General features: G+C 42.4%; 1 protein-coding gene across 1 annotated transcript; it reads left to right on the top strand.

The window, feature by feature from the left end:
- Positions 1-17,072: 17,072 nt before the first annotated feature.
- Positions 17,073-41,245, top strand: WNT1 (Wnt family member 1). Its single transcript, XM_058168918.1, has 4 exons — positions 17,073-17,825; positions 24,426-24,679; positions 35,224-35,489; positions 40,347-41,245. The coding sequence occupies exons 1-4, from the start codon at positions 17,725-17,727 to the stop codon at positions 40,833-40,835; spliced, it is 1,110 nt and encodes a 369-aa protein (XP_058024901.1). The 5' UTR covers positions 17,073-17,724; the 3' UTR covers positions 40,836-41,245.
- Positions 41,246-72,089: the final 30,844 nt, after the last annotated feature.

The raw sequence follows: 72,089 nt of genomic DNA, 5'->3' as shown, positions 1-72,089 counted from the left end.
CCCAGATACCAGTTTTTCAACTGCCTGACTCATTTAGTCTAATGATACAACAGGCCATACGTCAGGAGCTAGCTCAATCCTTTCAACAGCAAACTACGTCCTCTTATCATTCCAAGTCCAGTAAGAGGGACAAGAAGAGAGAATCCTCTAATTTGGCACCTGCTTTGTTCAACTCTCAACGAGAGAAATCACCTGAGGAGGTCAGCCAGGCCTCAGTATCAGAGGATGAAGATGCTGGGGACGCGTTATCAGAAGATGAGGGGCTGGGGCCTGACCAGCCTTCTTTTGTGGGGCTCTTTAAGCCCCACTTGTTTCGTTCACTCCTGTTCAAGGCCCTAGCTACCACGGGTCTAGGTGGGGTCCCGGTCTCCCCAGCTAACCCTCCATCCCTGCCCAGCACTTCATCTAACCTGTTTGTAGAGCCCACGGTGCCGGCAGAGGTGATTCCCGCTCCCAAAATGTTTGTTGACGTGGTCCAGCGTCAGTGGTCAAATCCGGGTTCGGGTTCAAATCCCAATGCCACAGACAAAAAATTTTATAATTGTGCACCAGATCTTGAAAATATCCTGCAAATCCCCACCGTGGATGCACCAGTAGTAGCATTAACGGCATCCTCTCACGTCACGGGCCCAGAGAACGAGGCTCTTCGTCCGGAGGACAAAAGGGCTGACCAATCGTTGGTCAAATCCCATCAGGCCTCAGCCTGGTCGGTCAGGTCCTCCATGGCTTCCTCATTTTTTAATAGAGCATCTATCATGTGGCTCAGGCAACTTCAGGGCCGTTTACCATCCTCTGACGTGAGAGCCCATCAGGACCTTAACAAGGTCATCGCGGCCTTAGAGTTTTCCGCTGATTCAACGCTGAACGCAGCCCGTTTTTCGGCCAAGGCCATCGGGTCTACGGTTACATCGCGCAGGCTTCTATGGCTCCGTCACTGGCGAGCGGACACCAGAAACAAATGGCGCCTAGCCTCTTCCCCCTATGCGGGCAAGCACTTATTCGGCGCATCTCTAGACCCTATCTTAATAGAGACCAAGGACAAGAAGAAGATTTTGCCCTCTATCCCGACGGGAGAACTTCGACACCAGCCTTATTTTCGCCCTTCACCATCAACATCTTCGCCGCCGCTTCCTTCGTGGCCAGGAATCCGGAGGGTCGGGGTTCCGACGAAGGTTTACACCGTACAGAGGAAACTCCCAGCGGGCCGATCAGGTCAGATCAGGGGCCAAATTCTCGGGCCGTAGGCCATTCCGAGGGGGGCGGGGCAAACAGTACAACCGTTTCAAATAGTCCCGCAGCAGAAATTCCCATTGGGGCCGGCTGGCTCTTTTTGCTTCCCAATGGGACCTTTCCACCTCAGACCGGTGGGTCAAGGATACCATTAGACACGGTTTGGCCCTAGAGTTCCTTTCCAACCCCCCGACGGTTTTCGTTCCCTGTCCTGTCTCCTGTCGCAGCTCTAACTCTTCCCTGGTGGGGTCTGCGGTCAATCATCTGTTAGCCATTCGAGCCATCCAATTGGTTCCTATCGATCAACTCAAACAGGGCTTCTATTCCAGGCTCTTTGTCGTACGCAAACCGTCGGGGGGCTGGAGAGCTATTCTGGACCTCAAGGCCCTTAATAAGTACATAGCATACCACCGGTTTAAAATGCACTCGTTACGTTCCATATTGGAGTGCATTAGGCAGGGAGATTACATGGCCTCTATTGATTTGACGGAAGCTTACTTACATATTCCCATTAGACGAGATCACCGTAAATTCTTAAGGTTCTGCTTCAATGGCTCTCACTATCAATACCGGGCCTTACCCTTTGGGTTGTCTTCGGCCCCCAGGGTCTTCACAAAAGTCATGGCAGTACTCATGGCCCACATTCGGAGGTTTCCGGTTAGACTCCAAGCCTACCTAGATGATATTCTCATTCTGTCATCTACCCAGGATACGGCCTATAGAGATATATCTTTAACCATTGAAGCACTGCAGTCTCACGGGTTCTCGATTAACTGGGAAAAGAGCCATCTTACCCCGTCTACCTCCATAGTACACTTGGGTGCACAGATCGATTCACTAAGTTCAATGGTATTTCTGTCGCCCGAACGTCAGGTCAGCTTAGCCGAATTAGCTAGCAGCTCTAGACTCTCACGGTCGGTCCCTTTGGACCGACTCTCCCAACTCCTGGGGAAGATGGTGTCGTCATACGATATTGTTCCATGGTCTCGCCTCCACAGTCGGCCGCTTCAGTGGTTCCTCTTACCACATCAGAGGAAACGATGCAGTTCATCCAAGCGGCGGGTGAGTCTTCCACAGGAGGTGGCCGACTCCTTAGACTGGTGGAATCCAGAAGTGATGGCCAGAGGTTCGGTCTTCAGGGAACCGGTGAGGGACGTGATTACCACAGATGCCAGCCTCTCGGGCTGGGGAGCACATTTAAACCAACACCTAGCACAAGGCAAGTGGTCTCTCTCAGAAGTCCATCACGGCATCAATTTTCTAGAACTGCGCGCCATCCGTCTGGCTCTACTAGCCTTCGAGGATGTCATCCGGGACAGGGATGTTCTTATCCTCACGGACAATGTGACGGCAAAGGCGCACATAAACAGGTGGGGGGGCACTCACTCTCGCGCACTGATGACGGAAACCCTCTCCCTTGGACATTGGGCCGAATCCCACCTGCGCTCGGTGAAGGCAGAACACATTGCAGGGACGGACAATTGTACAGCGGACTCCCTCAGCCGCCAAACTATCGACCAATCGGAATGGTCCTTGTCCCCAGCGAATTTCCAAGAGCTGTGTTCCCGCTTCGGACTCCCTCAGGTGGACTTATTCGCCTCCGAGACCAACAATCAAGTGCCTCGGTTTTTTTCGAGGTTTCCCTCTCGGGGAGCGGAATCAGTGGATGCTCTGCGCAGCAGATGGCCTCAGGGCCTTCTCTATGCCTTTCCACCTATCCCACTGATTCCCAGAGTAGTTCGCAAGCTTATCTTGGAAAAATCAGAACTGATTCTGGTCGCCCCATTCTGGCCCAGGAGACCCTGGTTTGCAGACCTTTTGACCCTGTCAGTTCGGGAACCGTGGAGGATCCCGGACAGCCAGGTGTCTCTTCTTCAGGGACCAGTTCGACACCCCGAGCCGCAATGGCTACGCCTAGCCGTGTGGAGATTGAGCGGAGCGTCTTGATTAGGGCTAAGGTTCCAGGTCAAGTCATCCCCACTATGCTAGCTTCCCGCAGAGACTCTACCAAACGGATTTACGAGGCCACGTGGCGCGCATTCGAAAGGTGGTGCGCACCTCAAGGTATAGTGACTTCCTCAGCTTCTGTCTTAGACATTTTGGCTTTTCTGCAGCGAGGTCTAGATTCGGGATTGGCGACCAATACGCTCAAGAGACAAGTAGCGGCGATTTCGACAGTCTTGAGATGCGGTTCGCTCGTATCCCTTTCCAAGGAACCGCTCATTCAACAGTTTTTCAGGGGGGCTAACAACGTCAACCCGCCTGTGGTTCACCGATTTCCATCCTGGCGCTTAAATGCTGTACTCAATGCTCTCACTAAGGCACCGTTCGAACCTCTTAGAGACTCATCTCTACGTATTCTGTCACTGAAGGTGGCTTTTCTGATAGCCATCACCTCAGCCCGCAGAATTTCGGAATTATCGGCTTTATCAATTAGGCAGGATCTTTGCACCTTCCTCAACGACAGAGTGGTGCTACGTCTAGACCCGACCTTCCTTCCGAAGGTTAACAGCCAATTCCATAGGTCGCAGGAGGTCGTTCTGCCTAATTTCTGTCCATCTCCCAGACATAACTTAGAGAGACTATGGCATACTCTGGACGTGAGAAGAGCACTGAAGATATACATTGAGCGGACATCATCCTTCCGTAAAACGGAGGCCCTTTTCGTGTCGTTTCAACCACTGTCGCTGGGTCAGAAGGTGACCAAGTCGGTGCTGGCCAGATGGATTAGGGCCGCAATTGCCACAGCATATGAGAGTCAATCGCTACCGATCCCGAGAAGGATTACAGCGCACTCTACCAGAAGTGCAGCCTCTTCTGCCGCTTGGGGAGCCCAGGCCTCTATCGAAGAGATCTGCAGAGCGGCGTGGTCCAACCCTTCTTCGCTCATTCGACACTATCGGGTGGACTCCTATGCCTCGGCTGACGCGGCGTTTGGCAGACGGGTCCTGCAAACGGTTCTTTCTCAACAATGACTAGCCGCCTTCGACCCTCCCGGTAAGACATGGGGGCTTTGGTATATCCCAGTCCTGACGGCCGTTTTCCCCGACTGGGAGAAGGGAACGTTGTCTTACCTGAACGTCCCTTCTTGGAGAGGGGAAAACGGCCGTCAGCCCCACCCAAGGCGTCTGTCTATTAGGGGTTCTGGGGCGGGAGGGCACTAATTCTCTATCATTTCAGCAAGACTTGCCGGCCTACAGTTGAATCCTCGCCGAAAAAGCTGGAGGGAAATAGGAGGAGGCGGGGACCACAAACTACAATTTAAAAGACTCGGTCCAATCAGCAACGAGGAGAAATTACCCAGTCCTGACGGCCGTTTTCCCCTCTCCAAGAAGGGACGTTCAGGTAAGACAACGTTCCCTTCTCCACAACAATCCTGTGAGAAGAGTTGGGCTGAGAGACAGAATGACTGGCCCACAGTCACCCAGCTAGCTGGCTTTCATCGCTAAGGCAGGACTTGAACTCACATTCTCCCTCTGTCTAGCCTGGCGCCTTAACCACTAGACTAGTCGAAATAATGGTTGTCTTCTCTTTCATGAAACCTTCCTATTATTTCATTATTCCTTATATAGCCTGCTTTTGTCCTCAGGTCTATAGAAGAAGTTTAAAATTCTTCAGATTTTAGGTAATTTATTGCATTTTAAATAAAGAACAAAGCAATCAGACATTTTATTGTGGTTATTAAATGAATATTGTGGTGGTTTAGTGACTCACATGGTCATTTAGGTTGCTAAACAAAGCTGTCTTTAAGTGAGGCATCACGTGACGACCCGATTTTACAACAGTTTTTACCACGGTTATTAAATGAATCACAGTGGTTTAGTGAATCACACAGGTATTATGTGAAATCTGGCTTTCCCAATTGACTTTGCTTGTTAGAAACTGGCTGGGAAGGTCACAAAACGCGATCATGTGGCCACAAGACTCTGCAGCCATTGTAAATGAGAGCCAGTTCCTAAGTGGCCAAATTACGATCATGTGCCTGCGGGATGATGCAACAGCCTTTGTAGGTCACTTTTTCCAAGGGTTAAAACCATCTTTAAACGCATGCTTGCAAGTCGAGGATTCTCCATATATTCTTAAGTATACATTCCTGATATTCTTCACTCATTTCTCCCAGGAACAATCTCCTCAGCCTGATGAGGCAACCTAGCAGGGCTTGAGTGGAGGATTCCTGAACTAATTTACCTTACATATGTTTCTTTACATGCTCTTTTCTGTATCTTTTCTGTAGCTCCTTTAAACTGCGGCTGATGGTGATTAATCAGATAAAGGATTCATGTCTTGAGAGAAAGCAGAAGATTTAAGATATTTCTTGTCTTTTCCATCCTGCTGTAAGGTTCGGGGAATACTTGTTAGAATAATAATTAGAGTCTTGGTATAACTTGTATATCAAACCCTCAGCTGCACTTCAATGTTTTCTTGCCATGAGGGATATTTCTCTCTTGCATTATGATTTTCTTTCTGTATTTCTGAACCACGTCTTCTCTCTTCTCTTAGGTAACCACCATTTATTGAAACAAATGGGCTAAAAAAAGATGGCCTGGGTCTGTCTAATGCAGGAGTCAGCAACCTGCAGCTCTGGAGTGGCTCTTTCACCTTTCTGCTGCGGTTCCCTGTCACTCAAAATATGTGTCACAACCGCCAATGTGTGACACCCCCCGGCACACAATTTATTGAGCTTTTCAACCCCTGGTAGGCCAACCATGGATAAATCCAAGAAAAGAAAAGTTTCAGAAGAACTATATATGCTAGTTTTGTGGCCGCTCAAGAAATAGTCAGGCACAGGAAGGGTTTTGTGGCTCCTGGTGTTTTCTTTTCTGTGGGAAACAGGTTCAAATGGCACTGAGTGTTTAAGGTTGCAGACCCCTGGTCTAATGTATATATGTATCTATCTATCTATCTATCCCTCATCTCTCTCTCACACACACACACACACACACACACACACACACACACACACTCTTGTGTGAAATTGTTTGCTTGGACTGAAAAACTAGGAAGGAAGGAAGGAAACATACATTAGGCAAGGCAATAGAAGAGTTTGTGAATCTAGCTTCAGAGGCTGATGCAGGCCATTCATTGATCCATGCATGCATGCCACTCTTAAAAGCATTGAGACAAACAAGTAAAAAACTCTCAACAGTAAATTGTTCAGTGTAAACAACAAACAATATGGCTTTCATACCAATAAGAACAATGGGGCGACCCCCCCAAATCCGTAAACAATAGCAGGTATAAGTAAAGTGATATTTAGGGTGCACAATACAATAAGCTAGAAGCCATTACAATAACAGATGAATTGAATATAACAACTATCCAAGAATTAGAAACGAGCTGCTTGTTCAATGTCCCAGAAAAAGAAGCACATTAGAATTAACTATCCCTGATCAAAGACAAGGCTATTTTTACCTTACGTTGATATTGTTTGTGACTAATACAGTACGCAGGAAGATAACGTATGTAACCTGTTTGATAAAAGTGCTTGTTTGCACATCATTTTTATCTGCTGGCTGAGGAACTCTGGGAGTTGAAGTCCACAAGTCTTAAAAGAGCCACGTTTGCAGACCCCTGCTCTAGGAGAACACACTGTAGTTGCAGAAAATAAAAGCTTCAAAGGACTCTTCAGCTGTTGGTAGTGTTACATTGAGATCAAGAGAGAAAGTTTCTTCTACTGCATCTCACATTCAAAGTTTATTTATTTAGGAAATAATATGAAACATAACAGAAGAGTTATGAATATGTATAATGCACCAAGATACATATACAGTATGTATAATTACTTTTCCCTTAAAAGCTGTTTTAGAGTTTAATGTTTTCAAGAAGTGTCATTCTTCTGGTTTGCCACAGGAAGCAATTTTTTCTGTAATAATGTGAGAATCCTTTTTTTGTGGTGTCAATAAAGCCAATGAATTCCAATCATGTTGATGTTCTCATTTTTTTCTACCATCAAGTAAACATGGTCTTACTTAGGCAAATGTGATCACCAGCTAACTTAGCTGACCTTGAAAAACTAAATTTAACTGAAATGTGTTGATATTTGGATGAAAAATCAGGAAACCTCAGGATTGTATGTTACTAGTTTGTGTATGTATATATGGCAGAAGACAGTGGCAAATTATTGATAAGAAAATTACACAGGTGTGTCCATGAATTCACAAGGTCTCAGGTTCAATTCTAAAGTAACTTATTCACGTATGAATTTTTTGCAGAAAGTGGAAATGGAGTAGGGACTGGTTTGGTTGTGCTTATTATGTTTATAAAGTCTTTATGATTTAAAAAAATACATGTTTTCTTGTATTTTTAATTAAATTTCTTTCATTGGAGCCATTTCGTGGCTCCAAAATGGGATAGATGGGTGGCTATACAATGAATCAATAGAAGGAAGAGAAAGAATCTTATTTGTGGAACATGCCATGGCTCCCAAAGTTTCATCTTCATTTCAAAGGATGCAAGAGCTCTTGGGTAAGCAGAGGAAGAAACATTTTGATGGCTACTCTTTTCACTCATAGCTACTGCTAATTTCTCTCTAAGAACTATAGAGAGATGATTGGGAGAGAATCCTTTGGAAGAGATCAATGGACTCAAGAAATAGAATGACATTTTGGGGAAATGTTGAGTCTGGAGGGCAGAACTAGAGAGATTGCCTCTCTCAATGCTCTTCATCACCCAAAGATCCTTTCATACAAAGGAACGGCTGACTGTTCAGAGGAACAATTCCAACATGCAGCATGAGGTTTTGTCAAACTGGAGGTTCTCAGCCTTGGATGATGTCGACGACAATGAGATAGAAGAGAATGACAATAATAATAATTATTTTCAATTCATCTGGAGCACCATTTGAACATCACCGGCACTGACAAAATTACCATTAGTCAATTGGAAAGGCAGAGTACTTGAAACAGCTTATATCCTGTGATGATATCTTTAATACTTTGAAACATTTGTCTATCCCAGGTCCTTGGAAACGACTCGATAGGTGGACAAAATGTCAAATATAGTGTAAACATCTGGCTGACTATAAGACCCATAATAATAATAATTGTTACAGCCAATCCTGTAACAGCCCCTGCTGGCCAAATCTGGCATTGAGCTCAAGGTTCCACATGACTGATGGGGAGAAAATACAATGTCACACAAAGATTTAATCTTGTATGCCTTTCCAGGCAAAAAGCTTCAAGAAGTTGAGTGCTTGATGCTGTTTTTTACAAGGATGCAAGTGAGCTTACCATTTTGAAATAACAAGACTCAACATGCACACAATATTTTGAAACTGAATCAATCAATCCACTCCTCTGCGTGCAACAGAATACCTTACGCCACCAGACTTGAAATTTTGGGTTTAGACAACTTAGAACTATGCCACCTTCAGTCTGACCTAAGCATAGTACATAAAATTATCTGCTACAATGTCCTACCTGTCATTGACTACTTCAGCTTCAACCACAACAATACACGAGCACACAATAGATACAAACTTAAGGTAAACCGCTCCAAACTCGATTGCAGAAAATATGACTTTAGCATCAGAGTGGTCGATGCCCGGAATATACTACCTGACTGTGGTTTCTTCCCCAAACCCCTACAAATTTAACCTTAGACTGTCTACTGTTGACCTCACCCCATTCCTAAGAGGTCCGTAAGGGATGTGCATAAGCTCACCAACATGCCTACCGTCCCTGTCCTAATACCCCCATTTATTCGTATCCATTTCATGTATTCATAATCACGTTTAAGCTTATATCTGTTATCTTATACACTCTTGACAAAAATAAATAAATACAATAAATAAATCTTCATTTCAGGATGACTATAGTTAATGTAAATTACACAGTCACCATCAGTCTCCACAATATTTTGCATTTGTGTGAGGAAAAGATTAGGAGCCAAGCTGCCGTGAAGGACTTTACAATCTTAAAATCAATCCTAGAGATCAGCAGGCCCAAGGAGTAGAAGACATGAATAGCCAAAGATTAATGTGACCGGAGTTACATATGTTGACACACTCAAGACTTGGTGAGGATCTTCAAGGATTTATTACGGCTAGGCTAACCCTTGTTGTACCAGAGACACCCTCAAAAGTTCTTATCCAAGGAGATTGTATACAACAAGAAGCAAAGAGAGCAGCCACTCAGTCATTCTGGTTTTTAAGGTGAAGCTTTTCTCTAGCAATTCTTCTAAGAATGTGGAATGAGGCGGAACAAATTAAGATCCCATTGCCCCTCACAAAGGAGCTGACATAAAGTATGCCCAGCAACAAGATGGGGAGGAGGGGGCTATTAAAGTTAGAACAAAAGTTGGAACAAAAGACAAAATGGCATTTGGCTGAAATGGGTCAAGGAGTGACATAGGAAGGATGAGGGAAAAGCATCCTCCAAGGCTGTTGGAGCCAGACACAGTCAGCCTTTCAGCCACTGATAGAAATCAACGGGATGCAGGTTACATTAATCCCTGTTTATTTCAAACAGCTACTTGAAGCATGAGAAATCTCTCCAAACTGCTTTGCCAGGAGTCTGAATGGAGCAAATCTGAATTTCATTATCCTTTATGTTTTAAAGCAAGAGTGGATAATCCGTAGTTTTCTAGATATTGAACTTCACAGGAAGAGACAAAATAGCCAACAATTAAAATACATTTTCATTCATTAGTATTTAGAGTCATAGGATATCCATTCTTTTTAAAGTTAGCTACTTACTGATCACTACTTACTGATCAATTAATTATTAGAACAACTCCACTTGTTCTAGGAGTTTAGGGAAGCATTCAGACACTTCACAATTGATCCCTCGGCCAATCTGCTTTTTTCTGCAAACCAGATTAAATGTCTTTTAAGACTGAGCTATGTTCTCACTCACTTCCTATGCTGCTAGAGATGAAGGTGTGAAATCTAATGTAAATATCTGGGACAGATTTTCGGAGCCTTGACACACATTCTGGAACTGGCTGGCAATAATTCAAATATAGTAACTGAGCAGCTGGCAAATAAAACAGTTCAGTTTAGGTAAATTTACCCTGCATTTTATGGATGGGAAAAGTGCTTAGGGAAGATTTTCTAGTATTGTACCTTCCCCATTACCAACAAAAAAAGAGGATCATTTCAGATTTTTCACTGCTTATTTTATTTTTTATGCTTTCAAGTTAGCCTTGACTCCTGGTAACTGTCTGGACAAGTCCCTGAAGTTTTCTTGGCAAGATTTTGGAAGTAATTTGCCATTGACTACCTCTTAGGGCTAAGAAAGAGAGACTGGTCCAAGGTCACAGCTGGCTATGTGCCTAAAGCAGGACTAAAAGTCACAATCTCCTGGTTTCCAGCCTGATGTCTTTAATCTCTACAGTTAATTTATTCTCTTCTCATCACCTTAAATCTTTAAATCTGATTCTACCTCATAGTTGTGTGCCTCTCTAGCAGCATTGATACTTATTCTTTTCTATCTATTCAATCTCAAAAAAGGCTATGAGATTGTAGCAGTGGTGAAATCTGAACCGGTTTACTACCGGTTAGCTGCGCACCATGCACCAAATGTGAGGTGCATGTGTGCGTGCAGTGCACGCCAAAAGGAGGCATGGAGTAAGTAGAACAACGCACGTGGTAGTGGTGATCAGCTGTGGCATGCAATCTTTTTTTTTTACTTTTAAAAGCATTTTTTTACAGCTGAATAGGTTGTAAAAAAATGCTTTTAAAAGTTTTTAAAAAGGCTCTGATGATCACATGATCATCAGTCTTTTTTTTAACCTTTTAAAAGCATTTTTTAAAAGAAGCGGCAAGCAAGCAACCGGGCGATTGGGTGGCATGGGCGCGTGGGCCAGGCATTTTTGCTACCAGTTCTCTGAACCACCCACCGCCATCGCTACCGGATCGGTTGATCCAGTCCGAACCAGGAGCATTTCACCCCTGGATTGTAGTCATATATATATAGTTAGCCCAATTCTTTGGATTAACTTCAGTGGACTCCACAGGACTGTCTGTGGAACACTTGCATCGTTCTGGCCATAAATAAACTAAATTCATTCCTGCTAAAATGAGATGAGTGATTGAACTTGATTCAAACATTTGCTCAACTAAGCTGTCCTTATGCATTTAAATGTGCATACTATATAAAAATGCGTTTTAAATGTGCATATTATATAAAATGCGGTTGTTTGTGTCTGCACACTTAACAGCCCAGAGCTTATTTGAGTGCTTTACTTTACATCAGATGTAATTTGGGCTTTAGTTTCATTCCCTACCTCCTATTCCATTAAATGGAAATAGGGTTTCTGAGCTTCCAAGTGGAGACTGATGCATCTTTGAAGAGCAGGAATGATGCCGAGGTGGAGAATTGTGACTGTAGTGATCCCAGGCTGGTGGAATTTTCTGGATAAGGAGAAGCCGAAGAGATAAATCGTGAACTTCAGAACATAGCTTCTCATGAGGAAGCCTGCAAAGACCCTGCAAGTATCTTGGGAGTAAGCACCAGAAGCCAAGGAGGTGTCTGCAGCCTCAGTGGAGCCTGTAATGGACACTGGGTCTGACTTAACTTCACTTTCTAAGATACATATGCATTATTTAAAAGTTATAGAGATCTTTGAAGCAGCAGCAAAATGAGACCTCCTGTTGAGTGCTCCTATGACTCTGGGCATGAATAAGGGAAAAATTAACTACAAGGATTTAACCAGAATCTACAGCGAAAGATTTTCTAAGAGTTTGGCCTGTGAAAACTAGAAATGGATAAGGGATTTGGCTGAAGTCAAATTGCTGACTTATTGTAAAGTTTTTTCAAATTTTAAAAAATGCAGACCTTCGTTGGAAAGAGAACTGTTTGGATTCTTCAAGATGAAATGGTCATTTTTTTTCTAAACAAAATGGGGACTGACATTCAAGTGCATAAGAACACGTTGAATGGTCCTAATTAATTAAGACCATAGAGAAAAAGGGGGAGAGAAGAAGGGCTCCACTTTGGCTGTTACTTTTCCTTGTTAGACAAATTTTAAAAAAAGAGAAAGATGGCTATTATCATGGAAGCAATGAAAGAAGAGAGAAGAGGACCACTAACATAGCAAACACCAGGAAAAAAACATTACACCAGGGATGATAGAAAGGATGTTTGAGGAATGGGGGAAGAATATTATAAAGCCAGTGACAACTTTACTGACCGAAATATTTGCAGTTGGAGTTTTTGCTGAAAATGGTTAAAAATGACATGGTGTGGATAATGGGTAATTTTTGTTTTTATTAATTAAAATGATTAAATGTGAGAAGTGGGGAAATATGTATGAAATTTTAAAGAGGGTGGGAGAAAATAAGCTTGTTTGTAACTGCTATGAAGATTAGAAGCTTTTTTTCTAGTACTTTTTTTTCATTCTTATACTTCTTTAATTTTTTTCTTAAATTTCTACTATACATTTTTCATGTTATTTTTATTCATATAATTTTTTTCAAACATACACACATATGAAAATATTATGTGTCTCTAAATCATAGTCTTTCTGGAATGGCCAAACACTTGTATAGGTAGTCCTCAACTTATGACCATACCTGAACCCAAAATTTCTGTTGCTAAGTGAGACATTCGTTAACTGAGCTTTGCTCCATTTTACAATTTGTCTTGTCCTGGTTGTGAATTAATGCAGTGGTTAGGTGAATCCCCATTGACTTTGCTTGGGAGAAGGTTGCAAAAGGTGATCACATGACCCTGGGATACTGCAACCGTCATAAATATGAGTCAGTTGCCAGGCATCTGAATTTTGATCATGTGACCACAGGGATGCTGCAATGGTCATAAGTAAAAAAAACCCAGTCATAAGTTACTTTTTTCAGTGTCATTGTAACTTTGGTCACTAAATGAATTGCTGTAAGTCAAGGACTACATATTTGAAATATGACTACATATTTGAAAAGCATTTATGAATATCTTTTAAACAGGCAACAGATTTTTGATTGAGTGTGCCTGTAGATAACTTCTTACTCTGCCAACTTACATTTGTGTAAATTGATTTTGAACATACGAACTATTTGATTTGGAACGTTCTATTTTAATTAGACAAAAATTGAACAATGACTTTATTATTTATTTATTTATTTATTATTTAAATTTTTATACCGCCCTTCTCCCGAAGGACTCAGGGCGGTGTACAGCCAAGATTAAAACAATTAAATATACAAAATTAAAATATCAATTAAAATACATATTCAATAATGGCCAAATTAAAACAGTCAAATTGACCCAGACTAAAATACCCCATATAAAATTACTAAAAATTCAAAATTTGAAAGTTGACTTAATGCATATTCCAAGATCTTTCTTGCCAGTGATATTAATGTTAAATAAATTCCTTATAATTTGAGTTTGAACTCCAACGACTACAATTTGGGAGCATAAATACTGAGGTGGTTTGATGTGGCTAACCTGAGATGTTGTTGTTTTTTATTTATAAAATTCTCTGGTTTCCTGATGGTCTCCCCTCCAAGCACTGACCAGATCTTGCTGCTTAACTTTCCAAAATCAGATGTTGTCAGCTAAGTGCTGCCACCTAGCAGGCCCACTGATCATTTTAATGACAATCATAACACTACAGCTGTTCCATAGATAAGGCCTACAGAATCCCTTGGGAAGAACCTGGCAACAATACCGTAGGCAGGCACGCAACTGGAACATTCCTGGATGAGGGTGTGTGAGGAAACTGCTGGAGAGAACCAAAGAGGAAAGAAAGAGTAATCTGTTACCTCCCAGCAGCCTGACACAGGTAGTCCTCAACTTACAACAATACATTTAGTGACCGTTCAAAGTTACAACGGCCTTACAAAGTGACTTACGACCCTTTTTCACACTTACAACTGTTGCAGATTCCCCATGATCACGTGATCAAAATTAAGACACCAGCGTGCCTAGCGTCCCTGTCCTAATGTTCCCTTTAATTGTATTCATTTTATGTATTCAATTCATGCTTATACTTATACATGGTCTCTAATACATACTCAACAAATAAATAAATAAATTTTAGAATATTTATGACGATTGCAGTGTCCTGGGATCATGTGATCACCTTTTGCAATCATCTGACAGTCAGTGGGGAAGCCAGATTCATTTCACAGCACTTGTTACTGACTTAACAACTGCAGTGATTCACTTAACGAACTTGGGGGCAAGAAAGGTCGCAAAATTGGGCAAAATTTAATTAATAAATTTGTCACTTAGCAATGTAAATTTTGGGCTCAGTTGTGGTTGTAAATTGATGACTACCTGTTGCTGATCAGCTGTTTGAATAGGGACAGGGGTCTAGTGTGCAGTTCACAAGCTACAGATTACTCACCCATGAATCAAAACAACTCCCCAAGCTATTGTTTTGCTTTAAGATCTCTGGCAAGGCTTCATTATACACTTTTTCATTGGCCTCATGACTTTTTAAAAGTTATATATCAATATCTTAACATGATGTACGATATATATCATATATCAATCCAGAGAGCTGTTGCAGCAAGACCCATTATTTTTTTTAACAGAATTTTTCAATGGATCCTATATGTAGCTACCGGGATTTTATTTTTTCATTATACAATCCCCTGAATTGCCTTTGGAAATGCAGATGGATGTGTTCCTAAGATTTGGAGACTTGAATTTCTTGATCTTCATTTTGTTTCTTCAAATTGGCAAGAGGCCTGTTTCACAATCTGTGTGAGAATTAATATATGGATCAGCCTCAAAAAAAAATAATCTCTTAGAAGAAATAATAAAGCAGTGAAATACTGGGATTCCATTCATTTTCATTTAATTGAAACTACTACTATTACTACTACTACATTTAATTGAAGGAAAGCTGGGAACTGACAATGAGAAGGAGGCTGATTTCCCCCAGCCAAAAATCATTCCAGTAGCAGAACCTACTTCGATCAAGCCAGGTATTTCAGATGGGGGTTAGCTAAATGTGCAGAAATATGAAGCAAGTTAGTTTGAAACCATCTAAAATTATGGGCTGCAAAAGAGCTCTGGCATTGCAAGAGGACTTAGTTGCCTAGAGTTATGCATCGGTCAGAAGTGTGTGTAAAGTTTTTATATGTGGTTTTGTTTGAGTGTCATGCCATGTCAAGGCATGATAAGTATATAAGTATATATATATATATATATATATATATATATATATATATATATATATATATATATATATGTGTATGTGTATGTGTATGTGTATGTGTATGTGTATGTGTATGTGTATGTGTATGTGTATATATGTATATATGTATATATGTATATATAAGTATATAGGTCTTTGGTTGTTCGGGTTTTCTCCCGTGTAAAATTGGAAGTGTCTTGGCGACGTTTCGACGAAGTCTCATTCGTCATCTTCAGGCTTCAGCTTCGTGCTTCTGGGAGCAATGTGTGATCGCAGCTGTTTCTTCCTTTTAACTTTTATATATAAGTATATATATATATGTAAGTATATATATGTATATAATATACAATTTGGATGAAGACTATTGCTTGACATAGTGTAAGCCGCCCTGAGTCTTCGGAGAAGGGCGGGATATAAATGCAAATTTTAAAAAAAGTGTCTGAAGAGACCATCAGAGAACTAATTATGACCATCAGGGTATGAAGCACATTGCCCATTATGCAGAAAGGGCACCCAGCCATTTTTTTCCTACAAGGGCTACATTTGATCCATGCATGCCATTACTCAGGGGCCACACTCCAGAAGAGCGGCATAGTCCAGACTAAAACTTCACTGAAATGAACTAAATGTAAAATTAAAGTTGAAAATTACCCTGAATCGATTCAATGAGGCTTTGGAGGGTCTAGAAGTGGCCAAGAAGAGGACACAGGTTATGCTCCATGCATGCGAGTATCGCCAGTGGCAAGCAACAGGCAAAACCATAAGCCAAAGCCTCTGAAGATTGTCTTCGGCTTCTCGTCCAACTAATCGACGTTGGTATGTAGGCCGCTGTGTTCAGTCCCCCTTTCCCTTAAAAGAATTTAAGGGGTCTAGGAATTAGCTCACATACTCAGAATGATGTCCAGGGAAGTTTATGGATCAATAGGGCAGAGGACGACAAAGAGCGCAATCGCAACTCACCTACCGGAATTTTATCGACAACTAATAATAATAATTAAAAAAGAGAGAGAGCGAGAGCCCTGGAGCTCTTTGGAATGACGCAAAGCATTAACCCAGCGTCGCATTAAAGGTAGTTCCGGAGGACCCCTCCAGCCGGGGCTTCTGCAGCTTCTCGGCGGCTGCTATTCCTCGGGCTGGAAGTGCGCCGTCGGGGCTGAGCGCGCGAGTGACGGCGGTGGCAACAGCTTTAATTCGCTCCATCTGCTGCTGACCCCCCCACCCCTCCCCACACACACACCCGCCGTCTCTCTCTCTTTCTCTCTCCGCCACCGCGGGATGAAAGGAGGCGCTGAGGACTCTGCAGGCCAAGCCCAAGCGGGGATGACGTCTGGCTAGCGGCAGCCAAAAGACTCCGGCGAGGAGGAACGAAAACCACCGCAAAAGCCTGGCCCGGCCAAGTGCGGCGAGCCGTGGGAGTCCCCCGGAGAGAGGCGATCCCCGCGGGATGGCACTGCACGAGCAGAGGCGGCCGTTGAAGAGCGCGGTCAGGGCAGGGGCGATGCCGTGACGGGCTCAGCGTGCCGGCTCTTCCGTGCCTGTGCCCGGGGACGGCTGCTGCTGCTGCTGCCTCTCGGTGCCTTCCGCGCTGTCTGGATTCTCCTTCACGTGGGTCATGAAGGACGGAGCCGAGCGACTGGCGACACATTCTTCGGAGCGAATGACTGACTGGTCGTGGTCCCGTTTTGGGGTGGGGTGGGATGAGGCACTGGGGTGGGGTGAGTGACGAGCAGGAGGTAGCCTCCCCCTCCTCCCGAATGAGCTGATTTCGGCCTCTCGGGACTCCGGGAACTTAATCTGAAGCGGAGGGGAGCGGCCCGTCAAAGCCTCCTTGCTTTTTTTTTTTTTTTTACACTCCCCCCCCCCACCAGGCCCGCCCGCCTGCCAAAGCTGTGATGCGTCCCTTTTGCGCAAGGGCGCATTATTCGCGGGCGCGCACCGCGCCGGGTCTTCCTGACTGGATGGCTCACTCTATGGCGACCCTCCTCGTAGCCTCTATAAGAAGCCGGCCCTGGCGAGGGGATCGCAGACATGCTGCAAGGAGCCCACAGTTAGCAGGACGCACGGCGCTTCTCCCCTACTAGCGTTTTAATTTCTCTTCTGGGAGTCATCAGCCGGCGGGATTGCCAGCAAGTGAGGCCCAAGGGGACTTTTTCTCCTGCAGCTTTTTCCCTTTTTTTCCCCTCTCTTCCTTTTCCCCTTTCCCCCCCTAAAAAACTTCAACTTGGGCTCTCACATCTTCTTGACGAGCGACGGCCACTTCCCGGGCGCACGGTGCGCGCCTCGCCAGCGGAGCGCTTTGGAGACCGCATCGCCATCCCACCTCTCCACCCACCCATCTATCATTCGCCGCTTCCAACCCCCCCTCCCCTCCTCTCCTGCGGTTCCGCCGAGCAGGCAGGCGAAGCGATGAGCCCCGTGGCATTAATGCTAGGCTTGAAGACCTTGTGGGTTTTGGCTTTTTCCTCTCTTTCCAACACTCTAGCGGTGAATAACAGCGGCCGATGGTGGTAAGTGCGCTTTTTACGCGCGGCTGCGCCTTTGGCGAAACCGGATCGCCTTAGTTAAATGATGGGACGGGGAGGGAACTCGAACCTGCTGCTGCTTCGAGGCTCCCGAATTGGCAACTTCGCGCTGCCCGAAACTCGGCTTCTGAAGCAGTGAATAATGGCCAAGTGGAGAAGCGGAGCAGGACCAGGCGCTGGTTCTTGCCTTAGCGATCTGGATCCCTTTGGGTTTCTGCGGGATATTGCAAGGACTTGCGCATCCGGCTGTCGTTTGCAAGAGGCAAGGATAGGGTCCAAAGCCCCCGAATGGGTCTTTGACTCAGCCCACATGGGGTGGCCAAATTTGTAGTTGGAATTGGACTGTACACGGTTTCTACCAAAGAATTACTAATAATTATTACTACTTCTACTTTTGCCTCTACAAGGCTACTTATTAATACAGAAATGTTTTCCCTATAACTAAAGTATGTTGCACTCTCACTATAATTATTTATAATGATGTGCTATTGACTGTTGCACTATTTCCCTCACTGCTAATGTGGTTATTCAAGTGTTTCGTGTCTGTATTTTTTCTTTAAATTTTCTTTGCATGCCTCTTCTGACACCAGGACAAATCAGGTAAAAATAGTTCTGCAGATATTTCCTCCAATCGTAGTTCAGAGAAGAGAGATATGACTCTCGTTTTCAGCTTTGATTCCTGACGGTCCTGCTGAAATCTCTCCATGAAACCCGGAGAAAGCAAATGAATCCCATTTCAAATTTTAGCCCCTCTACTGCAATACATGCCTGATTTTGGGTCCAATGGAAGACTCAATAAGGAAAAGCAATGATCATTTCAGTAAGCATCCTGGCCAACTGGAAGTTTCACATCTAAATTCAGTGGCTATGTATGGCATCTTGTGGGTGTGATACCTTTCAATTTAATTTTTACTGCCAGTCATCCGTGATTTGGATCTGGCCACTCACCCAGCTGCATAACTCACTCGGTCTCATGCCTGAGCACTAGCATTCTGCATGTGGGACTGAAGCAGCAACATGGGATCTGGGGAGGGTAGCTCTGAGATCCCATGAAGTGGTGTTGCAATCAGGGCAGGTGTATGGAATCTGAAATTGCCAGATCCACTGGCTCAGTACAAAACCAGAAGTAGAAAAAAAGAGCTGAGTTATAGGTTGTTCAATGTAGAAATGAAAAGGGAATTGCAATTAATGGAAGTGTTCTGTTCCCCAAATGTGTTGAGGCATATATGGAGAGTTCCCACATTTATTTAAGGTTTTTTTTAACCCTGTCTTTATGAATTAATAAATAACTCAAAGGTGGCAAACATATCTAATACTCCTTCCTTCTCCTATTTTCTCCACAATAACCCTGTGAGGTGAGTTGGGCAGAGAGAGAGTGTGACTTACACAAAGTTACTTAGCTGTCTTTCATGCCTAAGGCAGGACTAGAACTCACAGCCACCTACCTGATGCCTTAACCACTGAATCAAACTATCAATGTTGCACTTTTCTGGAATGAAGTGAAGGTCATGCTCTAGGTTTGGATTGAAAGAAGAAAAGAATGTCTGTTTCTCAGATGCTGCTAGTAATCAGTAAGGTTTGAGATGCATTAGTATTAAATATCTGTTTATAAGGGTAGCATGGTGATACAGTAATGACTAAGTGCATTTGTGTCATACGTGTAAAGCAGATACATTTCTTGTTTCCTGTTTCAAAGAAAAGTATTCTAGATTCTCTATCAATCGTTTCAAGTAACTGGCATATCTGCATAAACATAAAATACTCAATAGCTTCAAACTTTGCAGGATCCAGGATCAGCGCTGTATGAATAAAACTAATTTTTTCATTTGTGTTTGAGCTGGGCAAAAAAGAAATACAAAGCTTTTAAAACTTATAATGTAATCTATATATTGCAGAGGTTCCCAAAGTTTGTGGCACATGAATTTCCCACAGTGGTTTTCTGCAGGCAAAGTGAGGCACAAAGTCTAAGAGTGTATTTGCTTCCACTTGGCCAGAACCAACCCGATCAGGCTTTAAAGAAACTGATCACACACATACACAGACATATACAAGCATAAAGTCGGTTGTGATTCCCTGGAGGGAGAGTCCTGACCTGTAGTTTGGGAAACCCCACTCTAACTCTTCGGAGGCAATACAATTCCTCCATCCCATCTTTTGAGGAGGAATTCTACAATTTTCCAAACTGTTTTAGCTATTAAAATGTCTCAGATGACATATGTATAGTACCAAATTTCAGGGCTGCAGTGCTTTGGAAAATTAACCTAACCATTTTAGTACTCCAAGTGAAGTGAGTCAGTGAGTGAGTCAGTGAGGCCCAAAGGTCCTTGGTAGTACTAGTAAAAGAAAAAAAGAAAAGAAAAAAAGAAGAAGGATTTCTATTGCGTCTTAGTACGAGAGGCTGTTTGTTCCAGCTCCCTGCCACCAAATTTGGCAATGGACTGGAAGTCCTGAAGCCCAGCGTTCTGCCTGAGACATGGTGAGAGCCTCCTTGGCTTTGACAGACTGGCCTCTACTGCAAAATCATGTGAATGAAAGAGTTGTGTTGGAATAAGGAGTTACGAGAGAGACGCAAATTCAGCTGCTTGTCTATGGAGATTCTCAGTCATCCAGATCATGGTTGTCCCAAAGGTGCTTTTTCAAAAGGCAACTGGACTTCCTTGGTTTTTCCTTGAAGATGTTTTGCTTCAGTTCAGAACTGAAGAAATTTCTTCGATGAGAAGCGAAACGTTTTCAAGAAAGAACAAGGAAATCCAGTTGCCTTTTGAAAAAGCATCTCTGGGCTCAGCTGTTCTGGTTGCTTAGAAATACCTTGACTGTATGCCTTGGAAATATTTGCTTTTTGACCCTCTTTCACATTTAGAGTTAGATTTTCAGGAGAGTACTTGGACTATTGTATGCAGTATTGCAAACCCTTCTACAATGTTTTAAGAAGATGCACAGTTTATTGGGAAAATATTGTTCCATCACAATTACTCTTAAAACACGTGTGCTGCATTTTAATTCCATAGCTCAATAGGAAATACTTTCGCTATTTTAGTATGCCTGTACCATATATCTGTCGGTTATGTGGGTGGGTTGTGTTTTTTTTGTTCTGTTTATCAGAGATAATCTATGACTGCTATAGCTCTTCCTTATTTGAGCTCTCAGATAAAGCTCTTCTCCCTGTCACGATTCCTTCGAAAACATCAACCGGCAGAAACTAAAGTGAATGAATAACAGAGAGCAATGATAATTTATAAAACCAAGTGTCATGTTGGATTACTAAAGAGTTTATTTTCACTCAGGCACTGAGCAAAGTGATTTTGCTATGGGAAAATAAGTATTTTGGTTTTTTTTTTTAAAAATTACTTTGATTTTATTTTGCCTTTCAGGATCAAAGGTGGCTCCATCAAAAGCCAGCTGACAATAATTATCAGCTGATTGTTATTGTTAATAATTATCAGCTTATTGTTGCTTTTCATGTTGAAACATCTACATTTTTAAAAAAGGCTTAAAAAGGCTTTGCTGTAAAGCAAAGGAAGCCACAATTTGCAACAGCCACAAATTAACAGTTTAACACCAGTCATTTTCTGAATAAGGCAGATCAGGCAATCTTCCCCAAAGTCTTGTCCTCCAGTTGAACTTCAATCCTTCCCCCATAATCTCTCTTACCTAAAAATTATGGGAGTTTGTTGGGTATGGATGGAGAGTGCCAAGTTGAGAAAGTTGGCTTATGGTACCCAACAGTTTCCCTTTCCTTCAATACTAACTCCAGTGACGAAGTCTGCTACTTCAAAGTAATGCATTTTCTTTCCTGAAATGGCATAACATTGGGGTTCCTTGCTCTCCATCCTAGAGGTAATATCAGTGCAAAGAGCAATTGGAGTTGCTGCCTAGAGCATCTAGGGCTTCTATAGAGATTCTCTGCCTGGGCAGGACTGGGGGCGTGGAGGGCAGGATAACTAGCAGCTACTTGGATGAAGAAAATGAACAAAAGTTGTTTGCAATCTCTTCCACTGGGTGGGGCCTGGTGTGTAGTTTGACTCTTTCAAACACTGTATACACAATAGTTGTTTTCTTATTTTGCTGCCATTGTTTCTCTCCCTCTCTTCCCGAGATAGTTGTGGCCATTGTTGGGGGGGGGGGAGATCTCAAAGAACCAGTAATCTTTTAAAGGAATCTAGCTCCCTTATTGTGGGTGATATGTGGCTACTTTTCTTCTCTCTCTCCATTGTGGTTTGTATATTCCAATTTTTAAAAAAGATTTTTGCTAATGCTTTTCTACATGTTTTATAATGATTTTTCTTATACTCTGGTGTTATCTGATAGTTGTACCTGGTACCTCCTCTATATTCTTTGGAGAATAAGTTCTAAATTTTCAAATATATATTTTAATATTTTCAATAACACAGAATTGCAGTTGTGATGCATAATGGTGGTTGAATTTCTTTTAAGCCTTATGGTCAAATTGGGCTTTACATTTGCGTTACACATGTCCGTTTTGTGTGTGTAGACAAAAAGAAAACCCCCAACTGGCTATCATATTATTCTGAAATCCTATCTGGAATAAAAGTAAAGTGTATGGATTTTATAAATGAATAAACATTCCAGATTTTCAATCTAAACTAATAACAATAATAGAAAAAAAATAGCTGTTAGATAATAACAGCTATATTTTGTATATGTATAACAACTTATTTATTTTTATTTAAAACATTTATGTAGTTTAGGTAGTTGGTTAACAAAATAAATGTAATCAAGTTTACATTTATTTCAGTGAACTGTTACTGTACAGTACTGTTACTGTAACTGTTTTAGGCATTTTAGGCATCAGGCATTAATTGCATTTCTATAGCAAATGACTGGAGTTTATAACAGTGTTTAATGTTATGGTATTTAAAGAGAAAAGGGGGACTGACTGGGAATTCTGGGTGTTGCAATTCGAACACATCTTGAGCATATCAGATTAGGGAAAGCTTGAGCAATGGGAATTTTGCACCTTACACTCTGCTCTCTTTATGGATCCTGCAAGGACCTCCTCTGCCAAATAGAAATCATGTATAGCAAATGCTTTTTAGACAGCTCTGTTAAGTAAATTTTTATTCCTTCTAGCTCAGGGGTCTCCAACCTTGGCAACTTGAAGCCTGGAGGACTTCAACTCCCCAAAGCTGGCTGAGGAATTCTGGGAGTTGAAGTCCATCAGGCTTAAAGTTGCCAAGGTTGGAGACCCCTGTCCTAGATGACTTTAAGTTGGGGACAGAAATTCTCAGACAAGATTTTCTTAATTCAAGAATGCCAGATGCACTACATTTGGAATTTATATGAATTCCCCTTTAGCTGTTTCCACATGTTTGAGGTGGCTTTGGCGAGAGATGGGAACGCTCTGCTCCCCTCTTATTAATTACAGTAAGTAGATTGATTCCTCATCCACATGATCTCCTGCCAAAACCTGTCCAAAAACTGCTATGATTTCTTCATTTGGCATGTAGAGTGTGATCGCCCCAGCTGCTATGATATAAGTGACTTGCAGACATTTTTAATTATGTTTTTAATATCATAGCGAGGTACCTCACTTCTTAAAATATAATATGTTGGGCACTTGAACTGGAATAAAAGAGGGACTTCTTTGCAACTGGACCTAGATTTTGGCAGTTCCTGTCTAGAGCGGCTTTCCTGATTCTCTCTTTAATTATCTTCCACCAATGAAAGAAAAAAGAGGCAACTCATGGTTATTAGTTGATTTATCTGGCATGTTTTGATGGATCTTATAATCCTTCTGGGAATGAAGCTATACTATGGGAAGATTTAATGTTTATTCTTTAAATTAATTGGTAAGGAAGAGCCATGGTGGCACAATGGTTAGAATGAAGTATTGCAGGCTAATTCTGCATTCCACTGCCAGCAGTTCGATGCTGACCAGCTCAAGGTTGACTCATCCTTCCATCCCTCCGAGGTCGGTAAAATGAAGATCCAGATTGTTGGGGGCAATATGCTGATTCTGTAAACCTCTTAGAGAGGGCTGAAAAACACTATGGAGCAGTATATAAGTGCTATTGCTATTGTTACATTGTTATTTATGAATGTTAGTTTTTCTCTTTTTCTCTTGCTATTTAATCTGGTTCATTGATTTTCTTGTTTGCCAATTTGGGCCATTGTTTTATATGTCATCAGGCAGAAAAGAGTTTAAATACATACCTGTGTGGATAGATAGATAGATAGATAGATAGATAGATAGATAGATAGATAGATAGATAGATAGATAGATAGATAGATAGATAGATAGATATAAAGAGAGAACATGCATCGGCATGTTAGCAGCATTGAATGCAGTGATATTTAGGCCAAAGCAAAGGTTAAAAAAAGCCCATGATAGAGCTGTTCAGAATCATCAAAGAATGCCAGCCAGCCTTAACCCCTCCCGTTCCAAATGCCATTGCAGTACTTGATATTCAACACTGCAAGATTTTGGGTGAAAATGCTTGTATCCTGGCATTTTCCTGGTACAGCTGGAAGTCTTCAGTCCATTCTGGAAGTCTGAGCCCATAAGGAGCCAAAAACCACCCTGTCCTGATCACAGTGTAATCCTCTTGAAATCTCTGCTTACAGGGGAATCATCAACGTGGCCTCATCTACCAACCTACTGACCGACTCCAAGAACGTGCAGCTGGTGCTAGACCCTTCCTTGCAGCTCCTGAGCCGCAAACAACGCAAGCTTATCCGCCAAAACCCAGGCATCCTGCATAGCATCAGCAGCGGCCTGCAGAGCGCCATCAAGGAGTGCAAGTGGCAATTCCGTAACCGCCGCTGGAACTGTCCTACTACCCCAGGCCCCAATGTGTTCGGCAAGATTGTCAACAGAGGTAAGGGGAAGATATGAAAAGGGGTTTGAATGGTGGTGGAGGTGAGGAGGAGGAGGATGGAAGTCTGTTCAGTTCTCTAGGTGAACATCGATCCGAGAAGTTTCTTCTCGCTCCTATAATCTGGCTGACTTAGCAAGGAGAGGCATGAAACTAATTGTTGTGCCGCATCCGCTTTCCCCACAGCCGGGGCCTTCTTATCTGCTTCCGAACGCTGAGGAATGTCCTAACATGCCTCCCGGCCCCAGCCCTGGCTCCATGCCCAGACAGGCTGAGGAAGAAGAAGCGCCTCCAGCCCCCAGCCCTGGCTCCATGCCCAGGCAAACGGAGCAACTAGACCACTCCCCCTCCCCCACAGCATGTGAGCCTGAGGAAGGTCAATTACCAACAGCTGCAGACTGGAGTGACCCTCGCTTCAGGAGAATTGATAAGCGACATCAACAGAAGGAAGGGAGGGGCAGGCTAATTGTGTTGCATTGCGATGGGTAGTTGGCGCTCCATTTTTAATGGGGAGCGCTGTAAAAATGAATGCGCCAATCAAGAAGAGCAGACTTCTGCACAGAGCACACAAATTTCTCGTCCCCGTTTTCTGTTTTTCCTTCCTAATAGGAACCAGGACCAGCTCTCCTGTTTAGCTAAGTGAGGCAGATGCTTCAAAGGGCAAACCTGGACAAACAAAACCCACCCACCAGTGGTGGGTTTCAAATTTTTTTACTACTGGTTCTGTGGGCGTGGCTTGATGGGTGTGGCATGGCTTGGTGGGTGTGGCAGGAGAAGGACACTGTAAAAACTCCATTCCCTCCCCATTTCCTCCCGATCAGCTGGGACTCGGGAAGCAGAGTATAGATGGGGGCGGGGCCAGTCAGAGCTGGTATTTACCGGTTCTCCGAACTACTTAAAATTTCCGCTACCGGTTCTCCAGAACTGGTCAGAACCTGCTGAAACCCACCTCTGCCACCCACCCACTCTCCTGACCCGCCACTTGGACCCGCCATTTCCCTGGGTCTAAATCTGGACGGCTGGTCCCATTGCTACTTCCATCCCTTATAAGAGCTGCTCAAAGCAGTGCGTCATCTGGTGCTCTTGCTGCCATAGCTGAGAACCACTACGTATATCTCACCGCGTTTCTCTGATGCTGCTGGAAACGGGAGCATGGAAAGAAGGCGCAAAGTCTCCTCTCTCCCCAAGCTTCAGGTCTTTGAGGGCCGATTCCCTTCCAAATAGAACAGGGGTGTCAAATTCAAGAGTGCTTAGAACTGGGCCACCTTGGAAACAATGGAAGACCGGCCCGTGGTGCCTCTGCCAGCAAAAATGGAGATCGGGAAGGACACACGCGCCCTCCCAGACTCTTTTTTTGGCCGTGTATGGCCTCCTGCAGTCCTCTGCCAGGGAAAATGGAACTCAGGGAGACCATGCACACCCAGGCTCCGTTTTCGCTGGCAGAAGGCTACAGGAGGTTGTCACGCCCGAAAATGGAGCCTCAACGAGTGTTGTTGAGCTGGCCTCGCCCCCAGCCCCCCCCAGGTCAAACACAACCCTCATGCGGCCCTCAATCAAATTGAGTTTGACACCCTTGAACTAGAACCTTCTACAGGTAGTCGTTGACTTACGACTACAATTAGCCCAAAATTTCCATTGCTAAGTGAGACATTTGTTAAATGAATTTTGCCCCATTTTACATCCTTTCTTGCTGCCGTTGTTAAGTCAAATGTTGCCATTGATAAATTAGTAACCTGGTTGTTAAGCGAATCTGGCTTCCCCATTGACTTTGCTTGTGACCTTGGGACTCACCTTTGGAGATTTACAGGCTTATTGCAGCTTCTATAGGCTTTAATTAATATATGCAACGACTGAAAGCTCCAGAGCCCCTCCCCCAGTGGTGGAATTCAAATTTTTTTTACTACCGTTATGTGGGTGTGGCTTGGTGGGCGTGTTGTGGCTTGGTGGGCGTGGCAGAGAAAGGATAGTGCAAAATCCCCATTCCCTCCCCACTCCAGGGGAAGGATACTGCAAAATCCCCATTCCCTCCCCACTCCAGGGGAAGGATACTGCAAAATCCCCATTTCTTCCCCACTCCAGGGGAAGGATACTGCAAAATCCCCATTCCGTCCCCACTTCAGGGGAAGGATACTGCAAAATCCCCATTCCCTCCCTACTCCAGGAGAAGGATACTGCAAAATTCCATTCCTCTCCACTCCAGGAAGGATACTGCAAAATCCCATTCCTCCCTACTCCAGGGAAGGATACTGCAAAATCCCATTTCTTCCCACTCCAGGGAAGGATACTGCAAAATCCCATTCCTCCCACTTCAGGGAAGGATACTGCAAAATCCCATTCCTCCCTACTCCAGGGAAGGATACTGCAAAATCCCATTCCTCCCACTCCAGGAAGGATACTGCAAAATCCCATTCCTCCCACTTCAGGAAGGATACTGCAAAATCCCATTCCTCCCACTCCAGGAAGGATACTGCAAAATCCCCATTCCCTCCCCAGTTCAGGGGAAGGATACTGCAAAATCCCCATTCCCTCCCCACTCCAGGGGAAGGATACTGCAAAATCCCCATTCCCTCCCTACTCCAGGGGAAGGATACTGCAAAATCCCCATTCCCTCCCCACTCCAGGAGAAGGATACTGCAAAATCCTCATTCCCTCCCCACTCCAGGAGAAGGATACTGCAAAATCCTCATTCCCACCCCACTTCAGGGAGAAGGATATTGCAAAATCTCCATTCCCACCCCACTCTGGGGCCAGTCAGACGTGGTATTTGCTGGTTCTCCAAACTACTCAAAATTTCCACTACCGGTTCTCCAGTTCCTGTCAGAACCTGCTGGATTTCACCCCTGGATGTGGCTGAAGTACATTGATACAACTTCAGCATTATTAAGAACAATATCAGACTTGCTGTTTTGGATTAGAAGTATCATGTCATTGCAGTCTAGCACACCTGGCCTGGTTAAATCTGATGGATTTCAGTAGGATTTCAACAGCTTAAGTGGACATAAGCTGGTTGAAGATTAAAAGGTGACTTGTGGCATGCGTGGGAATACACTCTACAGCACATTAAGTCATGTACGTATTTTCTGGGAATGTATACAGTAGCTACCACCAGAAGATGCAACTTCTTTAAGGAGTCGCCAACAGATGCAACATGAGCATCCATGCGCACTCTGAATCACCTTTCTTTCCCTTCTTTCAAATTTGAATCATGGTACATGATGCCGTGATGATGATATTAACGATGACATCCCACGCTGGGCTTAGCAACTGAGCTCTGCTAACAGCATAGATCAGCAGACTAACAGAATAATGGAACAACAGCAGAATAAAGGAGAAAGAACTGGAGAAAATCAGAAAATATAAAGACCTGCATACTGGGTGCAATTCTCTCCTCACTGCCACCAAAAATAAAGCCAGTTTGGTTAAGGCAGCAGGCTAGAAAGCTGGAGACAGTGAGTTCAGGTCCCGCCTTAGCCATGAAAACCAGCTGGGGCAACCTTCAGCCAGTTTTTCTCTTCAGGTTTGTTATAATGAGGAAAATAGGAAAATGATGCTATGTTGAATATGTTCTCCATTTTGAGTTATTGGTAAAAATAATAAATGCGGGATGTAAATAAATAAAATAAAATAAATGAAACATCTGGAGCACCACACAAACACCATTGGCATTGCCAAAATCACTGTCAGTCAATTACAAAAGGCAGCTTTACTTGGTACGGTTTACATCCTGCAGCAATATTTTTAACACCATCAAATAACATCTGCCTATCCCAGGTCCTTGGGAAGGAGTCAATAGGTGGTTATAAATGCCAATCCAGTCTAAACATCTGGTTGACTGTCAACAACAACAACAAAAATAATAATAATAGCCTATTAATTAATTGACAGGTTCTAGTTGCCCCTCAGCTGTGGAAGCTGACCAAATAACTTTGGATCAGTCATTCTGTCTCAACCCAGGTGACCGTATGAGGTTATTGTAATGGGGGGAAATGGGAGGAGGAAGCATGACAAATTCCCTCCTGAGTTCCTGAACAAGAAGATGGAAACATAAACCTAAGAAACAAATAAGTGAGTAGAATTGCAGGAGTGGGGAACTATGGCCCTTTTATGACTTGTGTACTTTAACTCCCAGAATTCCTGAGTAAAACATGCTGGCTCAAGAATTCTGGAAGTTAAAATCCACAAGGGGCCATAGTTCCCCAACTCTGCCTTACTGGAAGATGCCACTGATGGAATGGGGATGGAAATGATTTTCAATCCCTTCCTTTTCCCTGGGAGCCTTCCATCTCCCTTCCAATATATCCCATACAATTGGGGGAATCCCTTGGAGCAGAATGGGAGGGGGGAACAGCTGGAAGAACGGCTGAGGATCCCCTCCATTTCTGTTCTGCTGTTAGAATCTTGGACCAGTCTTCAAGCATACCTCCAATGGAGTGACAACAACTGTACACCATTGTCTATTATTAAAATCCTGCTTTATTACAGTCTTCTCACATTGTATATAGGTTGCCATGGAAACATTATTATTTAGTGGGAAGTCCTTTGGTTAACTTGACTGTTTGCTAAAGAGGATGTTTGATCATTGTGATGAAGTGAGTGCTGATGGCTGAAGGTACGTCTTCATGAGCACCATTTAAGGCTGGTTACAGGTTTATAAACTAAGGAAATACTTTACTTGGGTTAGAAACAGCCATGGGATTCACTTACCTTTCCTACCAGTTTGCAAATGTGAGCGCGCTTGCACGCTCGCTTCACTTGCATGCCTCATCTGCGCATGTGCATGGCCTTCTGCGCATGTGCAGTGCTCGTGCATTGCGCCCGGGCAGATGGTCGGAGCCTCCCGCAGTCGCCACTACTGGTTCACCCAATCCAGAGAGAACTGGCTGAATCCCATCACTGGTTAGAAGGCTGAAGCAATTGCCATTTAGACCTACCAGATGAAAGACAACTGCTGGGAGGGTTACAGAGAACCTCTAAGACTGGACACTCCAGTGTGGTACCTCTGGGTCTTGGTGCCCTATCCTCCCCACCCAGTGGTGGTCTGCTACCAGTTCGGACTGGTTTGGGCAAACTGATAGTTCCGACCAGGGCTGGCCCCGCCCACCTGCCCTGGCGCTATATAATCCTATATAATCGCCAGATTTTCGATGTCGTGCACATGCGCTGACATTTTTGATTCTGGGCGAACCGGTTGTTACAACCGGCAGCATCCCGCCCCTATCCCCATCCCTTTTAATTTGTTTTTAAAATTTTAATTTACAAATGTGTCTGTGAACATAATGATTTGCCTTTAGTACAGGTGGTCCTCGACTTACGACCATAATTGAGCCCAAAATTTACGCTGATAAGTGAGACATTTGTTAAGTGAGAATTTTACGTCTTTTCTTGCTACAGTTGTTAAATGAATCCTTGGAAGTTGTTAAGGTTGTTAAGTGAATCTGACTTCCCCATTGACTTTGCTTGTCAGAAGGTGGCAAAAGGTGTTCGCAAGATCTGGGGACACTGTAACCATCATAAATATGAGTCAATTGTCAAGCATCCAAATCTTGGTCACGTGACCATGAGGATGCTACAATGGTCATAAGTTGAAAAATGGTCATGTCACTTTTTTCAGTGATGTAACTTCAAATGGTCACTAAATGAACTGTTGTAAGTCGAGGACTGCCTATATTCTATTGCGCTTAGTGAGACAGGTAGGCTATTTGGTGGCATTTGATGCTCAGATCTCACTTCTGCCATGTAATCAGTCTCTTGGCCAAGCAGCCTGACTCACTCAGTCTTTTCTTTTTGTGTTGGAATAGAAAACTGTGAATTAAAACAAATGATTCCATGTTCTGGAATCAAGGCATGACCGGCAAATATGAAATCCAGGTTTTCTGACTGGCCATGTCCATTGCATGGGACTCTTTCTTTAGGAGAGTCGCATTTCCCAATTCTAAATATATCGTATCAGATAAAATTGAGGATCTCTGTCCTCAGTTGATTGATGAAGGCATTGATCCTTCTGTAGCTGTGCTGTTTCATCTTCTGAGCAATAAACAGATGACGCACCTTCCTTCATCCAAAAGTGAGACTTGTAGTCATTGACTCAGGATTTCCTTATGTACCTGTACAAAAAATGGGAAGCCCAGAATATAAAAACCTACAATAAAGTGTGCAATTTCTTTCTGGCTAGAGGCCAACATTATAATGCCAGGTAACTGCCTAGAACCGTGATGGCGAATCTATGGCACACGTGCCAGAGGTGGCATGCAGAGCCTTTTTTGCTGGCACATGCGCCGTTGCTCCATGGCTTTTCTTTTGTGAGCATCTGTTTCTCTGCAAACAATGAACCAGAAGTTCACGAAAGAAAAAGATCTTACCTCTTGCTGCGCTGCCGGTGTTGGGATGCCCCGCTTCCCGCTGGCCAGCTGGTCTTCAGGTCTCTGTTGCACATGCGAGCATGTTTGTGCATGCACACCTTTATGCATGTGCACACACCTCTCAGTTTGGTCATGCGCGCACGCAGTTTGGGCACTCGGTGTCTAAAAAGTTCGCTAGAATAATCCCTGCCATTTTTTTGGCCAGGCTTTTTGGAAGTGGTTTGCCACTATCTTCTTCCTAAGGTTTCCAGGATCACTTTGTGCCAGAGGCAGGACTAGAACTCACGGTCTCCCAGTTTCTAGGTTGAGGCCTTAATCACATTACACTGGTTTTCTGAGAAAAGTTGGGACCTTGCTATGTATGCCTATTTCTCAGGAGTAACTCACTGCTGTCCCTCAGGATCAGGGGTGAAATGCTCCCGGTTTGGACCGGATCACCCGATCCAGTAGCGTTGGAGGCGGGTGTTCCCAACTGAATTGCCTGATTGTCAGAGGCTTTTTTTTCTTTTAAAGGCAAAAAAAAAATGCTTTTAAAAGTAAAAAAATAAAAAGTTGGCCACGCCCACCCAGTCACATTACCCACCACCACCACCACCAAGCCATGCCCAGAGAACCAGTAGTAACAAATTTTACATTTCACCACTGCTCAGGGTTAATTATACATTGATCGCGACAGATAAGCACATATGCAATTTTTATGCATGTAACAACATGTTCCCACTAACTTTTGCTACCAAACGTCTGTTCGTTGGTTTAGTTTTGATTAAAAGATTTTAGCTGATTCACCTCTCTTTGAGTTCCCTTCCAACGGCTTCCTGGCTGCCTGAGTTTGAACCTGAATTTCTCCAGTCTTAGTTCGACATATCAGTCCTCATCCGATATTGGTTCTCTTCCTTAACCCTTCCATCAACAAAACACTGACTTGTGTATTGACCTGTGTATGAGCAGAGTACAGAAGTCTGTTTCCAAGGTCTAAACCCAGCCCAGGCATCCATTCCAAATACTCAGAGCTGGGATTCATCCATCAGATTTCATAGATTGTGTCAGGTTTTATAGTAAGCGATTGTTATTCTCTTTTTCCCCTTCCCCATCCCAGTCCATGGAGAGCTGCAGCATTCCTTTCCCGCAAACTAAAACTCTATTGCTTGAATGTTCCTTTTCTGGCCCTCCAGTTCTTTCTCCCTTCTGAGCAAAATAAGAAAAGGTGGATTATTAATCAGAAATACAGCAAAGATCCACAATCCAGAGAATAATCCACAAGTATTCCTTTTTTATGGGATGGAGCATGTAGTCCATTGATTTTTAGATTGCTCGAGTAAAAAAAAAAAAAAGGCTCTTAGGCAGCATGGGAGAGAATGCTCTTTAAAGCATTTTTAATTTAAAAGAAAATTAGTTTTTTTTTTCCAGGAGGAAAGATGCTATATAAATAAAATAAATCAATGCCAAAATGTTTGACAATAGCATGCATGGTGCTGTGCTCTCCTGGAAGAGGGGTTTTTTTTTCATTCAAGAGGCAATGCCTCTTCTAAGGTAGTGAAGGTATCATTTTCAAACATGCTTTCAAAGTTATTAATCCTTCCATTCACATGCAAAAGTAGCTGAGTGTAATCCTACAGTCAGAGTAACCCTTCTGTTTTCACTTTTGAGACTGTTGGATGAGGACAAAAAGAGCTGCTAGGCTCAATCTGACAAAGGAAAAAATATCTATATCTATATATCTATATCTATATCTATAACTATAACTATAACTATAACTATCAGGGGTGAAATTCTGCAGGCTCTGACAGGTTCCTAAACCCTGCTAGGCTCAATCTGACAAAGGAAGAAATATCTATACCTATATCTATATCTATATCTATATCTATATCTATATCTATATCTATATCTATATCTATATCTATCGGGGTGAAATCCAGCAGGCTCTGACAGGTTCTGGAGAACCGGTAGCGGAAATTTAGAGTACTTTGGAGAACTGGCAAATACCACCTTTGGCTGGTCCCAGAGTGGGATGGGAATGGGGATTTTGCAATACCCTTTCCCCAGGAGTGGGGTGGAAATGGGGATTTTGCAGTAACCTTCCCCTGGAGTGAGGTAGGAATGGAGATTTTGCAGTATCCTTCTCCTGCCACACCCATCAAGCCACACCACACCACCAAGCCATGCCCACAGAACCGATAGTAAAAAAAAATTGAATTTCATCACTGATCTATATATCTATATCTAATCTATATCTCTGTATCTCTATCTACATCTACAGATTGATTGATAGATAGATAGATAGATAGATAGATAGATAGATAGATAGATAGATAGATAGATAGATAGATAGATATACAGACCAGTAGAGGATTCAAGCTCATTGGTTTTATGAAACTGAGAGATGGAATTTATTTATTTATTTATTTATTTAATTAATTAAACTTTTATACCGCCCTTCTCCCGAAGGACTCAGGGCGGTGTACAGCCTACATTAAAACAATTAAATACACACACTAAAATAACAGTTAAAAAGCTTATTCAATAAAGGCCGAAATTAAAACCGTCCAATTGACCATATAAAATACCCACTAAAATATTAAAATTTAAAAAATTTAAAATTGAAAAAATTTAAAAATCAGGCCAGTCCCGCTTGGATAAATAAATAAGTTTTCAGTTCCCGGCGAAAGGTCCGAAGGTCGGGTAATTGGCGTAAACCGGGGGGGAAGTTCGTTCCAGAGAGTAGATGCTCCCACAGAGAAGGCCCTTCCCCTGGGGGCCGCCAGCCGACACTGCTTGGCGGACGGCACCCTGAGAAGACCCTCTCTGTGAGAGCGCACGGGTCGGTGGGAGGCATGAGGTAACAGCAGGCGGTCCCGTAAGTACCCGGGCCCTAAGCCATGGAACGCTTTAAAGGTGGTAACCAAAACCTTGAAGCGCACCCGAAAAACCACAGGTAGCCAGTGCAGACTGCGCAGGAGTGGTGTTACTTGGGAGCAACGTGATGCTCCCTCAATCACCCGCGCAGCTGCATTCTGGACTAGCTGGAGTCTCCGGGTGCACTTCAGGGGTAGCCCCATGTAGAGAGCATTGCAATTCTCTTACTGATGGCTGGGGGAGTTAAACATCCACGTCCATTAAATGCTTCCTATGTTGGTCTCCTTTCATCTCTGCACAGCATCTCACCCTTAACTGCTCCTAACTATTTCCTTCATTTAACTTACAAAGGCAGAGAATGATACATCACTTAAGGTTTCTTCTCATATGAAGTGCCTCCTAGCCAGCTCTGATGTTTGTTCAAAGCAATGTACAGCTGCTTGAGATGGCCTGATGAGTAACATTACCTTACTATTCCTATTGCTGCTACCACTTTCATTGCTATGGCTGCTACCACCATGATTATTCCTTGAAACTAATAATACCACTTTTCTTATAACGAGGAAGAAAGCTTTAAGGAATGCTGCTGCTCTTGCATTGTGTCAGGAATGTGTTGTTGGTCTCCAAGCACATGAAGCAGCCCTTATTATGGACTCACTGGGAACTAGAGATAGCTCTCAACTTACGGCCACCATTGAACCCAACATTTCTGTTGCTAAGTGAGACATTGAGTTTTGCCCCATTTTATGAGCTTTCTTGCCATCGTTGCTAAGCAAATCGCTGAAGGTGTTAAGTTATTAACTTGGGTGTTAAGTGAATCAGGCTTCCGCATTGACTTTGCTTGTCAGAAGGTCGCAAAATGACACTGGGACACTGCAACCGTCATTAAGTATGAGTCAGTCGCCAACAGAGGTGGGTTTCAGCAGGTTCTGACCAGTTCTGGAGAACCGGTAGTGGAAATTTTGAGTAGTTCGGACAACCAGTAGTAAAAATTCTGACTGGCCCCGCCCCCATCTATTCTCTGCCTCCCGAGTCCCAGCTGATTGGGAGGAAATGGGGATTTTGCAGCAATCTTCCCCTGTCACGCCCACCAAGCCACACCCACAGAACCGGTAGTAAAGAATTTTGAAACCCACCACTGGTTGCCAATTGTCTGCATTTTGATCGCATGACCACAACGACCGTAAGTGTGAAAAATGGTCACTTTTTTTCCCAGTGCCACTGTAACTTCAAAAGGTCACTAAATGAGCTGTTGTAAGTCAAGGACTACCTGTACGAAGCTGGGTTCGGTGCTGTTCGCTGATAACGTTGTATGGTCTTCTCTTCTCCCTCCAGGTTGCAGAGAGACCGCCTTCATTTTTGCTATTACCAGCGCTGGGGTCACCCACTCTGTGGCCCGTTCTTGCTCGGAAGGCTCCATCGAATCGTGCACTTGTGACTACCGACGGCGGGGCCCAGGAGGTCCCGACTGGCACTGGGGTGGCTGCAGTGACAATGTGGACTTTGGACGGGTCTTTGGGCGAGAGTTTGTGGACTCCAACGAGAAGGGGAGGGACCTGCGCTTCTTGATGAATTTACACAACAACGAGGCAGGACGTCTGGTAGGGAGAACGGGGACCGCTACGGGGTATGGGGCTTTGCGTAGAATTGCATGAATTGAGAATGCCTTTCATAGCGTTACTGTGTCAGGCCCAGTGATATCAGCAGACACTAATTAACACCACATTTGACTTCTCCAACGAGCGTCATGAATGCTTTCAACATATGTTCAGACCGTGATTCACTCTGTCTGTTACCCGCTCCTTGTTTTCTGAAGAGCTAATCAGTTACGATTTCAGTTATTGTTGATCTATTCCTAGGAAAACTAGCCATCAAATTCCTCCAAAGTAATTCGTGTTTTATGAAGGTTACCTTGCAAAAAAGGTCCCACTCAGATCCTTATGCACTTACGCAGATGTGTGACTGAGTTAACGTGGTTATAGCTCTATATGTTATTCACCTGGATGAAATTGGATTTGGGGTCCAAGACGTTTTCCTATGACTTAGAGTTTGTATTGTAGAATCTAAACAATGTGTTCCAAGAATGCTAGGAATAAATGCAGGCACATTACAACAATCTTACAGATTAGCAGAGTTGGAAGGGACCTTATAGGTCATGTAGTCCAACCCCCTGCTCAAGCAGGAGACCCTACACCAGGGGTGTCCAAAATTGGCCCTTTGAAGAATGGTGGACTTCAACTCCCAGAATTCCCCAGCCAGCATGAGCTATAAACATGAGCAAGTTGCTTGCTGGGGAATTCTGGGAATTGAAGTCCACCACTCTTCAAGGGGCCAAGTTTGGACATCCCTGCCCTATACCATTTCTGACAAATGGCAGTTCAATCTCTTCTTGAAAATCTCAAGTGATGTAGCTCCCATAATTTCCGAAGGCAACTCTGTTCCACTGGTTGATTGTTCTCACTGTCAGAAAGTTCCTCCACATTTCTAGGCTGAATCTCTCCTTGGTCAGTTTCCATCCATTATTCCTTGCCTGGCCTTCAGGTGCTTTGGAAAATAGCTTAACCCCTTCCTCTCTGTGGCAGATTGAAGCTCTCAGCTGCCTTACTGTTGCCCTACAAATAGGACAGAAGGAAGCAACAGACTGCCAGTTCCTGTATGACAATTCATGTTAGGGTTTACTTTCCAATCCTTGCCATGATTTATGCACTTTATTGAACAAGTTTGAGCTACTGCAAGAATCTACCTCTCCATCCAGGGAAGAATTCGTTTCAGGAAAACGCAGCTCAAGCTGTTGTCCTACATAAATATGACTAACAGAATTGCTTTGCTAAATCCGGCTATTTCCTACGAGAAGTCGTAAAATGGGGCAAAAATCACTTAACAAATGTTTCACTTAGCAACAAAAATTTTGGGCTCAGTTGTGATCATAAGTGGAGGACTACCTGTACAGAAGAATCTGGTAACTAAAGTTCAACACTACGTTGGCACCAGATAAGGGTCAGTGGAATTCAGGAAGGGTTGGACTTAGAGTCCTTGTGGGAACACAGCGACTCTAAGGTGATGATTTAATGACGTTGAACTCTACTCCCCCAACACAGCTTGCTCGTCTCCTACACCCCTTGTAGCAGGGGTGAAATGCTCCTGGTTCGGACTGGATCACTCGATCCGGTAGCGATGGCAGCAGGTGGTTCGGAGAACTGGTAGCAAAAATCCCTGCCCCCCTGCCATGCCCAGCTGAGCTGCGCAATCATCAGAGACTTTTTTTTTTACTTTTAAAAGCATTTTTTCTTCTGCCAAAAAAATGCTTTTAAAGGTAAAAAAAAAGCCTCTGATGATTGCGCGGCTCAGCTGGGATTGTCAGAGGATTTTAAAAGCATTTTTTCTACAACCTCTTTGGCCGAAGAGGTTGTAAAAAAAAAAGCTTTTAAAAGGCTCCTCTGACGATTCCAGCTAAGTTGCCTGATCGTCAGAGGTTATTAAAAGCACTTTTTTACAATCTCTTGGGCCGAGGAGATTGTAGAAAAATGCTTTTAAAAGTAAAAAAAAAAAAAAGTTGGCCATGCCCACCCAGTCACATTACCCTCCACCAAGCCACGCCCACAGAACTGGTAGTAACAAATCTTGTGTGAGATATGCAAACTAGAGTTTGCAGCAGAGGTGGGTTTCAGCAGGTTCTGACCAGTTCTGGAGAACCGGTAGCAGAAATTTTGAGTAGTTCGGAGAACCGGTAATAAAAATTCTGACTGGCCCCACCTCCATCTGTTCTCTGCCTCCCAAGTCCCAGCTGACTGGGAGGAAATGGGGATTTTGGAGTATCCTTCCCCTGGAGTGGGGAGGGAATGGAGATTTTACAGTATCTTTCCCCTGCCATGCCCACCAAGCCACGCCCACCAAGCCACACCCGCAGAACTGGTAGTAACAAATCTTGTGTGAGATATGCAAACTAGAGTTTGCAACAGAGGTGGGTTTCAGCAGGTTCTGACCAGTTCTGGAGAACCGGTAGCAGAAATTTTGAGTAGTTCGGAGAACCGGTAATAAAAATTCTGACTGGCCCCACCTACATCTGTTCTCTGCCTCCCAAGTCCCAGCTGATTAGGAGGAAATGGGGATTTTGGAGTGGGGTGGGAATGGAGATTTTACAGTATCTCTCCCCTGCCATGCCCACCAAGTCACACCCACCAAGCCATGCCATGCCCACCAAGCCACACCCACAGAACCGGTCGTAAAAAAATTTGAAACCCACCACTGATTTGCAGGTAATATAAAAAAAACCCAAACTACTTCTTTGCTACTAATTAAGATGACGTAATGCGGTGGGGTATTTATGCCTTGGCAGAAGACATGAACTGAATAGCATCCCACTGGAGTGGCCTCAATCCAGCCTTTTAGCAGAGTTTTTTTAAAGAAAACATCCCAATTGATTAGTTGCAATCTGCCTATCTGCTGCCCTTAGAAATGCCCAGATTTGCTGCCTGACTTCATGGTGAAGGCCTTTACCTCGATGAACAGATTGAAACAAGCGATTCCGGGCATGAGAATATAACCTGCTTATGTATGTGGCTTGGCTGTACAAAACCTATTTCCTTTCTCTGCTTATTGCACGGATGTGAACTTGGACTGGGAAGCAGATGCTTGTTTGCTTTTACAGGGCGTTCATTGTGAGGAGAGTGGTAGCAACCTGAGAGGGGTGGGGCTGCGGTAATGGGATGTCCCCTCCGAAAATGGGGCATGCCTCCCTTAATCAGGCCAGCCCTTATGCTGGCTAGCCAAGCCCGGAACCACAAGCTAGGCTGACGTGTGGGCTCCTAAACATCTGGAAGGAAATGGTTCCAGTTCTTCTAATTGCAATAAAAAAACCCTTTGGAAAGAAAAACTGCGGGCTTGGAGAAACACATCCACATTTTTCTAACTGGAGGGGATCTGTGGTGTGTGAATAGGAGGAGGGGAGGGGGCTTTGTTCAAAGCCTGGAGAAATTCTCTGGCTGTCCAGATATTTAGGAACTACAGTTCCCAGTAGACTTAGCCGACAAGGACATAAATGAAGTTTCTGGGTGTTGCAGTTCAGTCGTTTGTAGAAGATCTTAATCCTCTAGGCCTGACACCAGTCACCTTCACAGCTTTGGATCGGTTCTCTTTTCTCAGTGGGGAAACTGAGGCAAGGAAGATTGGCTTGCCTGAGGCTTACCTAATGAGTTTTGTGACAAGGGCAGTGTTGGAGTCGGGGGGCCCTTTTTTAATTTTTTATTTATTTGAATTTATATCCCGCCCTTCTCCGAAGACTCAGGGCGGCTTACACTGTGTTAAGCAATAGTCTTCATCCATTTGTATATTATATGCAAAGTCAACTTATTTCCCCCAACAATCTGGGTCCTCATTTTACCTACCTTATAAAGGATGGAAGACTGAGTCAACCTTGGGCCTGGTGGGGCTTGAACCTGCAATAATTGCAAGCAGCTGTGTTAATAACAGACAGACTTAGTCTGCTGAGCCACCAGAGGCCCTTGTTTTCATCATAGCCAGGGCAGGTTTCTCAACTTAGAAACCAGGCGTTGGGCTTTGGGGGCAGGACAGCCCAGAGTGCTGAAAAAGTGTATTTGTGCTTGTGCGAAATTTTATAGCCAAATATATTTTATTCTTCGTACTGTTTCCATCTTCCCTGACAATATTAACAGAACCCACAATGGTCTGAGAATCAGTATCTCCATTAAATAATTGACAGTAAAGCTGAAACTAAGTTAATCGATTAAAATTAGCAAGCTTCCTCAAATCCCCAAATAAGTTACCCAGACCTGATCCACATATCAAAGGATAAGGCCTGCAAACACAAACAGAATGAATTAAATTAGTTTTTCCAGAGAAACTGCATGTTCACAAAAATAAATGTACCTACACTGTGGAATGTGGTGCAGTGCTATGGTGGCTCAGTGGTTAGAATGCAGTACTGCAGACTACTTCTGCTGACTGCTGATTACCAGCAAGTTTGGCAGTTCGAATCTCACCAGGCTCAAGGTTGACTCAGCATTCCATCCTTCCAAGGTGGGTAAAATGAGGACCCAGATTGCTGGGGGCAATAGGCTGACTCTGTAAACTGCTTAGAGAGGGCTGTAAAAGCAACGTGAAGTGGTATATAAGTCTAAGTGCTATTGCTATTGCTATTGTTACACACACACACTGCTCTCAAGTGTCACCCTAGAATCACCACTTAGATACTTCACCCCAGGCAACCCCACCCCCTGTAAAAATCTGCTGCTGTACCCCATTTCTCCGCAGCCTGCTCCTAAAGGCAAACTGTTTTGCTTTTAGGAATAAATGTTTCTTCTTTCCTCACAGCTGCCTGGGTCTCATTTTTATTTTATTCTTACGCACCCCCATCTCGAGTTGGAACCCGGAATTATTCTTCTGAACACTCTTAATAGGCTTTTTTTTTTTTTGGTCTTCTTTTTTTTCCTCCCCCCCAGACCGTTTTCACGGAAATGCGCCAGGAATGCAAGTGCCACGGGATGTCAGGCTCTTGCACTGTGAAGACCTGCTGGATGCGTCTGCCCACTTTTCGGACCGTGGGGGACTTCCTCAAGGATCGTTTTGATGGCGCTTCCCGGGTTATCTACGGCAACAAAGGCAGCAACCGAGCTTCCCGCATGGAGCTGCACCATCTGGAGCCAGAGAACCCAGCTCACAAGCCTCCTTCCCCTCATGACCTGGTCTATTTTGAGAAGTCTCCCAACTTCTGCACTTACAGCGGCAAGACAGGCACAGCAGGCACGGCCGGACGCTTCTGCAACAGCACCTCCCCAGCTCTGGATGGCTGTGAGTTGCTGTGCTGCGGGAGGGGCTACCGCACCCGGACACAGCGCGTCACTGAGAGATGCAACTGCACCTTCCACTGGTGCTGTCACGTCAGCTGCTTGAACTGCACCAACATGCAAGTGCTGCATGAGTGCTTGTGAGGGAAGCAAAGGACATGCTTGGCCAACGAGTCAACGAGAAGCACCCAGCTCGGAGAAGAAGAAGAAGAAGACCTCACGAAAAAATCCAGGCTGCAAGGCACTCGCCTCACATATATGCACACACACACACATACTCATCTCTCTATTTCCCCACCGGAGCACAGTAGCCTTTCTTGGCCCGAGACATCTTTATATCTCACCTCTCCGTCTTGGGAGAATCAACCCAGGTTGAAATGGTTGCAGACATCCATGCGAATCAACAAACGGTCATGCAGACGTTTGCCAGGGCCAAGTGTGCAAGGAGCTCCTTTTGTGGTTTTTGCATGCTAATTGAGATTGTCATGTAGAGCAGGGGTCTCCAACCTTGGCAACTTTAAGCCTGGAGGACTTCAACTCCCAGAATTTACAGAATACTATCTGTTTTATTTTGCCTGTACACCGCCCTGAGTCCTTCGGGAGAAGGGCGGTATAAAAATCAAATAAATAAATAAATAAATTTCCCAGCCAGCTTTGCTGGCTGGGGAATTCTGGGAGTTGAAGTCCACCAGGCTTAAAGTTGCCAAGGTTGGAGACCCCTGGTGTAGAGCTTAATTTAAACTAGATCTGAAAACTTCAACCCTAGGGATTGCGGTTCCCAGGTTATTAGGTGTATTTTGATTGGTTGAAATCCTTAGTTCCTTTCTTTGTTTCTGGACCTCCTGGATGACTGGAATGGAAGGATGGTGGTGGTGGGAGGGAAACACCTCGGACTTCAGACAGAATGGCTTTCCCTCATCCAAGACACATGCTCAGGTCCAGAGGCCAATTTCAGCAGGTTCTGACCAGTTCTGAAGAACCGGTAGTGGAAATTTTGAGTAGTTCGGAGAACCGGTAAATACCACCTCTGACTGGCCCCGCCCCCATCTATTCTCTGCCTCCCAAGTCCTAGCTTATCGGGAGGAAATGGGGATTTTGCAGTATCCTTCCCCTGGAGTGGGGTGGGAATGGAGATTTGACAGTATCTTTCCCCTGCCACGCCCACCAAGCCATGCCACGCCCACCAAGCCACACCCACAGAACCAGTAGTAAAAAAATTTGAAACCCACCACTGCTCAGGTCACAAGAAGTGTCTTCCCTATGTGTCTGACACTTTTCATTTTTACAGATGTCACACAAGCTTCTCTGAACTGACTTTCAGGTGTGTAAGCCCTGTGCATGATAATTAGGAGATAGAGGGACCCCTCCCCTCCCGTCCCCCCAACTACTTTTAATGTAGCTCCAAGAGAAATGCAACTCAATGCAATCTCATTAGAGCATTTGTGGTCTCTGAATAAATGACGAAGCACAATCGAGCTGAAGGTTCTCCAGGGACTGATCCCGTAATAATGAATGTCTGCTGATGTAGACATGTCCGTCTTTCATTTATCTAATGGGACGTTTATAGCAAATTATCTTGGCTGATTATTTTCCATGGTATTAGTACAGGTAATCCTCGACGTACAACACTTCATTTAATGACTGTTCAAAGTTGCCACAGCGCTGGAAAAAAAAATGGACAGGATCATTTTTCACAGTTACGACCGTTGCAGCATCCCCATGGTCACATGATCAAAATTCGGTCGCTTAGCAACTGGCTCGTATTTCTGATCGTGGTGGTGAAATCCTGGGATCGTGTGAATCCCCTTTTGTGACCTTCTTACGAGCAAAGTCAATGGGGAAGCCTGATTCTCTTAACAACTGTGTTACTAACAATTACACCGATACAGTTAACGACTGCGGCAAGAAAGGCCGTAAAGTGGGGCAAAATTTGCTTGACAAACGTTTCACTTAGGAAGAAAAAAATTTGGGCTCAAGTGCGGTCTACTTGCACTAGAAACCCTTTGGCTCATTTCCCAATGTAGGTGCCGTCTAGATGTGTGGACTGACCACTGTCAGCAAAAGAATTACAGTTAATTCTGCTTATTTGGTCGACATCACGAGTGAAATCCAGCAGGTTCTGACAGGCTCTGGAGAACCAGTAGTGGAAATTTTGAATAGTTTGGAGAACCGGCAAATGCCACCTCTGGCTGGCCCCAGAGCGGGGTGGGAATGGAGATTGCAATATTCTTCCCCCAGGAGTGGGGGGAGGGAATGGGGATTTTGCAGTATCCTTCCGCTGGAGTGGGGTGGGAATGGAGATTTTGCCATATCCTTCCCCAGCCAAGCCACACCATCCCCACTAAGCCACGCCCACAGAACCAGTAGTAAAAAAATTTGGATTTCACCACTGGTCCACATGTCAGAAGAATAGCCAAGCTGGGGAAAACTGTGATGGCAAACCTATGGCATGCATGCCAGAGGTGGCCCACAGGGCCCTCTCTGCTGGCACGTGCGCCATTGCCCCAGCTCAGATCTCCGTGGCGTTTCTTTCATGAGTTCTCTTTTCCTGCAAACGACAAAACAGAAGCTCACGAAAGAAAAAGATCTTGCCTCTTGCCGCGCTATCAGTGTTGGGATGCCCCGCCTCCTGCTGGCTAGCTGGTCTTTGGGTTTCTGCTGCGCATGTCCACCAGGGGTGGGTTCTACTTACTACCGGTTCACAATTGGGCCACATGCAGAGAAGGTTCCTGATGACGTCCGGGTCAGAGGGCGGAGCCTCCCGCCGGTTTTACTACAGGTTCTTGCGAACCGCTCCAAACCGGGGGGCAACCCACCACTGATGTCCACGCATGTACATGTTCGTCCATATCCGCATGCACATATCAGTTTGGGGATGCACGCGCACACAGTTTAGGCACTCGGTGTCTAAAAGGTTTACCATTACTGTCATAGAATCTGGCCTTGGGTGCTGCATCTGTTATCTAGGAAAATGGCAGTAGAGAGGTTTGATCTCTCAAAGACAAACACTGTTCAAGTTCCAAGGGAGACAGGCAGCTCCCTTTTAATTACATGTTGCTCACTGTGCTTACAACTATTCTCAAACACAATTTTTGTGCTGCTGTGTGGAGGTGGGGAACATGCATGCAAGGATATGTCTGACTTCTGACCATTGAACTTTTTTGTTAAGAAAATATGCTTCTAGAAAATACTGATGTTTTTTTGACAGTGCTAAACATTTCCCCCCCCCTCCTTTCATTTTGCTCTCTCATCCACTCACTCAGAGAAACCCCCTGGAAATAATATGCACTGAAGAAGTGACTGGGATTGCTAATAATTTTGCAGATGTGTGTAAATAAAATATTTATTATTGCTTGTTTCATATTTCCTTTAGGCCTGAAGCAAGGTTCTTGCTCCTAGACTTATGATTTCTGAATCTTTTTGCAACATTTTAGAGAAGAATAAAGTATATATTTTTATCAATTTAACTGAGTTTAATGTATTTGCTGTACTATACAAAATTCAAACGGCTGACCCTGGATTGCCTTGCATTACCTTGTATCTAACTGTGCATTGATTGTGCACAGATGTGATTGGCACCTTTGTTGAGGTTGTGCAATTATGAACATTTGATGCCTAATTTGACCTCTCAACGTAGATCATGGAGTTCTGTCTGGCAGCTTTTGCTCTAAGTCCAATTATTTGCAGCTGAATGAGGACATATATTTGGAGGACTCAGCCATTCATCAGTTAAAGTCTCCAAGTATTAGTTAATTTACCACTTCCCTTGCTGATCTGTTCCAATATGATTGGATTTTTTAAAAAGCTGCATTTCAATTCTGGCTTGAGTTTATGTTCAAGTTTCCAAAGGCTTGTTAAGAAGCCCGTCTCTTCAAAGAATAGCAACAGAATCAGAACATGTAAACAAACAAAGCCATGTTATCATGGCTCATTCATCACTTATAGCAAGAAGATTTTATTGAATAAGTAAATGTGTAGTTCAAGTAAAGGTAAATCCAGATTTGTCTGGTTTAAGAGTCATGTAGTTACATGATCAGGGATTGCACTTGGCTTGTTATTAATACAGATTAAAAAATTGTTCCAGGAATGCCAATACATACAGTATTTTGATTTTTTTAAAAGAAGATGGGGAAGGACTCCATTAAGAAATAAATCTTGAGATAACACACACCTGCCATTTTAGGCCTCTATCTAGTACATATTCCAAAGTGGGGGGGGGGAACCCAACCAATACAGTTATACCTTTGTGCACCTTAGCAGGTGAAAGATCCATGCAGGGACCTGTCCATTCATCAATGGTGCTGAAAACAAGAAGCTTTGGGCCTAACTTTTGTATGTTGAGCTGCTGAGGCAGGTTATTGGCAGTTTCAACCATTCCAAGGATCTCTGCAGTATCCATATCTTTTGTTTTTCACTTTCAACTGCAAAGGGGAACATGACTTGGCCCCAGAGGAGATGGCTGTTAGAAACACAAAATTGGAGGATAGAGGCCTAAACTCTAGCCTAGGTCCTAGAGGCTGCCTAGAAAGAACAAGATGTTCTTTGTAAGCGCTTCACAAGAAAGGTGACTTGATAGAGTTGAAGAGTGGATGGCAAAAGAGAGGAGCAGGGACCAAAGTTAAAGCCCATCTTTGAGACTGGATGAAAAGTAAGGCTATGTCTATTCTACGGCTTTCAATCTTCAGTGATGCCAAAAATTGTTTCAAGAAGGCTATATATGTATAAAGCAGATCACATGCTTTCAAACGGGATATAAGGCATTCTCCTGTTTAAACAATTGTGAAAGATCATTATGATAGACCTGCTCTAGAGCGCAGAAGGCGTCTGTTAAATTCAGGGCTATTGAGTAATTAGATTTGGCTAGCAAGGGTAAACATAGAGAAGAGTCTGAGCCATATGCTTTCTCTTGAGTATAAGAGCCTGAGAGATCAAGTGCCTCTTGTTCCAGGTCACCAAATAGGTTATGGAGGCCAAAAAAAATCCAGGGAAGTCTTGCCTTTGAAGAAATTTTTTTTTTTTAGTTTAGTATTTGAATCTTAGGAAAGTTATTTGACCTATAAGATCTCCATCCATGTCACTGATTGATTCAGGACTCCATTTGAAGCTTTTCATAGTTGTGCCACCGTTGAGCAGTCTTCACTCACTGGTACCTGTTGTGCGTGGTTCAGTCTGACTGTCAGCAGTGGCTATCTTGGAGGGCAGCAGCAGCTCAAGAATTTTTGAGATACATAGAATATAGAGAGTGGTCCATATTTGCTGAGGGGATGCAGTGGCTCAGTGGCTAAGACTTTGAGCTTGTCAATCGAAAGGTCGGCAGTTCAGCAGTTCAAATCCATAGTGCTGTGTAATGAGGTGAGCTACCATTACTTGTCCCAGCTTCTGCCAACCTAGCAGTTCGAAAGCACATAAAAAATGCAAGTAGAAAAATAGGGACAACCTTTGGTGGGAAGGTAACAGGGTTCTGTGCACCTTTGGCGTTTAGTCATGCCAGCCACATGACCATGGAGACGTCGTCAGACAGCGCTGGCTCTTCAGCTTTGAAACGGAGATGAACACCGCCCCCTAGAGTTGGGCACGACTAGCACATATGTGCGAGGGGTATCTTTACCTTTACTTTTACCATATTTGCTGGATTACTCTCAGCAGCAAACCTTTCAAATCGAGGGATGATGCTCAGGCCATTTCATGCCTGAGGGAAGCCAAAAAGAGTGACTGCAGGGAAGCCAAAAAGAGTGATTCCTCCTTCAACCAAGACTAGTGTGGATAACCTTGGGCCAGTTGTTCTTTCACAACCCAACCAACCTCACAGGGTTGCTGTTGCAAAGACACAAAGGAAGAGGGAACACTTTGTATCACCAGCTTGAGCTTCCTTAGAAGGCTCAACACCAACAGGAAGTTTGAAGAGAAAAAAATGTTTTCCTGGGAGAACCTCCAATAATAGAATAGAATAGAATTTTTTATTGGCCAAGTGTGATTGGACGCACAAGGAATTTATTTGGTGCATACGCTCTTAGTATACATAAAAGAAAAGATTCATTTGTCAAGAATCATAAGGGACAACACTTAATGATAGTCATAGGGTACAAATAAGCATAGGGTACAAATAAGCAATCAGGAAGAGTTAGCTACAGCTATCGCACATTTTCTTATTTGATAACACAAAATATTTCCTTGTTGCCTGTGAAGGCTAGTACATAGCCATGCACAAGCACTATTCTATTCCTGACAGTTGAACTGAAAAGCTTTATTGGAAGGCTGTTGTTCTGCCTTTCCCCCATAGAAATAGGATGTGTTAGAATTAGTTTGCACTTCATGGCAATTGCACTGCACTGATCAATGATGCTGGATGAAATGATAAAAGTTAGTCCAAAAGTCCAGTGGAATCATTTTTCTGCTTTCAACATTGGCTTATCCAAATGCCTCAGGAAATAAAAACAGTACTGATGTTGCTACCTACCGTAGTTTGGGTAATGAAATGTCTGCAAGAAATCAACCAATCTCGGAGAACCCAAAGGATCCCACATTTCAACCCTGAATTACAAACTTTCTCCTTTATTGGTAAAAAACAAAAAGAAAAACACTGTCGAACAAGAGATAAACATGGTAGTTAGAGATGCGCACATGATCAAATCTGTCCTCAACAGTGACAAGATTCCATATATTATTCTGTTTCAGCAAAAGTTTGTGATTTAAAACAAAAAAAGAGTGATAAAAAAAAAATCTCATCTTTCTGCTAATAGTAAGATTGCCTAATAATTGCTCCCTGGGTGGAGGATGCTGGAGACAGTTTAAGTGGATCCCAAAAGTTCACTCCCAAAGCAATTGGTGGCACGTTACTTTTCATCCCTAGTGGAGTTGCTCCTCTATTTTTTGTCCCTGAAATCTGACATGTGGATTAGACACTGCTCACAACCCTAACAGGAGAGGCCTTGATGTCCATGCCGGGGCCTCCTAGCACTGACCTCTGCTGGTGATTCTGCCAACCCACAAGGAGATCTGTTTGGAAGATCAGTCTCTCGTCTTCCAGCTTCTCTAAAAGCTGGGGTGGGAAATGGGCACACCCAGGATCCCCTTTTTAGGGTCAGAGAAACCTTCAACAACCCAGCTGCATTTTAGCAATATGATGGATGGAAATCAATGGTATGCCTATCAAGCCACTTAAGCTGGGAAACTTCTCCTCCCCTTAAAATAAGCTTCATACAATTAAAGCGACAACAACCTGTGTAATCCGTCAGAACCATAATTTCACCTATATCAGAATTGGCTTGCCCACTTTGCAGTAAGTTTCTGCGTACTGTGGCTCACAGTCTGCTAAAAAAACAAAAACCAGCATCACATATCCCTCCATTCCCCGACTAAAACCAGGCCTTCTCTAAAAAGAAAAGGACGGACTTCGGGATCAGAGGTCTATTTATTTATTTTTTTGCTAACGTCTCCAAACTGGCCAACTAGGACAGATGCAAACTAACAATTTCAGTCAAGAGATCAACCCTTTTGAATTAAAGAACTAAAGTGGATGGTCAGCTGTACAATTTCTGTGGATTCATACATTCAGTTTGGATGGTTAGGAATGAATGAGTATTGTGTTTGCATTCCTCCTCAGGATTTTGCATGTACTTATGTCTAAAAATGACCATTTTATGTGCACAGTACATATGCCCACCCATTTGTGCAGGTGTGTGTGCGCACAAACGCATATATGCCATCTCAAGTTTCAGATTGAAGAACTGGAAATAAATCTAATCAACCAACCAACCATTTTTCTTGATTTTATTTTGTTACACAATTTTAAGAGAAGCATGGCTTTTCAGATGGCAATCCATGTGTTCCTACCCCTTTTATGCCACTGTTTTAAAGTTGCATTGTATATAACATTATTTGTGAAATTGGAAACCGTGATGCAAAATAGGTCAGGGTGTACAGAACTGAGTTTTAGGGTGTAAGACTTCCTAATCATTTGTCTTTATCAATAATGTGTTAAATCTATTCAATTGTTTATTCAATGTTTATATCCGCCCAGCCTTTACCTGGTGGGGAACCATGAGTGTGGTTACTGATTAAATAGATTATCTATAAAAAAAGAGAGCTGTGAAAATATTTACACAACCTAGACATAAACTGTTTCAACTCCTGCCCTCAAAACGACACTATAGAGCACTGCACACCAGAACAACTAGACACAAGAACAGTTTTTCCCCGAAGGCCATCACTTTGCTAAACAAATAATTCCCTCAACACTGTCAAACTGTTTACTAAATCTGCACTACTATTAATCTTCTCATCGTTCCCGTCACCCATCTCCTTCCACTTATGACTGTAACTTTGTTGCTTGTATCCTTACGATTAATACTGATATTGTTCCCTGATTGCTTATTTGTACCCTATGACTATCATTAAGTGTTGTGCCTTATGATTCTTGGTGAACATATCTTTTCTTTTATGTACACTGAGAGCGTATGCACCAAGACAAATTCCTTGTGTGTCCAATCACACTTGGCCAATAAAAAATTCTCTGTTCTGTTCTGTTCTATTCTAGATAGATGACAGACAGATAGATACATAGATAGATAGATAATGGATGGATGTAGGTAGGTAGGTAGTAGGTAGCTAGGTAGAGGCTGTGGCTAAGGGATCCTTTGTATAACTTCAGGAGGCATATCGTGTACCAGTTTTGGATATTCCTGAAGGAGAAGACCTCTGAAGAATATTCAGAACTGCAATTGGTACAAAAACACAGCACCCAAGTAATATCTGTATTGCAGGAGTTGCACTGCGTACCAATAGGATTCTAAGTATAATTGAAAAAGTTGGGATGTTCGCTAGCATGCCAACTTATTTTTTGTGTTCTTGGTGAAACACAGAATAATATATTGGACTGCAGCCACCCTCATTTTCTAAGACTTTCTGATAAACTCAAACACATGCAGGAAGTGTCAAGTTTCCATTTTTTTTGTAATTAAAATATTCTAAGTAAATAAATGGAAAGGGAGTCTGGTAGATTGGGCAAATAAGTAGCCAGAGACTGGGTTGGGTTGAATGTTTTAGAACAGGGCTGTCAAACTCCTGGGCCACGGGCCAGAATGCATTATACACTGGCCACAACCACGCCCAGTTTAGCAAAGGGGGGGGAGGAAATCCCAATATGTTACATGACACTGCCATGACGACGTAAGTTTGACACCCCTGCTTCAGAATATTCCAAGTACTTCTCATGTATTACTTCAATAATCCTCAGAACAGGCTAGTAAAATAAAAAAATGCTATTATAAAATAGATAAGTATCATCATTATCTTTATATTGCAAAAGTGGTTTTGAGATAGAAAAATCTGGTTTGATGAATTCAGAGCAGAGTGATGTAACCAAGGATTCTGTTCTATGATCTACAGTGTTTCTTTCCTAAGCAAAGAAGAAAGAGAGGAGAGATACAGCCTAGATTCTGAAAAGAGTGCTTGGGGAAAAGTTTAAACCCTTCCCTGACAACTGCAATCCCAATCCAGTTGCTTTTCTCCTCCACAAAAAACCAACACTTAAAACTAAATTAAGAGTACAAGAGATCATAATTCTTCAACAATTGGTTGGCCCCCTCAAGTAGGTTCAACTAGAGTTGCTATGCTATTGTCTGATCAAAACTTCAAACACAGGAAACTGTGACTCAAACATGTTTCCAGGCAGGTGGGGGAGGAAAATCACACCTCTGAAGCTCACAATTAGAATGTTGCAATGTTGGAGTTTTCTGAACTTGGTTTTTGGGCTGTAGACTTTTCATGACCCTACACTAATGTCTAGATAAAGCCAATACCTAGATAAACGCAAACTACCGGTATTTCTTTATCAACTTCCTAGTCAAAACCCAATTACAATTCAACAATTACAACATCTTCCCAGTAAACCATCCTGTCACTCAGCTACTGTATCACTATTTCACACATAGATAAACAGAGCAAGCATCTTGGCTGCTAAGTAAACTACCAGAAGCAAGACATCAATCACTTGCAAGAGGACACCCATCCAATCCTATCCAATCAACTGCAAAGCAATCGAGACAAAAGGATGTATAACCCTTCCCAGCCAATAAATTTTACTTCTTCAAAACTCCTGCACTGTTGATGTTAGCTACTAGAGTTTTGAAACTTCTTTAATTAAACCAGACTTGGAGAACTGCAACAATTAAACAAAAGCACATTTCGAACTTTACCGACCTAGATCTACCACCAATAGTCCAATATCCCACATGTAAATTGAGGAGAAAATTTCAAAGTGGAAGGCACCAAATAATGCTCATGAAGGCATATTTATATCTACAAATTAGCTCTGTCTCTTGCTGTAGTTTCTATTACATTTTCCAGCTGGATTTATTCCACTGTGGATCGGGTTCCTTAAATTTTATATCATGGTGTAGCGGAAATACTCTCTTCATCAAAACTGCATTTGAGTAGAAACCAACAAAAGAGAAAAAAACAACCTGAAAACCAAATCCTTTGTTCTCTTATGTTGATAATTCTAAGGATGTGATGGCTAACCTGTTGTATCAAGTGTTTTCTATGTTGTTTTTTTCAAACACACTATGCAAAATCCTAGCTCTCTAGAGAAGGCTCTATTGCTGGGAAGATGGAAGGAAAGAGAAGAAGACAACAAGCAGCAAGATGGATGAATCCAGTTAGAGTAATGATGGGTACAATGTTAGAAGCACTGGTGGGATTCAGCCAATTTGGGAAAATTCGGGCGAACTGGTAGTTAAATTGCTGGCCAGCTCCTCCCCTCCCTTCCCCTTCCAGGAGTCCCATGTGCCCAATTTTGGCTCCCAGGTAAGTGCAGGGAGGCTTCCTAGGCCCAAAATGGGGCGCAGGGGGGTGCAGGAGGCCAAGTGCTGCCTATCACACCCCCTGGCCACACCCACCCAGCTGGTCATTAGGGCAGAGAACCAGTTGTTAAATTATTTGAATCCCACCACTGGTTAGAAGATGTGAAAGAGAAATTTAGGGAGAGACCATTATGGTGGAAATCTATCTATGTGGTCGGTAGGAGTAGACAACAACTTGATGGCTCATAAGCAATCTGGTGTTTCTGGGTTGATTGTTCTGGTTTTTATTCTCACAAAAGGGAGCTGTACTTCCAATCTCTTCAAAGTCGATAGAACATGTATGTTCTTTTGATGCTATTCAGAACTATTTTTTTCTTTTATTACAAGCTTCTATCTCACAGCTTCTTGCCTCAAATTGCTTCAAATTCATCATTAGGGTATTTAATGTTGCCTTTTTCCCTAATTATTTGATTCTCCTAGAAAGTATAATTACTGTTTTTACTTTCTCTTCTTTCTACATAAATAAATAAAAAAAAGCTATCATTAAAGAAGAGGAAACCTAATAATTCTTCAAACTGTTGGAAATGCAAAAAAGTTCCTGGAACATATTACCACCTCTGGTGGACATGTCCTAAGGCAAAAAAATATTGGTCCAGAATTAGAGACTGGATAGAAGAGATAAATAGATATAATGTGGACTTGAAACCAGAGACGTTTTTACTTGGGATATTAACCAGAACCTAAAGAAATTCAGTATTTGACATTTCACATAATTACGGCTGCAAGGATCGTCTACGCACACTGTTGGAAAAATGAAGATGTACCAACAGAGGAAGAAATAATCAAGAAAATTCTGGACTGTGCGGAGATGAATAAATTAAAGAAATAAAAGAAAAGGAAGAGACAGAATACTATCAAGTATGGACCAAGTGGTACGAGTGATTAGAGAAGAGGAAAAGTAAATAGGAATAAATGATGGAGAAGAGAGATGACAAATATGTAAAATATTGTAAATAAATAGAACTAAAGGGACAATAAAGATAAACACAATAAAAGAGAGGAAAAAAGAGGAATATATAAAGTAGATGGAACGAAACTGACATGTAAAAAGAAAACACATATTATGTGTTTATGTTACATATGTTTGTGTTGTGTTGTGTTGTGTTGTTGTAATAAAACCAATAAAAACTTTTATAAAGAATAGAAAACCCTTGGTTCATACAGAAAAAGAATTAAATAATAAAGAATCAATGCACCACCTATGCTAATGAAGCAAATGAAAACAGCATTCACAGAAAGAAAGCTTCTAACTAAAAGTATAGAATTGGGGAATTGGCATAGTTAGATAATATTTCCCTTGATATAGTACCTCCCATTTATAACTGATTACTAAATCAATACCTCAATAGTTCTAAATAGCTCTACTATGGAAGACACCTCAAGAACAGCAATAGATAGAAAGGAAAGGAAAATTGCGCAACAGAGGCAGGCTAATAACAGAAGAGACAGGTATTAGGCAGGGGTCTGTAGTATGGGGATAATAATAATATTTTCAAGAAGTTGTAAGTTGAGGACTACCTGTATCTGAAGCTGGTTTATTTCAATGATACCATGAGTTTTTGGAATTATTGCATGACATATATTTATTTTATTACTGTACAACAGGGGTAGTCAACCTTTTTATACCTACCGCCCACTTTTGTATCTCTGTTAGTAGTAATATTTTCTAACCGCCCACCAGTTCCACAGTAATGGTGATTTATAAAATAGGTTTGGGGGGAGGGGTGCCGGCTACCATCTCTGCTTGTCTGTTACAGCTGGGTGGTGTGGTGGGAGATGCGCGAGCTATTCTGGGACGAGACTCTTTTGTTTGTGGTCGCACTATAGTGCCATTTAGTTTCACTTATGTAACCTGAACTAAACTTATGCGCAGGTGATACAAATGGTATATTTTCAGAAATTTAAATTGTCACGGGGAATTCAATCAAAACATCCAACCATCCATCAATCAAGGCATCCAACCATCCATCAATCAAGACATCCAACCATCCATCAATCAAAGCATCCAACCATCCAACTCACTAAACTACAAAACATCCATCGTACAAAACCCTCAACCAACCAACGATCATCCATCAAACCTCCCAACCAACCTCCAACCACCCGTACAAAACCTACAACCATCCAATGATCAACCATCCATTGCTCAACCATCCATCCTCCAACCACCCGTTGTACATAACCCTCAACCAAATATAATTCAAAACTAGGTACGCACGCCCTTTACCTCTTCAACACCAAACACTGCAAATCTTAAATGCAAATTAATAAATGCAAGAAGCATTGTAAACAAATTACCTGAATTTATCCTCTTGTTAAACAATGGTTCATTTGATATTATATTTGTTTGTGAAACATGGCTGAACTCATCCCTCCCTGATTCCATTATTTCAAACAAAGAATATCAAGTTTTTCGATCAGATTGTGAAACCCGCAGAGGTGGTGGAGTGGCTATCTTTTACAAAAAGTCACTGAATCTAAAAAATATTCAAGTTGCACATAAAATTTCTCTTCCTGAAACTATTGTATGCGACCTGTCCCTTACACTTCAATTCTTACTATGCTACAGAGCCCCTGACAATGACATCGCTCATGCAAACATATTAACCACACTGCTAACATGGGCTGCCTCTTGCCCATATCCTCTCATCTTCCTGGGTGACCTAAATCTACCATCCATTAACTGGATAACAAATGAATGTACAACTGAACTGATCCATACTACAATATACAATGCTGTTACAAACCTAGGTCTTGAACAGCTAGTAACTAACAATACAAGACTCAACAACTGCCTTGACCTCATCTTCTGCAACAACACAAACTCAATTTATGGACTACAAATAAAAGAACCCTTTTCCAACAGCGACCACTGCATGATAGACTTTTCTCTCAATATACGCCCTTACATAAATCGTCATAATAACAGTATTCCAAACTACAATTTCAAAAAAGCCAACTATGACCTTATAAACAACGACCTCTCATTTCTTGACTGGCAAAATCTGTTCTCAACCTGTATCACTGCTGAAGACCACTATAAAGTTTTCCTACTTGAAGTCAATAGAGTCATTAAACTATACATACCACAAACCACCACCAAAATCAGAAAAAGCAAATTACCCATAACAATAAAAAAGCTTCAATCCAAAAAAAAAATCCCTCTGGAGAAGAAACAAAAAGGGCTATGTAGCAAATCCCTTCCCAGTCTCTGGTCGCTAGCCACAGTCATTCCAGTTTTCAAAAAAGGCGACCCCAGCTTAGTTGATAATTATAGACCTATCTCCCTATGTTGCGTCGCCTGCAAGGTTATGGAATCCATCATCAACCAATCCATTACCTTACACTTAGAAATGCACAACCTTCTCTCAAATAAACAATTTGGCTTCAGGAAAAAATTATCATGCAATCTACAACTTCTCTACTGTAAAAACCTATGGACTACTAATCTTGATCTAGGTAAATCAATAGATGCAATATACATAGACTTCTGCAAAGCTTTTGACTCAGTAGTACATGATAAACTTCTCCTAAAATTAAAATCCTATGGCATTTCAGGACCCTTACACCACTGGATATCTGCTTTTTTGTCAAACAGACAACAAATAGTTAAAATTGGTAATGCTCTTTCAAATCCTGTTCCTGTCAAGAGTGGTGTTCCTCAAGGCAGCGTTCTTGGACCTACTCTCTTTATAATATATATAAATGATCTTTGTATTGATATTTCAAGTAACTGTGTTCTCTTTGCTGATGATGTCAAACTTTTCAACACCACTGACAATGCATCCACAATTCAAAAGGACCTTGATCATCTATCTGCCTGGTCTAAAATTTGGCAACTACAAATTTCAACCAGTAAATGCTCAGTCTTGCACATTGGAAGAAAGAACCCAATCACAAAGTACATGCTTGATGGACATTGCCTCAGATGACCCCACCCTGTCAAAGACCTTGGAGTTTTACATCTAACGATTTAAGTTCCAAAGCCCACTGCAACTACATAGCTAAGAAGGCTCTAAGAGTTGTCAACTTAATTTCGTAGCTTCTTTTCAAAAAACACCATGCTACTGACCAGAGCATATAAAACATTTGTTAGGCCAATTCTTGATTACTGCTCTCCTGTCTGGAACCCTTACCATATATCTGACATCAACACAGTTGAGCGTGTCCAAAGGTATTTTACGAGAAGAATTCTCCATTCCTCTGAAACTAATAAAATACCTTATTCCACCAGACTTGATATCTTGGGTCTAGAAAACTTGGAACTTCGTCGCCTTCGACTGGATCTGGGTTTAGCATATAAAATCATCCGTTGTAATGTCCTTCCTGTCAATGACTTTTTTAGTTTCAATAACAATATCACAAGAGCTACAAACAGATTCAAACTCAATGTCAACCGTTCCAGTTTAGATTGCAGAAAACACGATTTCTGTAACAGAATTGTATATACTTGGAATGCATTACCTGACTCTGTGGTTTCTTCTCATAACCCCAAAGGTTTCACTCAAAAACTGTCCACGGTTGACCTCACCACTTTCCCCTGTCCTACTGTTTCTTTCCCTATGTATATACACGTTTTTAGTACCTCATTTCTCCTCATATATACGTTCATATATTTATAACCTTTTATGTAACGCTTGTATATATTGTTATGACAAATAAATAAATAAATAAAAAATAAATAAACAAATGTCAAAAACCGCTATAGAAATATATGTAACCAAATAAAAACTGAATGTACTAATTATCACACCAAGCAAGAAGACCTTCTACACACAAATTCCAATCGTGCTTTTTATAATTTTGTGAATAATAAACTTAAAGACTCAAGATCCATCCCACCACTAAAAAATTCTAACGATAAAGAATGTAATGATGAAACAGTTAAAGCAAACCTCTTTAACACATTCTTTGGCTCAGACTTTGTTAACAGTAATGGCTCTTTCCCGACTTTCCCCAATCGTACCAACAATGAGTACAACGAACTAACACATAGACTTCACAGAAGATAAAAAAGCTCTTCACAAACTGAAACCATCTCTATTTATTGGGCCTGATGGACTATGTGCATACTTCTTAAAAAAACTTTCCACTAATATAGCAGAACCCCTAAGCATAATCTTTGAAAAAGCTTTCACGACCAGTTCCCTTCTTAAACTTTGGTCACTAGCCAGTCATCCCTGTCTTCAAAAAAGGAGACCCCAGCCTAGTTGAAAATTACAGACCAATCTCTCTATGCTGCGTCACCTGTAAAGTAATGGAATCAATCATCAACCAATCCATTACCCTCCACCTAGAAACAAACAACCTACTCTCTAATAAACAATTTGGTTTCAGAAAAAAATTATCATGTAACTTACAACTTCACTGCAAAAACATATGGACTACAAATCTTGATCAAGGCAAAGTAACTGATGCAATCTACATAGACTTCTGTAAAGCTTTTGACTCAATAGTACATGATAAACTTCTCCTAAAACTAAAATCCTACGATATTTCAGGACTCCTCCACAACTGGATATCTGCTTTCCTATCAAACAGACAAGTGGTCAAAATTGGCAGTGCTCTATCAAATCCTGTTCCTGTCAAGAGTGGCGTTCACCAAGGCAGTGTTCGTGGACCAACGCTCTTCATATTATACATCAACGATCTCTGCGACCATATCACAAGTAATTGTGTTCTCTTTGCTGATGATGTCAAACTATTTAACACCACTACCAACACAACTACCCTTCAAAAAGACCTTGATTTTGTATCCGAATGGTCTAAAACTTGGCAACTTCAAATCTCAACCAGCAAATGCTCAGTCTTACATATTGGAAAAAAGAACCAAAACACTAAGTACAAGCTTGATGGACATTATCTTACAGATGACCCCCACCCTGTCAAAGACCTTGGAGTTTTACATCTAACGATTTAAGTTCCAAAGCCCACTGCAACTACATAGCTAAGAAGGCTCTAAGAGTTGTCAACTTAATTTCGTAGCTTCTTTTCAAAAACACCATGCTACTGACCAGAGCATATAAAACATTTGTTAGGCCAATTCTTGATTACTGCTCTCCTGTCTGGAACCCTTACCATATATCTGACATCAACACAGTTGAGCGTGTCCAAAGGTATTTTACGAGAAGAATTCTCCATTCCTCTGAAACTAATAAAATACCTTATTCCACCAGACTTGATATCTTGGGTCTAGAAAACTTTGAACTTCGTCGCCTTGACTGGATCTGGGTTTAGCATATAAAATCATCCGTTGTAATGTCCTTCCTGTCAATGACTTTTTTAGTTTCAATAACAATATCACAAGAGCTACAAACAGATTCAAACTCAATGTCAACCGTTCCAGTTTAGATTGCAGAAAACACGATTTCTGTAACAGAATTGTATATACTTGGAATGCATTACCTGACTCTGTGGTTTCTTCTCATAACCCCAAAGGTTTCACTCAAAAACTGTCCACGGTTGACCTCACCACTTTCCTAAGAGGACTCTAAAGGGGCGTGCATAAGAGCACAAACGTGCCTACCGTTCCTGTCCTACTGTTTCTTTCCCTATGTATATACACGTTTTTAGTACCTCATTTCTCCTCATATATACGTTCATATATTTATAACCTTTTATGTAACGCTTGTATATATTGTTATGACAAATAAATAAATAAATAAAAAATAAATAAACAAATGTCAAAAACCGCTATAGAAATATATGTAACCAAATAAAAACTGAATGTACTAATTATCACACCAAGCAAGAAGACCTTCTACGCACAAATTCCAATCGTGCTTTTTATAATTTTGTGAATAATAAACTTAAAGACTCAAGATCCATCCCACCACTAAAAAATTCTAATGATAAAGAATGTAATGATGAAACAGTTAAAGCAAACCTCTTTAACACATTCTTTGGCTCAGACTTTGTTAACAGTAATGGCTCTTTCCCGACTTTCCCCAATCGTACCAACAATGAGTACAACAATGAGTACAACGAACTAACACATAGACTTCACAGAAGATAATGTTGAAAAAGCTCTTCACAAACTGAAACCATCTCTATCTATTGGGTCTGATGGACTATGTGCATACTTCTTAAAAAAACTTTCCACTAATATAGCAGAACCCCTAAGCATAATCTTTGAAAAAGCTTTCACGACCAGTTCCCTTCTTAAACTTTGGTCACTAGCCAGTCATCCCTGTCTTCAAAAAAGGAGACCCCAGCCTAGTTGAAAATTACAGACCAATCTCTCTATGCTGCGTCACCTGCAAAGTAATGGAATCAATCATCAACCAATCCATTACCCTCCACCTAGAAACAAACAACCTACTCTCTAATAAACAATTTGGTTTCAGAAAAAAATTATCATGTAACTTACAACTTCACTGCAAAAACATATGGACTACAAATCTTGATCAAGGCAAAGTAACTGATGCAATCTACATAGACTTCTGTAAAGCTTTTGACTCAGTAGTACATGATAAACTTCTCCTAAAACTAAAATCCTACGATATTTCAGGACCCCTCCACAACTGGATATCTGCTTTCCTATGAAACAGACAAGTGGTCAAAATTGGCAGTGCTCTATCAAATCCTGTTCCTATCAAAAGTGGCGTTCACCAAGGCAGTGTTCTTGGACCAACGCTCTTCATATTATACATCAACGATCTCTGCGACCATATCACAAGTAATTGTGTTCTCTTTGCTGACGATGTCAAACTATTTAACACCACTACCAACACAACTACCCTTCAAAAAGACCTTGATTTTGTATCCGAATGGTCTAAAACTTGGCAACTTCAAATCTCAACCAGCAAATGCTCAGTCTTACATATTGGAAAAAAGAACCAAAACACTAAGTACAAGCTTGATGGACATTATCTTACAGATGACCCCCACCCTGTCAAAGACCTTGGAGTTTTAATATCAAATGATCTAAGTGCCAAAGCCCACTGCAACTACATCACAAAAAAGGCTCTAAGAGTTGTAAACTTAATCTTACGTAGCTTCTTTTCCAAAAACACTACACTACTAACCAGAGCATATAAAACATTTGCTAGACCAATTCTTGAATACAGCTCGCCTGTTTGGAACCCATACCACATTTCTGATATCAATACAATTGAACGTGTCCAGAAATATTTTACAAAAAGAATTCTCCACTCCTCCGAATACAACAAAATACCTTATGCCACCAGACTTGAAATCCTGGGTTTAGAAAATTTAGAACTCCGCCACCTTTGACAGGACCTGTGTTTAACTCATAGAATCAACTATTGCAATGTTCTTCCTGTTGAAAACTTCTTCAGCTTCAATCACAACAATACAAGAGCAAACAATAGATTTAAACTTAATGTTAACCGTTCCAATCTTGATTGCAGAAAATATGACTTCTGTAACAGAGTTATTAATGCTTGGAACACGTTACCTGACTCTGTGGTCTCTTCTCAAAACCCCAAAATTTTTAACCAAAAACTATCTACTATTGACCTCACCCCATTCCTAAGAGGTCTATAAGGGGCGTGCATAAGAGCACAAACGTGCCTCCCTGTCCTATTGTTCCTCTTCATTATATCCAATTAATATAGTTATTACATACTTATGCTCATATATATGCTTATATATTATATAGTTATTTCATGTTCATGCTTATATATGCTGTTATGACAAAATAAATAAATAAAAAAATTTTATGAAAACCTAATGAAGATATTTTTAAATGATGCTTAGAAATTTTTTTAAAAAGTCAATTAAATTAAAAAAAAAAGGAAAGTGCTTCAGTATCGGACAAAACCCCTACCACCCACCATGAAAGCTGGAACCCACACTAGTGGGTGGTAGGGACCAGGTTGACTACCACTGCTGTACAAGAAGCAATGGACGGAAGCTAATCAAGGAGAGAACCAACTTAGAACTAAGGATAAATTTCCTGACAATTAGAACAATCAGCAGAATGACTTGACTCCAAAACATGTGGGAGCAAGTGGGGAGGTGTCCCTTTAGAAAGGCAGGACTGAACAACAGGCGCATGGACTGAACAACACGGCTTGTTTTGTAGGATCTGGAGCTTAGCAGGAATAGTTAGAAAGTGGCATCGGTTGTGGCCCTTGCCCTGAAGTGAACTTTTCTTTGAAGCCTGGATTGCCGAGCGCTGCTCCATCTCTCCAGTTGTCCTTTGTAATCCCTGCTGCTGCCCGCCCATCACCTTTTGCTGGTCCAAGTTAAGAAACTTGAATTTACTTCATGAACTCTGCTGCCTTTCCGTCATTTGTGCACACCGCAGTGGAGCAGCGGTATTGGCTCCAGCATGGCAATCTCCCAGAAGTGGCGCATCTCCCCGTCACGGCCTGAGTGCGGAACCCAAGGCAGAGGAGAGGGTGAGTGGGCAGGCAGCATGCGGGTGGAGGCCCCGCAGAAGGCGAGGGCCGGAACTGGCACATTCCCCCAAGTCGAGGCAAAGGGCGAGCGGGCAGCATGTGGGTGGAAGGGTGGTGAGAGCCAGCCCCAAAAGGCGGTCGAGCCTCACCATGTCGACCCTGAGGCAGCCCTTTGGCTGAGCGCCTTATGGCATCCATGGTGAGCAGAGTGGTCAAGGCGCAGAGATCAGCCGGGCTGCGTGGCTGGCATGGTAGGCCGCAGCAAAGGCAGGCAAGTGGGCTGTGGGGACTGTGTGGTCTGGGCAAAAGTGAGCAAGTGAAGGAGGCACAGGCCAAGGCAGGTGAGGTGAGATAAGGAGTGACTGGGAGGAGCAGGGCAGAGAAGGGTGGGGCCAGCTAGTGGTGTGATTTGCCAGTTCTCTGAACTGCGCAAAATCTTAACAACCAGTTCACCTGCACCACTCCGAACCGGCTGATTTCAGGGTTTTATTTTTCTAGTTAGTGGGTCACTCTATTTGCCATCTAGTTTCAATCTTCTAGGTATGTTTGTGGTGACTAAGGTTGCCCATTCCAGATTAGACTCTCTGGTATTTTTATCACTGTCCATAGCCCCTCTCTGAGGGAGAGGGGAGTTTAAGAGTGTGAAATATAAATAAATGAAACAAAGAAATTTTTATGGATAAGGTATATAGTCAAATTTTGAAGATTTTATATTGAAGAGAAACTAGGTGACTGGAATCCATATAATAGCAGCAGTGGTAGACTATAGTATGCAGAAAATGCAAAACAATTCTGCCTTCGCTGTGACTCAGAGGTTTAAAAACTCAGCATGGCAAACAGACTTATCTAGTATTTGAGTATCAAACCCTTGTTTTATGCTTCCAGAAATATTACCATGGAAAAAGTGAATCTCCCTGGCCCCTCCATGCCAAGGGGCAAACGAGTCACCCAGGTGGCAAAATAGAACTGGAGCAGCCGAAGAAAAATAGAATCTAGAAATAGAGAAGCATCACTAAGTCTTGAAAATAAGCAGTGTATCACCTTTGTCTGCCAGGAGCTATCACGAAATCCTGGACAGGAAAATAAATAACTCTTTTTTTTTTCCTGTGGTGGAGAGTTAAGAATATAGATAATGACTTTCTCCTAAGTCACTCTGCAACGCAGCTTTTCCAGTGGGGTGGCTGACATATCTTAGATCTTTTGCAAATGGGTCGTTCCTCCTTCTTTTCAGTTGTCCTGCTGCGAGACTCAGACACATTGGGTACAAATTATAAATAAGCCAAGAGGGCTTTTAAAAATAGTCCTACTCATCCCCCACCCCACTTTGCCTCATTCTACGAGGCATGCTTGGCCCCGTCTGGAATGGAAAGACCATCACATCTGGGAAGCTGAGCAACATCTGGATTCTTTAGCCACAAATGGCACTTTTCTGGTTGAGGAGGAGATTGGTTAAGGAGGAGGGAAAGATGATTCCGGAAGGAGGGGGGAAAAGTTCCAATTTTCAGTCTCTTAAATTATGTTCATGAATTTAACTCTTCATTGCCACTTCAGCTAAATAAGAACTGGAAGCCAGAAATCAGATTTGAGGTTCTTCACAAGTAGGATATATTCCAGGATATATTCTGTAAAATCCACGTGGTTCATTATTATTCAGAGTATAATACTGGGAAACAGTTTGCTTGAATCTAGACATCAGCGTGATCTGCTCTAAACAGAGAAATCTGGACTTACTAATAAGCTTATCCAAATCTGGTGTCCGTCAGTTGATTTCCCAGATCAACCTCTCTTGCCTATGGGCATTACAAACTAAAGAATATTCTCCTTCGTGATCTTTCTAAAGCATCCACCATATGTCACTGGCTAGACTTCAAGACAAAGGAGAGGGCAGTCTATGGACTACGGGCCACATATGCTCCCCAGTCTTCAAAGCCCACCAAGATCTGATGCCAAACTCATTTTTGGCAAGACATTTTCTTTGTTTTTGTTCCAAATAACAATGCAAGTAGGAATGTTAATCCACTACTAGCTTAATGCACCTGTTTGATATTGAGCCTCTGCAAAATGTCTGCATTCTGAAAATTTCAGTGATGTAATGGTATTACCAGCCACCTCCACTCTCTCCAAAGCCTTTAAAGTAAAGTACAGTGTCTGGTCAAAAAGAAGTTGCCATCCATTGTAACAAGGATGACGATATACCAAAAATCTTGGATGGCACTTAGAACAGGGGTCTCCAACTGTAATGTATTTTGAACTTCGAGAGGGAATTTTGGGCGGGAAAATTGCACGTTGCTGATTGGTTAAAGCCTCAGCCAAAAGAGTATTTAAAGAGGGGTTTTTGCCGGTTGTCTTTTGCTGGGTCACAATAAACTAAAGAGCTGTTGCCACTCGTTGGTCTCCTGCCTCTTCATTGCCCGAACTTAACACCAACCTTAGTAACTTTAAGACTTGTGGACTTCAACTCCCAGAATACCAGCTTTGCTGGCTGAGGGTTTCTGGGAGTTGAAGTCCACAAATCTTAAAGTTTCCAAGGTTGGAGACCCCTGACTTAGAAAATCTGCACTCTGACAGAGTTTCTATCTGTCAGTTAAAAAAGGCCACACTGCTTGGATCCCCACATGTGCTATGCTGATATCCTAGACCAGTGATGGTGAACCTTTTTGGCACTGAGTGCCGAAAAGGGAGTGCGTCTGGGCTGCAATCCAAAAGAGGAGCTGCCCAGGGTACATGCTTAAAAATGAACTTCCAGTTTCAGCTACCCAACGTCCGGTTTCAGCCAGCTACTCCTGGCACGCGTGGTGTCACCCGTTCCTCTTCTGGGTTTCTGGTGCGCATTTATTTTTATTTTATTTTATTTATTTGATTTTTATACCGCCCTTCTCCCGAAGGACTCAGGGCGGTGTACAGGCAGAATAAAACCAACAAAGAACAATATACAATATACAAAATTAAAATCAATTAAAAACTTATTAAATGAGCCTGAAAAATTTAAGAAATTTACCATAAAACCAATAACCCCATTAAAATTGCTAAAAATTTAAGTTTAAAATTTCATTCAAGCCAGCATGTGCGCACAATGATCTGCTGGCCGACACACATGCTCACACTGGAAAACGGAAGACCAGCTCTTCCAGTTTCCGGCACTGCCGCATGCAAAAAGGCCAGCTGATCATCCCGCGTGCATGTGCGCCAGAAACCTGGAAGAGGAACAGGCTATCAATGACATGTGTGCCAGGCGACATGGCTCCGCGTGCCACTTCGGGCACGTGTGCTATAGGTTTGCCATCACGGTCCTAAACTCTTTGGAAGAACTCAATGTGCAGGAAGACCTGTCCCAGCTAAGGAACTGCTAGCTGTAATTTCACATTTTGTACCTAATAATAACTTTACTTGGAGCAGCTTATATCCTGCATATACCTTCAGACAACAACATCAGCCTATCCCTGGTCCTTGGGAAGGACTTGATAGTTATACAAAAATGCCAAATCCAGTCTAAACTATGTGATCAGCATAATAATAATAACTTATTACACTTGTATGCTGTCCAACTCTCAAGAACTTTGGGTGGCTCACAACAAATCAAGCAAATTACAATAAAAATAAAAATAAAGCATAATGATAAAACATGGCGTGGGGGGGATAAAATTGGGGGTCTCACCAGGGGTGAAACCGACTTACTTCCCTACCAGTTCGGAAGTGCGCACTTGCATCACGTGCAGTTTTGGACCCTCTGCGCATGCACAAAGCCTTCTGCGCATGCACAGAGGGTAAAAAACAGGTTACTTCCTGGTTAAAACCAGAAAGTAACAATGTCCGGGTGGATGGGCGGAGCCTTGCACTGTCGCCACTACCGGTTCTCCAAACCACCTGCTGTCACCACTACCGGTTCACCTGAACCAGTGCGAACCGGTAGCATTTCACCCTGGGTCTCCCTCTCCCTCACTGAAGGCTAGGTTGCTAGGAAATTATTTCTTCTCATGCGTAAACATGTTTGATGATTTGTGCTTCACATTTTCTGATCTTCATTACATAAGCTGGGTTATGCCCTCTTTTAAGGTTGGAGGCAATATTAGCCGATGAGAAGATAAATATTTTTATCCAATAACTAAACATATCTAATGTAACTATGGATAAAAATATTCAACCAGCTTTTGAAAGTTTGTGAGCAGTAGCCATGTTTTCTTAGTAAGTGTGATAAAACAGGTGTATAAAATGATGGCAAATTAGCAATTCATATCATTCAAAATTGTAATTCAAATTATTTCATTTAATTCCATCAAAAGCATTTCAAAGCCTGGGGGAACATAAATTAGTTTTTCTTGCAGGAATGGCATGAAAATGCACAATCAATTCTATATCATTCAGTTGGCATTTCAATTAAAAATTTTCCATGTTCAGGACACATTTTAATCAGGGAGGAAAAGGAAAAAACCCACAGATTCTCCTAAAAGAAATCTTGTGAGACAAAGTGAAAAAGCTGTGCAGGTTGAAGATGGTTGTGGTTTCCACTCATACTTGGATGTCATAGTGTCTCAGATGCACTATAACACTGGGCATTGTCCATCATCCACAGCCTGGCACTAGCCATATACAGCACTAAAAGTGGGTACTTGCTAGCTAGCTTTTTCATGCTCAACATATTAATAAATGATTAATTGTTACCCTAGTGCTTTCTCATAGGCTAAACTGACTTCTCAAAATACATTATCTTGCTGGAAATGCTTGGGCACCGCATAGGACACAGTATTTCAGTTTATCATGTAACAGAAAATTGCAGTGAAATGTATGAGTGGTTCTTTCAATCAATGTATGAACTCGACTCTTCTTTTTCATCACTTCTCCTAGTCATCATCATTCACAGAATCAGAAAGGGTCATTTAGTCCATCGAGTCAATGTAGAAATCCTGCTCAATGTAGAAATCCAAATTCAAATGTCCCAGATCATGGCAGCGTAGCCTCTGTTGGAATAGGTTAGTCAAGGAGAGCATAATCTCTCATTAGGGTCTTATAACAATTTAATGGACCAATTAGGGGAAGGGTAATCTGCTAATAGTGACTGTCCATTAAATTAGATTATCAGTGTGCAAAAGTGAAATTTGTGTTGTTGGAAAAATAACACAATAGAATAGAATAGAATTTTTTTATTGGCCAAGTGTGATTGGACACACAAGGAATTTGTCTTTGATGCATATGCTCTCAGTATATTTAAAAGAAAAGATATATTCGTCAAGAATCATAAGGTACAACACTTAATGATAGTCATAGGGTACAAATAAGGTTACAATCACTCCAATGTTATAAAACAGGGGTGTCAAACTCAATCTGGCCCACGGGCTGCTTAGCTCTGGCCCGCAAGGCCACCCTGGAAACAGTGAAGGACCAGCACATGGGGCCTCTGCCAGTGAAAACAGACCTCAGGAGGCAACCCTCCCAAGTTCCGTTTTTGCTGGCAGAGGGTTGCAGGAGGCCAAAAATGGAGCTCAGGAGCCTGTTTTTGCTGGCAGAGCGCTTGGGCCACCAAAGGCACCCCCGACCCAAGTGATGTTGAGCTGGCCATGCCCACCCTAGCCATGGCCACCCCAGCCCCTCAAGGTCAAACACGACCCTGATGCGGCCCTCAGTGAAATCAAGTTTGACACCCCTGTTATAAAACAACTGAAAGGCAGCAAAAATCATATTCATTGTATCCGAAGTCTGTTAACACTGAGGTCTGCTAAATCAATTGTATCATATTAATGTTTGTGATTTTCAGTGTGGATATACCATCTCACACTCCTAGTACAGGTAGTCTGTTTAAGTAACTGCCTCATTTAGCAGTCATAACAGTGATGAAAGTGTAACTTTGCAACTAACCATCGCATTGAATAGTATGACCTTTGCAGGCCTGTACAACAAGGGAAGTCTGTAGTAAGACTGAAAAATCTTGATATTTTGCTTAGGAACCACTTTGCTTAATGACTGATTTGCCAGCCCAAGGATTACCTGTCCTCCTTCTACTGATAATATGAACCCATAGCAAGCAAAGCTTGAGAGGAAGACTCCTGAACAAAGAGAGAGGCTAAGGGTGAAGGTTCATTCTCTGAGCTCGTGGTTGGTTTCCAAACATTTTGTTACCAGGCTAGGTAATATCTTCAGCAAAATTTAGAGGATGTCAGTGTCAGTGTTCTTCTGCTTATAAGGGTCTCAGATGTGAGTGTGTCAAATAAGGGTCTTGTGATGGATCTTGTGCAGGGCTGAAATGCTCCCAATTCAGCCCGGTTCAGCCCAACCGGTAGCAATGGCGGCCTGGTCGTCATTAAAACCAGGAAGTTACCTGATTTTTACCCTCTGCATGCGTGAAGTGTTAAAAAAACATTTTCGGGTTCAAATGCTAGTTTTATTTTTATGAATGGACTCTAATAGTATTTTAGTATCCGAGAATCTTCTTTCCAAATTTTCTTGGTACTGATTTCCTTTGTTGTTTGAACAGTGTTTAGTTTTAGATTTAGATCTTAAGTTTTTTTTTTTTTAATGGGGAATTATGACTGTCTGAGCAACTTGAAGTATATCACTGCTCAGACAGGAAGAAAGAAGCTGATAGTACTAATGTAATATCTGTCAATAGTTCCATGGATAGCAGGCAGAAATAACTATGACAAAACATGTATCAGGACAATTAACTTAAGGAAAATTATGTTATTGCAAGGGGGAAAAAATTGCTACTTGTTTCTACTGTTAACCCCCCCTGGCAGTACTGATGAACATATACATACATATATCTTCTAATTAAACAATGCTTGATGATTGAAAGTTGAATGCCAAAACAGATTCCAACAAGTTTAATGGCACTCCATTAATAAGGAAAGTACCATCAAATACAATGGAATTATATACAGCAATGGAGGGAGGGAGGGAGGGAGGGAGAACGGCGAGATTGTTATAAATATGTATATATTTATAAGAGATGGAGGATTAAGCAAGATTGAATAAAGTTTATTATATATTTGTTGCTCATTGCTGAACTTGATTACTTTTAGGTCTAATAGAATTTTTTTATTGGCCAAGTGTGATTGGACACACAAGGAATTTGTCTTTGATGCATATGCTCTCAGTATATTTAAAAGAAAAGATATATTCGTCAAGAATCATAAGGTACAACACTTAATGATAGTCATAGGGTACAAATAAGGTTACAATCACTCCAATGTTATAAAACAGGGGTGTCAAACTCAATCTGGCCCACGGGCTGCTTAGCTCTGGCCCGCAAGGCCACCCTGGAAACAGTGAAGGACCAGCACATGGGGCCTCTGCCAGTGAAAACAGACCTCAGGAGGCAACCCTCCCAAGTTCCGTTTTTGCTGGCAGAGGGTTGCAGGAGGCCAAAAATGGAGCTCAGGAGCCTGTTTTTGCTGGCAGAGCGCTTGGGCCACCAAAGGCACCCCCGACCCAAGTGATGTTGAGCTGGCCATGCCCACCCTAGCCATGGCCACCCCAGCCCCTCAAGGTCAAACACGACCCTGATGCGGCCCTCAGTGAAATCAAGTTTGACACCCCTGTTATAAAACAACTGAAAGGCAGCAAAAATCATATTCATTGTATCCGAAGTCTGTTAACACTGAGGTCTGCTAAATCAATTGTATCATATTAATGTTTGTGATTTTCAGTGTGGATATACCATCTCACACTCCTAGTACAGGTAGTCTGTTTAAGTAACTGCCTCATTTAGCAGTCATAACAGTGATGAAAGTGTAACTTTGCAACTAACCATCGCATTGAATAGTATGACCTTTGCAGGCCTGTACAACAAGGGAAGTCTGTAGTAAGACTGAAAAATCTTGATATTTTGCTTAGGAACCACTTTGCTTAATGACTGATTTGCCAGCCCAAGGATTACCTGTCCTCCTTCTACTGATAATATGAACCCATAGCAAGCAAAGCTTGAGAGGAAGACTCCTGAACAAAGAGAGAGGCTAAGGGTGAAGGTTCATTCTCTGAGCTCGTGGTTGGTTTCCAAACATTTTGTTACCAGGCTAGGTAATATCTTCAGCAAAATTTAGAGGATGTCAGTGTCAGTGTTCTTCTGCTTATAAGGGTCTCAGATGTGAGTGTGTCAAATAAGGGTCTTGTGATGGATCTTGTGCAGGGCTGAAATGCTCCCAATTCAGCCCGGTTCAGCCCAACCGGTAGCAATGGCGGCCTGGTCGTCATTAAAACCAGGAAGTTACCTGATTTTTACCCTCTGCGCATGCGTGAAGTGTTAAAAAAAAACATTTTCCGGGTTCAAATGCTAGTTTTTATTTTTATGAATGGACTCTAATAGTATTTTAGTATCCGAGAATCTTCTTTCCAAATTTTCTTGGTACTGATTTCCTTTGTTGTTTGAACAGTGTTTAGTTTTAGATTTAGATCTTAAGTTTTTTTTTTTTTAATGGGGAATTATGACTGTCTGAGCAACTTGAAGTATATCACTGCTCAGACAGGAAGAAAGAAGCTGATAGTACTAATGTAATATCTGTCAATAGTTCCATGGATAGCAGGCAGAAATAACTATGACAAAACATGTATCAGGACAATTAACTTAAGGAAAATTATGTTATTGCAGGAGAAAAAAATTTGCTACTTGTTTCTACTGTTAACCCCCCCTGGCAGTACTGATGAACATATACATACATATATCTTCTAATTAAACAATGCTTGATGATTGAAAGTTGAATGCCAAAACAGATTCCAACAAGCTTAATGGCACCCCATTAATAAGGAAAGTGCCATCAAATACAATGGAATTATGTACAGCAATGGAGGGAGGGAGAACGGGGAGATTGTTATAAATATGTATATATTTATAAGAGATGGAGGATTAAGCAAGACTGAATAAAGTTTATTATATATTTGTTGCTCATTGCTGAACTTGATTACTTTTAGGTCTAATAGCATTTTATTAATTTCCTGTGTCATTCAGGACTAGCTAAAGTATTGAATTTACCAGCACTTGGCTTACCAGCACTATAAGATTAAGCATGTTAGAAATACAATAGAGGGTCATGGATTAGAATCAAAATGGCAAGTCGGCTTTTCATTTTCCAAGCCATTAATGAAATGTCACTTCTTTTGGAAAAACCCACAGCCAATATGCCTGAACAATGAATCATTGGCCCTCAGTCAGACTTAAATTCCCAGTATACCTTAATCAAACTGTTGTCACTGGGAGATTTAATTTTTTGCATATTGTGTGCTTGATTAAAGAGGAGCCTCTTCAGTACATTCAGAAATTGCATACCGCAATGTGCGTGTGGTGGTGTTTTTTTTTAATAAAATCATGTGCTAAAATATGTTATTGTCAAGATTATTTCTGAGTAAGGATCTGCTGAAAAAACACATCATAATTTATGTTATGTCTATTGCTGAGTTGAGAAAAATGGAATTCAGGGTATTTCTCTTATGGTTTGCCCAAATCACTGACCTTTCTTGTAACTTGCTAGCGAGCACAAGACGAGGTATATCCTCACTTGGAAGCCATGGAGATAAGACAGACTTGAGATTCACTGAACGTAACGGTGTAATGTATTAGACGCCCAGCTATGTTAAGAGTTTGATCGATAGCAAGTATCATGTTGGTGCCACTGTGTAGGAGACACCAAATGAGTGAAATGATCTTTTGATTAGGCCGGCTTGTTTAATTAAGGAGTAGACAAATGTTTAAAATTCACAGAACCCTTCCTAAGGGCCTATGCATGCTAAGTCACTTGTCAGTTTGTAATCAAGTCCCGAAGGACAGGGCTATCAATATCGACATCAGCTCTTCATGCTTGTTTATCTCAACCGGAGTGGTGTTTAGCCCATGTATTTAGGATCAGGCTCAACTGTCTAAGCTGGGGAGGTGCATGTGTGGGAAAAGAGCTGGACTCTCTTCCTAGATTATTCAACCTCAGCTTTAGCTGAGCCTGTCCCGCATTAATCCTCGGAAGTGATTTCGCCGTCGCCGCCTGCGGCCCCTTGCCTGGCTTCTAATTAACTCCTTGCGCCTCTAGTTTTGTGTTTGGCAAGTACCCCACCTTGTTGGAACGCCCCTCTGCTTCCCCCCACCCTCCCCAGGGGCATTCCTCTCTCCACCGGCCAATTCACCAAGGCAACGTGGCAAGCATCCCCCCTAATCCCCAGGCTCTTCAGCCCGTCACCTACTGGCTGTTAGGTGGCCTATGCCTGGGACAGACAATTAGGGACAAAGCGCTGAGCCCCAGGGGTCTAACACAAACCTTCATGGGTAGGTTGTGTGGCATTCGGGTTGTTTAATGAATTGTCCATCATGTCTTTCAGTGCTGCTTGGCCAGGCTGGATTAATCTGAGAAGACCCAGTGGGGTAGAAGACACTAAGCCTGTATTTATTACTCTTCCATTGTAACTAATTGAGGTAATTATCTGTGACTCCAGCCCGGCGTGACAATGCGGCATTCACTCAGCCAAAGCTGCCACGCCGGGAGATCTCAGGCTTCCCCAACCAGGCACATGGAGACAGGCCCCGTGGAATCCTGGGAGAATGGACATCTTCCCACAAACCTGTGTAACTCTCTTGGAACTAAATCTACATTCTATGATGCTTATCTCTGGATAGGCAGATAATGCATTAATGTTCTACCTGATACAGACATTTCCTACCATGGTGCTTGAATGTCAGGACCCTTGAGGTGCGTCTTGCCACTCCTTGGAAGAATGCCACTACTGTCTTACACTCTTTTGGGTTTTCATCAATATTTCCGTACATTCGTGGTCTCTAGTGTAATGGTGCTTTCAGAGACGAAAATCAGAAAGCTATTGAAAACAAGAGAGCTGACAAAGAGCATTCTTTTGTAATTAGTAGCAGGCCTTTTTTTAATCGGATGCGCCGACTAAATACTTAGAGTAACTGTCAGATGATGTCTTGACCTTCTGGAATGCTGTATCATTCTAATCCGTGTACGAAGTTCTCTATCAAACATCTACAAAGACGTTTGCAAATCACAGTGGTGGTTGCCATTTATAAGCGCCCTTTATTTGTTATATACTGTGCCTAATGATTGGCTATCAGTGTCTTGTACCCTTTCATAACTAAAAAATGCTTTTGTCTCAATATGCAGTTGAGACATTTCATCAGAAATCAAATAAGACTATTCAGGATGGATCGTTGACTAGTGCATAATATATTAGTATAGCTGCTT

This window comes from Ahaetulla prasina, chromosome 2 (assembly GCF_028640845.1).
Source record: "Ahaetulla prasina isolate Xishuangbanna chromosome 2, ASM2864084v1, whole genome shotgun sequence".
Classification (NCBI taxonomy): Eukaryota; Metazoa; Chordata; class Lepidosauria; order Squamata; family Colubridae; genus Ahaetulla; species Ahaetulla prasina.
The sequence above is the reverse complement of the archived record's forward strand: the minus strand, read 5'-3'. Positions and strand labels throughout refer to the sequence as shown.

What these genes read in the sequence shown, in the direction of transcription:
- WNT1 (XM_058168918.1), top strand. Translation starts at nt 17,725, where the DNA reads ATGAGCCCCGTGGCATTAATGCTAGGCTTGAAGACCTTGTGGGTTTTG. An exon ending in AATAACAGCGGCCGATGGTG is followed by an intron (nt 17,826 to 24,425) that starts GTAAGTGCGCTT and finishes CTCTGCTTACAG; the next exon opens with GGGAATCATCAACGTGGCCT. An exon ending in CGGCAAGATTGTCAACAGAG is followed by an intron (nt 24,680 to 35,223) that starts GTAAGGGGAAGA and finishes TTCTCCCTCCAG; the next exon opens with GTTGCAGAGAGACCGCCTTC.